This window comes from Peromyscus maniculatus, chromosome 11 (assembly GCF_049852395.1).
Source record: "Peromyscus maniculatus bairdii isolate BWxNUB_F1_BW_parent chromosome 11, HU_Pman_BW_mat_3.1, whole genome shotgun sequence".
In the NCBI taxonomy this organism is placed as follows: Eukaryota; Metazoa; Chordata; class Mammalia; order Rodentia; family Cricetidae; genus Peromyscus; species Peromyscus maniculatus.
The window spans coordinates 35,261,086-35,332,414 of NC_134862.1; the positions used below are offsets into that span (position 1 = coordinate 35,261,086).

At 44.4% G+C, this 71,329-nt stretch overlaps 1 protein-coding gene and 1 pseudogene across 3 annotated transcripts; one reads left to right on the forward strand and one right to left on the reverse strand.

Moving 5' to 3' along the window:
- Positions 1-6,142: 6,142 nt before the first annotated feature.
- Slc35f5 (solute carrier family 35 member F5) lies at positions 6,143-41,728 on the forward strand. Of its 3 annotated transcripts, none has more exons than XM_006980958.4 (16): positions 6,143-6,424; positions 7,435-7,525; positions 7,652-7,793; positions 13,416-13,559; positions 16,913-16,975; positions 19,421-19,502; positions 20,786-20,976; positions 21,757-21,838; positions 23,053-23,140; positions 26,635-26,699; positions 29,390-29,494; positions 30,014-30,173; positions 32,324-32,414; positions 36,411-36,565; positions 37,606-37,702; positions 40,629-41,728. In XM_006980958.4, exons 1-15 carry the CDS (start codon positions 6,385-6,387, stop codon positions 37,679-37,681), a joined length of 1,575 nt encoding a protein of 524 aa, XP_006981020.1. In that variant the 5' UTR covers positions 6,143-6,384; the 3' UTR covers positions 37,682-37,702; positions 40,629-41,728. The 3 variants fall into 3 exon arrangements, 2 of the variants coding, with proteins under 2 accessions (XP_006981020.1, XP_042113956.1); XM_042258022.2 differs by lacking the exon at positions 6,143-6,424 and adding an exon at positions 6,562-6,835; XR_006061922.2 differs by lacking the exons at positions 6,143-6,424; positions 40,629-41,728 and adding an exon at positions 6,714-6,835 and having other exon boundaries at positions 36,439-36,565.
- Positions 41,729-53,768: 12,040 nt separating this feature from the next.
- LOC102908563 (GTPase HRas pseudogene) lies at positions 53,769-54,504 on the reverse strand (annotated as a pseudogene).
- Between the last annotated feature and the right edge of the window lie 16,825 nt (positions 54,505-71,329).

Sequence of the window (71,329 nt, forward strand, 5' to 3'; positions counted from 1 at the left end):
TCCTTGCTTTGAGTCACTGCCAAATACAAGTCATGCTGGCTGTCTGACTAGCTGGAGCAAGCCTAATACAAGTGGACCCTTTTGCATTCCTGGGAGTCTGGTTCCATTCATACACCAAACTCTGAGGATACTCAAGTCCCACACATATGTATTATTTGCATAAAGTTCACATATATTCCCTTTATCTTCTTTAAATAATTTCTCTATTATTTACAGTACCTAATACAAAGTAAATGCTGTGTAGTTTTTCTGTATTCACGAATGTACAAGTACTTATGCTCATAGGTGTGTGTGTGTGTGTGTGTGTGTGTGTGTGTGTGTGTGTGTGTACATGAAGGTTGGATGACAACTTTGGGTCTCATTCCCCAGGTGCAATCCTCTTTTATTTTATTTTGTGTGTATCAATGTTTTGCCTGTATGCATGTATATGCACCAAGTATGCCTGGTATCTGTGAAATCCAGAAAATGGTGTTGAGCCCCTGAAACTGGAGCTATAGACAGTTTCAAACTGCCATGCAGGTATTGGAAATTGAACCATAGGTGCTGGGAACTGAACCCAGGTCCTCTGTGAAAGCAATGGTTTCCACTGAGCCATCTCTCCAGCTCCCCATTTAGTTTTGAAACAGAGTCTATTCCTGACTTGGAACATGCCAAATGGGTTATTGTGGTTGACCAGAGAACCACAGGGGTCTGCCTCTCTCTGCCTCCCCTGCACTAGGATTATAAGTGTGCTACCACCTTTAGCCTTTTCTTTTTATATTTGGGGTTCTTGTGCTTACAGGCCAAGTATTTTTGCCCACTAACTTATCTTTCTAGCAATATAAACAGTTTTTATATCACATTGTTTAGGGGAAAATGATGAGGAAAGTCTTCACGTGTTCAATACAGTGCAATTTTCCTGACCATTTTCTATCTGTGGCTAGTTAAATCCACGGCATATGACCTATAGATACAAGAATGGTCATTATCTCTGCTTCTTTTCATTTAGGTGTTCACTTATTTTCATACTTGGGATTCATGAATTTAAAAGGAGGGTTCAATTAACAACTTTGAGATCCAATACCTAAGAGCAGAATGATCTGTAATTTCCTAGGCCTTGAACTTAAACTGTAGCCTTTGAGGCTAATGTTCTAGAGAATCAGGGAGGGACCATGCTGGACACACATGCATTTAACTTTTTATGGCAATAAATACTTTGGGGGATTCATTCACTAGACTGCATTTCTGTGGATATTTTGTAAGGTGTCACACTCAATACTTGATGGATCTTAACCAACTATAATAGATTTCACAGGGCCTTTTAGAGGGATCAACTTTGAAGAGTAAAGGGGAAATTAATAAAAAGAGAGAGCCTGTGAAACTAGAAAAAGAGCTGCAAGCAGATAGGAATGGAGACAAGAAAGGAATTCTTTATACTGAAATGATCAAGAGGCAGTAAGATGCCCAAGTTCTTTTAAGAAATACTGACTACCAGCTTGTTGATTGGTGCTGTTTTGTACACAGTGGAGAACAGAACACAAATCCTTGCTGTTGTGGAAATAATATTTGAAAGCATACCACTGAGATCTGGGGAAGGGAAAGGCAACGACACATGTTCCTTATCTCTCATATAATTAAGAGATGGGGCTGGCCAGGAATGGTGGTATATGCATTGTGGTGCCAGTTATTCTATAGAAGGAAGGTCACTTGAGCCCAGGAGTTTGAGAACAGCCGTAAGCATACATCAGAAATGGTAGTGACCTTGCCTAGCATATTCAAGCTCTAAGTTTGATCTCTCTCTGAGAGAAAAACAAAAAGACAAACAAACAAACAATCAACCAACAAGGACTTGAAGCTACCAGACCAGACAACAGACAGTTATCTTCCAGAAAGTTCTTAAAGTGACTGAGGATTTAACCTGAATAAAGAATATAGGTATACACATGGGACAAGAAGGAAAAGAATGCCTGAGTTGGTCAGTGTCTTAGTTAGGATTACTATTGCTGTGATAAAATGCCATGATGCGTATCACAGCTCATCATCAAAGGACCCATATTACAGTTCATCATTAAAGGAAGTCAGAGCACAAACTCAAGAAGGGTAGGAATCTGGAGGCAGGAGCTGAAGCAGAGGTCATGGAGGAGTGCTGCTTAATGGCTTGATCCTCATGGCTTCCTCAAACTGCTTTCTTATAGCACTCAGGACCACCAGTTCAAGGATGCACCACCTACCATAGGCTGAGCCATCCCACATGAATCACTAATAAAAAAATGCCCTGCAGTCTTGTCTACAGCCAAATCTCATGGAGACATTTTCTCTATTAAGGTTCCCATCTCTAAAGTGACTCGAGCTTGTGTCAAGTTGACATAAAATGAACCACCACAATCAGAATGGTGCTGCAGCACAAAAGCCATACATAGCAGGGTCTGTGTCCTAGTTAGGGTTCTACTGCTGTTATAGACCACGACCAAAAACAACCTGGGAAGAAAGGGTTTATTTGGTTTACATTCCCAGTTCACAGTCCATCACTTAGGGAGGCCAAGACAGGAACTCAAGCAGGGCAGGAACCTGAAGGCAGGAATTGAAGCAGAGGCCATGGGGGAGTGCTGCTTATTGGCTTATTCCCCCTTGCTTCCTTAATCTGCTTTCTTATACAACCAAGAACCACATGCTCCAGGGATGGCACCACTTCCAGTGGGCTGTCCCCCCCCACGTCAGTCATTAATGAAGAAAATACCCTATGGACCAATCTGATGGAGGCATTTCCCCAACTTCCACTTCCTAGGTAATCCTGGCTTGTGTCAAGTTGACCAAAAAAAAAAAAAAAAATCTAACCAGGACAGCCTGGTTTTATGGAGCAGTCTTGGGGAATTTCTTTCAGAAAGCTAAGGGAATACTGGAAGAGTTAAATTAGTTTTGAGACTACATAAAAGTAATCTACCTAGAATGATTTCCCACCACACAAACACTGCACCACTGCCATTTAGTAGATGCTCTGGGAATACATGGTGTAGTGGTTTGAAAGAAAGTGGCCCACATAGGCTGATAGGAGTGGCATAATGAGGAATTGTGGCCTTGTTGGAATAGGTGTGGCCTTGTTAAAGTGTATCTCTGTGGGTAGGCTTTGAGGTCTAAGAAGTTCAAGCTAGTTCTCTTCCTGCTGCTGGAGGATCCAGATATAAAACTCTCTGCTCCTTCTCCAGCACCATGTCTGCCTGCATACCACCATGTCCCACCATGATGATAATGGACTAAACCTCTGAAATTGCAAGCCAGCCCCAATTAACTATTTTCCTTTATAAAAGTTGCTGTGGTCATGGTGTCTCTTCACAGCAATAGAAACCCTAACTAAGACACATGGTAATAATGGTAACTTGTATGTTTGTGCTAGCATTTTAAGAAACCCATATTCATAGATGAAGCAACTGAGGCACAGTGTTGATAATCCTCAAGATTCTCTAACAGATTTTCAGAACCTATATGGTAGTGCATGACTTTGATCCTAGCATTCAGGAGGCAGAGGCAGTTAGATCTCTAAAGGCCAGGCTGATCCATAGTGGCTTCAGGGCAGCCAGGGCTTTTAAGTGAGATGTTATCTGGAAAAACAAGCAAACAAAAAACCAAGAACCTAGTTTTCTTGATTCTCCCATCCTTTTTTAAAAAAAATTTTATTGTATTTTTTTGTTTGTTTGTTTTGTGACAGGGTTTCTCTGAGTAGCTTTGCGCCTTTCCTGGAACTCACTCTGTAGCCCAGGCTGGCCTTGAACTTACAGAGATCGTCCTGCCTCTACCTCCTAAGGGCTGGGGTTAAAGTGTGCTCCACTACTGCCCACCTTCCATCTTTTTTCAAAAGACAGCATTTTACTATGTAGCTCCAGCTGTCCTATAACTCACTATGTAGACCAGGCCTGTCTCCCTCTGCCTTGTAAGCACTGGGATTAAAGGTGTGCAACATCACACCTGGCCTTTACTCTTTGATCGTGAGAGACTGATTGTATGTAGCATATGTAGCATAAAAAATTCTGCCAGGCAGTGGTGGCACACACCTTTAATCCCAGTCCTGGGAGGCAGAGGCAGGCAGATCTCTGTGAGTTCAAGGCCAGCCTGGGCTACAGAGTGAGTTTCAGGAAAGGTGAAAAGCTACACAGAGAAACCCTGTCTTGAAAAAAATTCTTAAGCATACTATCATTCCTAAAGAATGTTAATGAGAGGGAAAAACTAGTACTGGACTTACATGATTTATGCCTATAACCAACCCTCCCTCCATGTAGCAATTTCAAGTGTATGTATATGACTATAGTTTTTTCTACTCTGAATGATGTTTTTTTTCTTTTCTTTTTAAGAACTCCAAGAAGGCAAACATTCCAGGTGTGGAGTTGATGGAGCCAGATCAGGTTTCATCTTTTTGCTCCCAAAGTCCATATACTATATTATTCTTGGAAACAAGATGGATCAGATATTAAACTGGTAAGAACAGACAGTATGCTTGATCCTTGATCTGAACCAAACGGCCAAGCAAGGACAGGCTTTTTTGTGTGCAGGAGTGTACATACAGAGGGCAGAGAGCATCAAGTATTCTGCTCTGTCAGTCTCGGTCTCTTACTGAATCGAAGAGTCTGGCAACCAGCAAGCACTGATCCTTCTATCCCTGTCTCCCCATAGTGCATATGCCCAGCCCAGCTATTTACATGGGAGTCAGGGATCTGAACTCAGGACCTCATGCTTGCACAGCTGAATTATCCCTTCTGCTCCAGTGATGAGTTTCTCAATGACTGGAAGTGTTTGATGCCAATTGTTTATTAGAATCTGGCCCGATAACACAAAATGTTCGTCTTATTTTTAGTCACCAGACTATGTAGACAAAAAGTTTAAAGAGAAGGAATGAACCACATTATGACTACACGAGCAAGAAAATTTTATTTCTTTGCCTCATTTGGTAAAAATGCTAACAATGCAATTCTGGTTATGAAAGCCTGAAGTCCCGTGTTTGTTTTCTAAATACAAGTTAGGATGCTGGCCAACTTTTCTTTTTTATGGGAGCTTCAGGATACTTAAGAATAAAAACAAAATCCTATACTTTAGTTAGGCTAGCATCTGTAGAATTCTTCCTATGTGTCACAGGCTGACCTGATACCATTCTATTCGATAATTTATTTAGTGTAAACACACACACACACACACACAGAGAGAGAGAGAGAGAGAGAGAGAGAGAGAGAGAGAGAGAGAGAGAGAGAGAGAGAGAGAGAGAGAAAGAGAGAGAGAGAGAGGCATTGACATGATCCTATGCCTTTTTGGATGAGGAAAGTGAGAGCCAGGGAGATGAGTAATTTGGTCCAGACAACTTCTAACTCCAAGAATGAAGATCTAGTTTACGGACAAAACGATCCAGGAATCCAAAGCGAGCCAAGTCACTCGGCCTGTCGTTTCTAGAAAGGGATACTGGAAGCATGCTGCCTGCACTTTGGAGGAAACGCTGCAGCCTACTTTCGTTTCAGGGTGGGGCTCTGGGGATGTCTGGCCGCCTTGCCAGGGCTGGACTCTCCCTTAGACACCTCCGCCTGCTTCCCTCCGCTCTCCTCACATCTCTTTTCCTTCGCGTCACCCTTGTGTCTCCACGCCAGAAGCCTGCACACGCGGCTGGAGTCTACATTAGCGCACCATCCCGCTGGAGTAGTGTCCTGGCGGGTCTGAAGTCGCGCCCAGCGTGACGTAACCCGAGCGCCCTCAATTCTGGAGCAGGGGGGCGGGGCCGCAGGAGCTGACTGGGCCGGGGCGGAGCCTGCCGGACGGCCTGGGGGCGGGGCCCTGGGCTGACCACCTAGGCCTAGGGCGGGGATTATCATCTGGGGGCGGGGCTTAGTCAGTTGGCTCGCTGAGTGACGGGGAGGGCGTCACCAAGTTGGTGGACAAGCGGGGGGCCTAGAGCCTCCGGGACGGGGCCCAGAATGGGTGGGGTGGTGCCTGTCTGCCCGAGTGTTCCGGCCAGGTTCACTATCCAGGGGCGGCTGGCTGATCTCTTAGCGTAGCCTAAACTAATTGATGGGGGCGTGTCTACAGGTCGGGGGCGGGGCCTGGCCTGCTGACGGGCCGGGGGCGGGGCCTGCTGGTGGGTCAGCAGTGGGCAGGGCTTGTTTGGCCAGCAGTGGGCGTGGCCTGGCTGGCTGACCGGCCGGGGGCGGGGCCTGGGCCTCGGCCGCAATCCGGGCCTCCAGGCCTGTCGCTGCTAGCACGGTCCGCTGGCCTGGGTCACTCCCCTCCGTCCCGGCCTGAGTGACAGCCGCGGCCCGGCGCCGAGGCGGGCAGCGCGGCTTCTGAAAGTCGGGCCCGTAGCGCGGCGCGATGCCGGGGTCTGTGCGTGCGGTGTGAGACGGCGGCGCTGGGTGGCGGGCCCGGCTGGGGCCGCTCATGGTGCCGCCACGACTCCATCGAGGGGCAGGAAGGCCAGGTAGGCGGCGGGCGGGCGGGCGGGCGTCTGCGGCCATAGCGGACGGGTCAAAGTCCCCTCGCCCCTCACGGGGCGGCGCGCTTGGTTTCCCTCCCGTCGTCCCCGCTGTTTTCCGTGGCCCTCTGGGACCGCGGCCCGGGAGTAGTGGGGAGCGAGGACGATCGTCGTCCTCACGTGAGGTCAGTGGAACCTCGCACATCACTTCCTGTCAGCGAGCCCAGTCCCCTGGAGATGGGGGGTAAGGATACTTTCTGATGCACGCACGCGTGTCTAGACTGCCCGGGGGCGAAGGTCCGGAAGGGAGAATCGGTTTATGAGACTTCGAGGATCTTTTTATGGCACTCTTCAATGTGCCATATGTTGAACGCTGCTGTTTTTTTTACCTGCCTGGTACTCAGGACTTCTTGGAGTGTAATCTTTTTTTTCCTTCTTTTTTTTGGGGCGAGCGGGGTTGGGTTAGAAGAATGGGCACGGGAGGGCTCATGTTTGGGAGACTGGCTTCAAACTCAGTGTTTGAAGGTGGCCCAGGGTAACCTTGAGCTTCTTATCTTTCTGCCTTACAGGCATGCTCCACCACACCTGGTTTATGCAGTGCTGGGAATGAACCCAGGGCTAAAGCGTATTAGGCAAGACCTGTACCAACTGAGCTACACCCCCAGCCTGTTTTTTGCTTGTTTGTTTTGTTGTTATCTTGTGATAGGGTCTCATGTCCCCCATGCTGGCTTGAACTCACTATGTATTATTCTGACTGACCCTGAACTTCTGATTCTCCTGTCCTAGTTCCCAAATGCTGGGATTATAGGTATGGGCCACTTTGTCCAGTTTAGGAAGTGGTTGGAATGGAACCCAGGACCTCATGCTTGCTAGGCCAGCATTCTACTACTGAGCTACATCCTCAGAGTGTGGCTTATATTGAACACATTTTGATAGTCTTTGAAGATGAAGAGTGACAAAGATGTGATCTTACACTTGAAATTTTCCTAAGCATAGTTTCTGTGGTGCTGTTTTAGGTGGCCTGAGTCCTTCACCTCCATTTAGACTGAAATCTGCCAGGTTTGTGGGCATTGCGTTTGAGGAGCTCAGAGAAGCCCTGGCAACAAGGTAAATTGTACACTTCATCATGAGCCTTCACTAGCAAATATCTTGTGTTTCCTTGTACCGAATTTCTGATTTTTCTGTGCTTCTTTTAAGAGACTCTAATGAGATCTCTGTTTTCTAAATTAACAGACTGCAAATGGTTTGTGTATTTATCATGAACCGAGTGAATTCCCAGAACAGTGGCTTCTGTCAGCGCAGGCGAATGGCCCTGGGGATAGTGATTCTCCTGCTGGTTGATGTGATATGGGTGGCATCTTCAGAACTCACCTCGGTATGTATTTTTCTACCAATGATGTTGCGCAGTGATAGTATTAACGTTGACGGGTAGTATTTCACTAATGGCGTTGCATTAGGATAGCAATTAATGTCAACCTGTAGTATTTCTCCATTAGTGCCTCATGCTTCTAAAATCAGTGTTCTTTTTTTTTTTTTTTTTTTTTTTTTTTTTTTTTTTTTTTTGGTTTTTCGAGACAGGGTTTCTCTGCGTAGTTTTGCGCCTTTCCTGGAACTCACTTGGTAGCCCAGGCTGGCCTCGAACTCACAGCGATCCGCCTGGCTCTGCCTCCCGAGTGCTGGGATTAAAGGCGTGCGCCACCACCGCCCGGCTCTAAAATCAGTGTTCTAAGTACATTGACTTTGTTTTTCTTTGATTCAATATTAGTGTCATTTCGAGTGGAAACTCAGATGATGTTGTTTGTTGTTTCCCGAAGTTACAAAAGCTTTGTATGTGTGCATGTTTGTGTCTGTATGTATGCCCATGTGCGTACACATGCTCACGGATGCCAGAAGGGGGCTTCTGAGGCCCTGGAAGTAAAGTTACAGGCAATTGTGAGCCACTCAACATGGGTGCTGGGGATTAAGTTCTGAAGGAACAGTAAACTCTTTGAATTATGGAACCATTTCTACAGCCCTACCTGCAGTTTTCTCTTTTCTTTCTTTTTTTTTTTTAATAATTTATTTACTTTTATTTTTATGAGCAGTGATTGGTGTTTTGCCTGCATGTATGTCTGTGTGAGGGTGTCAGAACTCCTGGAACTGGAGTTACAGACAGTTGTGAACTGCCATGGGGGTCCTGGGAATTGAACCTGGGTCCTGTGGAAGAGCAGCCACTGCTTTCAGCCATTGGATCATCTCCCTAGTCCCTACCTGCAGTTTGCTTAATTTGTAGGGAGCATTACTCAGAATATAGTTTCTTACTATGTAAAGGTATTTTTTAATCAAAATTGAATCTATTTTTTCATAAATACTATTTTCTAGTAAACATTGAGGGAAAGTCTTTCACCATCTAGTAGAAAGCAGGAATACTTTGGGTCTAGGTGTATAGCTTCGCAGTTTGCTTCCCACACATTTGAAAAAGAGAGTATTATTGGAAAAGTAAACGTGAGTCATATGATTTTTTCATTGTACAAGTCACTGTTATTCACATGCATACATTGGTGAATCCACATTTTTTTGTTTGTTTGCTTTTTTTTTTTTTTTTTTGAGACAGGGTTTCTCTGTGTAGCTTTGCGCCTTTCCTGGATCTCGCTCTGTAGACCAGGCTGGCCTTGAACTCACAAAGATACGCCTGCCTCTGCCTCCCGAGTGCGCGCGCGCCGTGACACTCATATAAAAATCAGAGGACAGACGGGCGGTGGTGGCGCACGCCTTTGATCCCAGCACTCAGGAGGCAGAGGCAGGCAGATCTCTGTGAGTTTGAGGCCAGCCTGGTCTACCAAGTGAGTTCCAGGAAAGGCGCAAAGCTACACAAAGAAACCCTGTCTTGAAAAAAAAAAAAAACCAAAAAAAAAAAAAAAAAATCAGAGGACAGCTTGTGGAAGTCAGTTCTCTCCCTCTACTATGTGGGTCCAGGGGATTAAATTCATGTTGTCAGGCTTGAGGGCAGGTACCATTACCCACTGAGCCACCTCACTATCACAACCTTTGTTTTCAGAATTCATCACATAGGACTCACATATTGAAGTCATAAGGAAATATCCAAGAGGAAACTTAAGTTTATAAGATGAATTTAAATGTCAGGACAGGCCATTTGATACCCTGGATCTCACATTACAGCTAAGTAAATAGTTGAGGTTATGCCTTGTAAGTAAATAATTTTTTGCCTTTCTGGGATTAGGCCCTGGTGGAACACCACAGGCCCTTTGTATTTCACTTGAAAACTCTTCTGTAATCTTTTTTTAGATTAACATTCCATAATTTTGCTTCAAAGAAAACCTCTTAATCGGAGATAGGGTCCTGAACTTAACTTTTAAACTTTGCAGTATTAAATAAATTGTTTTGTTTATCAGTTAATAAGCTTTTGAATAAGGCTGGACATGGTGGCACAGGCTTTTAAATCATAGCACTCAGGATGCAGAGGCAGGTAGATCTCTGTGAGTTTTCAGGACAGCATGGTCTACAGAGTGAGTTCCAGCCCACAGCAAGACTCTGACTCCCCTCCACCCCTGCCCCACTCCAACAAAAGAAAGGATTTAGAACAAGGAAGCATTAGATTATGATTTAGCAATTCATATCTAAAGGTTAAGAAAGTTCCACCAACTTGCTTCTGACAAGTATTTCACAATCTATGCATGTATTGAAGCATTATATTTATTGTACACAGTAAATACATTTTAGGGTGCGTTTTGTATGTTCAGTGTTTAGTAGTTTCTTTTGACAAGTTCTCCCTGTGTATCTCAGGCTGCTCTGGAACTTACTATGTAGCCCAGCCAGTTTCCTCTTAAGTGCCGGGGACTATCTGTGTGTACCACTGTACACAACTGTAGTTTTCATTTGTCAGTTATGCTTCACAAAGCCAGAAAAGAAGCCAGTTTTTAAACAGTAACATGCTTTAGTGGAAAAAAATTTATAATTCTGTCATCTTAGAGTATATATAAGAGGTTTAAATCTTCAGCCAGGTAAACATATCAGACTTGGAGACAGTGTTTGGCCATAAGCAGGAGGAACAGAGATTGGATCACTAGAACCGATGTAAAGCCCAGGCAGACGTGGTAGCCTCCTGTCATCACTCGGGAGACAGGGCCCGGGATCCCAGGACTAGCTAGACTAGCTGGAATTGGCAAGCTACAGGTTCAGGGAGAGACCTTTCCTCAATAATAAAGAAGACAGGAATGGAGAAAGATACCTCAGGTCAGCTTTAGATATCTGCACACACACCTGTACACACATGTGCACCCCCCCACACATGCACACCACAGACACACTAGAGACACAGACAGAAGAAGGGAGAGACTAAAGTGGTATAATAAATCCTCATGACTCATCACTTTAACAGTGATCAGTCTTTCTAATCTCATCAACCATGTTCATTCCAGTTTCCTGGAATACTTTATGCAAATTCTCACCATATAATTTCTTTCCTGCTTATCTCACACTGAAAATCACATTGTTTTTATTTTAAAGACACAATCACTGCTACTAACATGTCTAACAAAATTAACTGTAATTCATTAAAATCACCTGATAACCAGTTCATTTTTCTTCATGTATCAAGGTCTCACACACACAACCCAGCTAGGATCTGAACAAGGATCCACATTGCTTTTTTTGTACCTTTGAGTACACGGCACTCCCCTTTTTCTTCTCCTTTGTGGTTTGGAGAAACCAGGTCATTGTCCTGTGAGACACATCACCTCCTTGGCCTTGCTGATTGCTTCCTTATCCTGTCAACTAACTTGTTCTTTCAGTTTGGATAAAGTGTAGTTAGGCAGAAAGTCTTGATTTAGGTTCGGTTTTCAGGCAAGGCTATCTTGGTGGTTATGACATCAGGACAGGAGGCATATGATGTCTGCACAGCTGTTTTGGGGGATGCCAGGTTAAGTAGTATAAAGTTCATCACCTGGCCAGTGAGGTGGTTAGTGAGACGGTTCAGTGGGGGAGAGGTGCCTGCCACCAAGCCCGACTGAGTTTGATCCCAGAGACCCCTGTAAGAAATGGGGAGAACCAGCTCCTACAAGCTGTTGACTGACCACCCTACTCTCACACACATGCTTACCACCCCACAAAGTTAATAAATAATTAAAAAATAAAATTTCTCACCAACCTTTAAATAACAGTTGTGGTGATTGCTCTAGGAGTTTCTTTTTTTAGGATTTGCAAAATGGTGATTCATCAAAGAACCATTCCTTCTGTATTTTTTTTAAAATCTGGAATCTTTTTAGTGATAACTTCTCTACAACTATTATTGGGCCATCCTGAAACATGGATCATATATAAAATGTTGGGTAAATCTTGGTATTTCACCTCCTTTAGAGAACAGTTATGAGGAACTTCTAGTACTAACTCCTAACACATCCCTTTCAGAACCATCGTAGCTCATGGGTTTTTACATATTTTATGTTTGATATGTAGCTCTTACCATTATAATTACTGTGTTTTAAGGCTTAAACTGCCCTAGCTTTCTTTAGTAGGAGTCCCTCAGATTGGCTCTGGGATCCTTCTCAGATGATCTCATTTGCTTTCTGGCTCCAAGATGCTCCAGGCTCATCTGGTACATATCTGTCCCCATCCCCATTGGCCATTGTCACTGAGAGCTGTGTTTTCTTCAATGGGAAATAGTCCAGGCTGCCATCTGGGTCTTGGAGTTCTTTATTCTTCTTGACTTGTCATCTTTCTAGGTGCATGTAACTAGGTTTTGTTGCTGTTGTTGTTTCCTAGGAGACAAAATGAAAATATGGTGAGTTTTCACACAATTTAAAAGAAAATTACTCATAAAAAATAGCTTCCTAATAACATTAACATTCATATTTTTGTTATATGCTAATCTGCTTTATTTTCTTCATGCCATTTCTTCTGCATGGCATGACTTTTCAGCCATCCACACATATCTCAAGAATAATCTTTGAAAGCCAGGTGTAGTAGTTGGGCATAGTGGTGTAATCTCAGTGCTGGAGAGGCCCAGACAGGCAGATCTCTGGGGCTTAATGGCCATTCGAGTCTACTCAGTGAGTTCTAGGTCAGTGAGAGGCTACGGCTCACACAACAGATGGCTTTTGAAAGAGGACACCATATTTGTCTTCTGGCCTTCACATGCATGTGCACACACATGCCTACCCCAAACCCCACAGAGAGAGAGAGACCGAGACAGAGACAGAGACAGACAGAGAGAGAATATATGGGATAGCCTCTTTGAAAACTTCCATAACTGTGGGAGCCCGTTCTCGGGTTCCATGTGGCTTTACCCAGCAGATCCACATAGAGGATGATCAGGACCACGGGCCTGAGTGCAGGTGTCTGAGATGGTCTGCACTTGGCTGTGCTGGGGGAGGAGGTCTTTTGCTCCACCCCTTGGCGTCTCTATAAAAACCCTGGGGCAGAGACAGTCGGGGCCGTTGGAAAAGGTCCTAGGCCCTCTCGAGGTGATCCTTTATTTTCTATCTGTTTATCTCCGCAAGATGCTCCGCTATAAACCCTTCTATCTAATATTTCCTGCTGTCCACACTCAAGAAAACTCTGGGGGAACTGTTGGGGTTGGTGGGTAAACGCCCCCCACATAACCCTACAGCAGTTTCTCCTTTTGGTACTTCCATGGTACCAAGCTGAAGCTCCTGTATGGTAGGTACTTAGCACATTTCTTCACACATGTGTCTCCTCAGGAGCAGGGAGTACTGCTTTGTTCTTTAGTCCCTAACACAGGCACTTTTGCATAGTAGGTTTTCAGTAGATGTGTTGAAAACCCCCCTTTTTTTTTTGATGGTTATTGCTGCTTCATTTGACAATATTACCTCTTGTGTGCAAGACATATACAGTATTCAGAGATGAAATTAAAGTGTTTTTTTTTATCTCTTTGGTCTTCCTGCCCATATGGACTTCTGAAGAGATGACAAGATGGAGATGTGCAGAAAGGTGTTAACCCTCTTAGGTTGTTGGTGTAAAATGTTATTTTCCTCTACAGTATGTCTTCACTCAGTATAACAAGCCGTTCTTCAGCACCTTTGCAAAGACATCCATGTTTGTTCTGTACCTTTTGGGCTTCATTATTTGGAAACCTTGGAGGCAACAATGCACAAGAGGATTTCGAGGAAAGCCTGCTGCTTTTGTAAGTTTTTCATTTTGTATGTTAAATGTTATTTTTCCAAGTTTAGTGGTTTATCAGTTTTCTTAAGGTCAGTTTTGTTTGTTGTTGTTGGGTTTGTTTGTTTGGTTTTTTTGGCTTTTGGTTTTTAGAGACAGAGTTTCTCTGTATAACAGCTCTAGCTGTTCTGGAATTCTGGCTGGCCTGAAACTCACAGAGATCTACCTGCTTCTGCCTCCCAAATGCTAGGATTAAAGGCATGCACCACCACTGCCTGGCTCTTAAAGTCAGATTTTTAAATTGTTCATTTGAGCATATAATGGTAGAATATAAAAACAAAAGTCAGGCAGTAGTGGCACTGGCCTTTAATTTCAGCACTTGGGAAGCAGTGGTAGGCGGATCTCTTGAGGCCAGTGTGGTCTACAGAGTGAGTTCCAGGACAGCCAGAGCTACACAGAGAAACCCTGTCTCACAAAAACAAACAATCCAAACTGTGTCCAAAACTTTATTTTATTACTTGTGTGTGTGTGTGTGTGTGTGTGTGTGTGTGTGTGTGTGTGTGTGTGTGTGTGAGAGAGAGAGAGAGAGAGAGAGAGAGAGAGAGAGAGAGAGAGAGAGAGAGAGAAGAAAGAGAGAGGGGCGGGGAGGGAGGGAGAGAGGGAGACAGAGAGAAAGAGAGAAAGGGAGACAGAGAGAAAGGGAGAGAAGGAGGGAGGGAGAATATGCACACATATATGTGTATAGGTATGTATGCACAGAGGTTAGAAGAGGGTGTCCAAGTCCACAGACCTGGAGTTAACAAGCACTTATGTGAGGCTTGGCTTTTTAATGGGTGCTTGGACCTGAGCTCCCATCCTTGTGATTCTGGAGCAAGCACTTTTAACCAATGACTCATCTCTTTAGCCCATGTCTAAAAATTTTAAAGTGTTCTTCCAACTTGGCAGCAGAATGTCTTGTGAGGAATCAGAAGTGTATGTCACTTTCTGTCCCTTTTCTTGTGACATCTTTGGGTTGTTAATGATTGTTAAAGTAGCCTTCATCAGCTTCTGTGGAGACGATGAAGAAAGGAAGGCATAACAACAATGTCTAGTGTCTTTGCTCATTTACAGATTAGATGAGTGTCATGTAAATTGGCTGTAAAGTTAACTGTAGAAATGAGATAATTCAGTTTCATACATTAAGTGAAATTCTTTATTTCAGGATGTGTGTCAGGTATTTGATTAATCAAAGGGCATTCTTTGCTTTTTCTCTTTCTTTCTTTCTTTCTTTCTTTCTTTCTTTCTTTCTTTCTTTCTTTCTTTCTTTCTTTCTGTCTGTCTTTCTTCTGTCTGTCTGTCTTTCTGTCTGTCTGTCTTTCTGTCTTTCTTTCTGTCTGTCTGTCTGTCTGTCTGTCTGTCTTTCTTTCTTTCTTTCACAAGGTTTCTCTGTGTAGCTTTGGAGCCTGTCCTGGAACTTTCTCTGTAGCCCAGGATGGCCTTGAACTCACAGAGATCCACATGCCTCTGCCTCCCAAGTGCTGGTATTAAAGGCATCCACCACCACCTGGCTAGGACATTCTTTCATTGATGTTTTGTAAGGTTTTCATTGATAACTATGGTAGCTTATGTAGCAACTTATTTTCTGTGTAATAGACACCTTACATTTTTGAGAAGGAAGAGTATAAAACTGTCATTTCTATTCATTTTTTAAAAAAATAAGCCTATATTTATTTCTTGTTCCCCTAAAGATGTTCAGCTTTTCAGTCATCAAAGCTTCTTGATTTTATCATTTTCTTTTTCTCTTTTCTTTATTTCAAATTTATTTTTTTCTTTAAAAAGTTATTTCTCTTTCTCTACCACTGTAGTTAGTAAATATATGTAACATCAAATTTTAGCCATTTCCTTCCCTTTTTATTATTGCAAAATATATGGAATGTCAAATTTATCTTTTTTTTTTTGATGTGCAGTTCATTGGCACCAAGTGCATTCGCTTTGCAATGCACTGTCAGTCTCTAGGAATGTTTATTGTTCCAAACAGAAACTTTGTGCCCAATAATCAAGAATATCTAGTTTTTCCAACCTCTCAAATGTTCTTTAAATAAAGATTTATTAGAACGTAATAAAGAAAAAAGCATTCCTGATCTCTCCTTCCCTAGTCTCTAGTTACCGTGGTCATGGTCTACTTTTCTGTTTGTTCTGTTAGTTTGTGTTGTTGGGAGGGTTTGGCTCTTTTGGGGGCCTGTCACCCAGCTCCCAAATAAATCATACATGGAAGCTTATTCTTAATTATGAATGCCTGGCCTTAGTTTGGTTTGTTTCTTGCCAGCTTTCCTTAAATTTCCCTGTTTACCTTTTGCCTCTAGGCTTTTCCATTTTTCTTACTCCTGTAAATATTACTCTTTTTTTTTTTTTAAGATTTATTTATTTATTATGTAGTGTTCTGCCTACATATATGCTTGCAGGTCAGAAGAGGGCATCAGATCTCATTATGCATGGTTGTGAGCCACCTTGTGGTTGTTGGGAATTGAACTCAGGACCTTTGGAAGAGCAGCCAGTGCTCTTAATCACTGAGCCATCTCTCCAGCCCTGTAAATATTACTCTTACTCATGGCTTGTTGTGTAGCTGGGTGGCTGGCCCCTGGAGTCCTCCTCCTTCTCTGGCTACTCCTTTTTTCACTCCACCATCTCTTTTCTTCTCTCACCTCCCAGATTTCTCCCCCTATATATTCTCTGCCTGCCAGCCCCACCTATCCTTTCTCCTTCCTTGCTATTGGCCTTTCAGTTCTTTATTAGATCATCAGATGTTTTAGGCAGGCACAGTAACATAGCTTCACAGAGTTTAACAAATGCAATATAAACAAAAGTAACACACCTTAAAATAATATTCTACAACAAGTTTGTGTGGGTTTAAATAGTACTTTGTTGGTAGCGTCGCAGGGGTTATGAAGTGGAATCATATTTGCACAGTATTAAGTGGCTCCCAGAGTGTGGGCCATTTCCTGAGTCCTGTCAGAGACTTGTCAGGTCAGTCTAGTCTCACAACAATACCAGAGGGTTGCTGTCTTCTTTCACTAACTCCCTGTCTTCTCTGCATGTCAGAAATATTGCAATAGTGTAAGGAAAAGGGCTCAGGCTTGAGCCTTAGATGACTCACCGTGGTTTTAATCCAGGTTCTGCTACTTTGACAAAACAGTCAGCCTCAATTTCTTCATCAGGAGAGATAAGATGACAAAGTCTGCTCTGCTTGGCTGCACCCTTGGCATTGGCTACTGCTGTTGAGAACAATAGTTAGATGCATAACTTTATTCTGGAATTTTGTTTGTGTTCATTCGAGTTATCTGAGTAGTCCTGCATGATGACGTGAGTTTCTGTGAGTTTGATGTCCTGTTCTGTCTTCAGTTTGCAGATGCTGAAGGTTACTTTGCTGCTTGCACAACAGATACAAGTATGAGTAGTTCTTTGGTAAGTGCTGCCTTTCTTGTTCAGCCATAACAGGAATAGCCAGACAGCTGTGATGACAGCCCTGTTGATGAGCGATACGGCTCAGCATTGTGTGCCCTCTGAGAGAACCGCTTCGGCACTTCCCTTTCATAGGGAGACTGAGGGCCGAGGGGTAAGCAGGCCAGCTGCCCCTGAGGAGAGAGGGATGGGGGAAGCAATTTACAGAAGGCAAATAATAAAGTCCAGGCCAGACCTGTCTCTCTACCAACTTTCAACTTAATGCTCATTATTATTGCCATTTGGAAACAAGTATTGGTGCTCGACACTGAGAACAGGCAAATTTGTTCATCCATTTATTCTACATTGTTTGTTTTAACATTTCTTTAGTTATTTTGTATGTGTTTGTGTGTGTGTATGTGCCACAGTGTGCATGTGGAGGTCAGAGGACAACTTTTGAGAGTCGTTTGTCTTTTCATCATCTGAGTTCTGGGGATCGAACTCAGGTCATCAGGCTTGTATGGCAAGTGCCTTACTTGCTGAACCATCTCACTGGATCTTCTAAAGCAAGTTTTTAAAACACTGTGCTGCTGCTGTTGTTTGTTCACCTGGTTTTTAAACCACATTGTGTGTCAGATGGGTTAGCAGGTACTGTGAAGACTGTAGTAAACTTGGAGGAAAAGTTTCTCTGCTGTCTTAAGCATCAACAAGATAATGTAATACCATTTGCCTTGTTCCGTGCACAAGGTGCTAACTAGTCTTCTAATAGTTTTTGCTTTTATCTCTAGGACCCATAAGTCAAATTAGTCTAGGCCAAATGTTATAATAAAAAGTTCTATGTGGCAAAAATGACCATGTCAATTGTTAGACCTCGTTGATTTAGTTAGTGAATATATTTTGCTTTGTGAATATTTTGTGCTGTCATTGTTTTAAACCAGGAGATAAAAATCAAAGAAAATTTTAGAAATCTGATTTTTAAAAATGAAACAGTTTAATTGGGGGGAATTATACTTTAAATAAGAATATTTGTAAATATGTGGTGTTTGGGTCTTGGAGCCAAATTTTATCTCCTACTTAGCTGTTTCTGTACCTCTTCTGTGAGGACTGTTCCTTTAAAATACCTGTTTTCTAAAGGCATTTTGAGGACTAGTGAGAAATACATTTTAGGCATTTTGTATTTGAACGTTATAAACAGTAAGAACTGATCAGTGGTAGCATTTCCCCCATCTTTTAATCACTTAAATGTTTTCAAGAGTTGTTGGTCTGGGGTTCAGGTGGTAGCTCAGTTGGTACAGTCCTTGCCACACAAGCATGAGCACCCGAGCTCAGGCTTCAACACCTAAAAAGCCAGGTGTGGTAAAATTTGCAGTCCCAGCACTGAGAGGGCAGAGACAGGAAGGTTGCTGGGGCTCGGTGGCCAGCCAGCCTGACAGTGAGCACCGTGTCCCAGTGAGACAGCTTCACAATCCAGGTGGACAGCTCCTGAGAAATGGCAACTGAGATTGAGCTCTGGCCTCTACATCTGTAGCCATACAGACACGTGCACCTCATACCCCTACCCATTGCCCACCCAAAAAAGATTTTTGTTGTTGTTGAATCTTATGTATAGTAAGACAAATTCAACACATGCAGCTTTGCTATACATTTGAATCTTGTCCCTTGGCTGCCTTCCCCCTTGGCGTACATGCTTATGAGGGAAGAACCTTCATTTACTCCTCTTAGTCACAGGGTTTAGAACAGTGTTCAGGAAGAGTGCTCAGAGTGCCTTTGTTCTGTTTTGTTTGTGGGGAGAGGCAAGAGTTCACGCTGTTGCATGGGCTGGCTCCACACTGGTGGGCTCAGACCATCCTTCCACCTCAGCTGCCCAGGTAGCAGGGGGTTTGTGTGTGTACTTCCTCCAGCACAGCATGTGTGTATATCTGAAGAATGAATGTTTGCTGTTGGCTGAGAGGATTACTTTTATGATACTGAGGTATTAGTTCCCAGAGTGCCAAAGATACCATTTTACATTTCTGAACTTGATATTTTAATGTATTTATTGTTGTTATTAAGTGAGGGAGTGGGGAGGCGTGTGTGTGTGTGTGTGTGTGTGTGTGTGTGTGTGTGTGTGTGTGTGTGCGCGCGTGCGCGCGCGCGTGTCTTAGAAGATCGCTTTGGAGAGCTGGCTCTTTCCCTCCACTGTGGATTTCAGGGATTGAACACAGGCTGTCGGACTTACAGGAAAGCACTTTGGCCTGTTGAGCCATCGTCTCACGGCTGACATTTCTACTTTAAGATGATTCTTCTGTGTGTGGACTGGCTGTGTTTGCTTCCCCAGTCTTTGGGGAAAGTGGTGCTGACTACAGATGTGCTGGGGAGCAGTCGAGTTGTGATGGTTCCTGTGTCTACGTGCCTTGCGCTTCAATTCCGCCTGAGAGCTTGGCTTTGGTTTTGCGGCTCATGCTTGTTTCTGTTCACATTATGTTCCAGAGTGAACCCCTTTATGTTCCTGTGAAGTTTCATGATCTTCCAAGTGAGAAGCTCGAGAGCACAAACCTTGGAACGGAAAAAAGTGAGTCAAGCTTAGGGTTCCATGCTTGAGAGTGAATGGAAATTTAGCTTCTTTTGAGCCACTGTGAGCTCACAGGGTTCATACAGTAAGTAAGTATGTCTTGACTTCTGTGGGGATTGACATGGCCTTAAGTTTTCTGGAAGTTTGATTGGATTGTGAATCTGATAGAGTAAAGTATCTGTATTAATTCAATCGGAAATATTTTCCAAATACAAGGAAGCTCTATGGTTTCATCATCATAATATATAAAGGAACCTATAAATTAATAATTAGTATATAGATTAATAAATGTATTTATTTATTTTCCTTTGGGACCATCTCTCATGTAGCCCAGGCTGGCCTCAACCTTACTATGTGCCAAGGATGACCTTGAATTTCTGATCCTCCTATCCATACATCCCGAGTGCTAGGATTATAGGCATATATTGCCATATTTGGTTTAGTCAGTGCTAGGGAGTGGAACCCAGGAGCCCAGCTAGTCAAGTACTCTATCAATGGAGCCACAATCTCAACTATATATGTGTAAGTTTTTATTTACTTATTCATTTAAATGAGCAATATTCTCATAAACATGTCCTCAGAGAGCCAAATACAAACATTACTTGAGTTTTGCTAGTTGGGTGAGTTTCTTCCAGAATGTCAGCGACAGTATAAAGCAAAGCGTTCATCTGTTATTTCCATTGCAAGGCCTGAGACTATAGTGTAGAAAAGTGTTCTGAATGCTTTACTGGGAAGGTAATTCTCAGTTAGCTAGCCATGAAGAGTAATCAAAATCATGTTTTGCTATAAATGCTAAAATAATAAACATAGTAAAATCCCAAGCCATGTGGTTGTGTTTATACACAACTGTAAACCTTTTGTTGGAATTTTAATCATTTTAAACTCTTCAAAAAATTTTTAAATTACATTTTTAATTTATTTTGTATGCTTGTTTGGAGATCAGAGTACAACTTCTAGGAGTCAATCCTTTCTTTACCATTTGATTCCCTGGGGATCAAACTCAGGTCCTCAGGCTTGGTGGTAGGTGTTACCTACTGAACTGTCTTGTCTGCCCTATTTTAAACTCTTCAAAACATTTCATAGATGAAATCTGTTTTCCCCCAGTAGCTCCTTTGACTGAGCAAAGCTGCCCCAGGTAACAATATAACTCTAGTGGTTTTTTTTCCCTTACTTTGATCATAAATGAATGGAATAGTCTGCATTAATTATTAAATTAAACACTCTGTTTCATTTTTGTAGGATATGAGGGTGCATTTAATGTTTTATTATGCTTTCCATTTTAGCTCCCAAGAAGTCCCGTGTAAGGTTCAGCAATATCATGGAGATTCGACAGCTTCCATCGAGCCATGCGTTAGAGGCCAAGTTGTCTCGAATGTCTTATCCTACTGTGAAAGATCAGGAATCCATACTGAAGACTGTAGGGAAACTTACTGCAACCCAAGTAGCAAAAATCAGCTTTTTTTTTTGCTTTGTGGTAGGTGTTTGTTTTTTAAGGTTTATTATTGTTGTGTATATGTATGCTATATGGATGGTGGGGAGAGGGAGAGGTTGCCATAGTATGTGTGTGGACCTCAGAGGACAACCTGAGGAAGTCGCTTATGTCCTTCCACATTTGTGCATGTTCTTGGAATTGAGCTCAGGTCATCAGGCTTGCATGGAAATACTTTACCTGCTGAACCATCCTGCTCTGTTTTCTTTCTTATGTATTTAAGATGGTGCACATACCAACAATGCATTATTGAAATAGAAATCTACTAGAGTTCTTTATTTATTTTTTTTCTGTTAACGGCTGTCTGGCACACTGGGATGTTAGAATATCAAACTCAGTAAATACTTGTCATATCTCAAATAATTAGAAGTTAAGGTGGGAGAGACAGTTTAGCTGATAAAATGCTTGCTTTGTGAGCACAAGGAAGCTCAGTTTCATTGCAGAACCTTGTAAAACAGTTGGGTGTGATGCTACACCCTTGTAATCCCAATGCTAGGGAGGCAGGGACTTGGATCTCTGGGGCTCAGTGGCCAGCTAGCTTAGTTTACCCAGTGAGTTCCAGGCCAGTGAGATACCTCATCTCAACAAATGGGGGACAGCACCTGAGGAATGACAGCCACATTTGATTTTTTTTTTTAATCTTAAAAACAAAAAACAAATGTCATATAGTAATAGTGCTTAGAAGGGGGGGGGCGACTGTAAATTGAACAGACAGATATAAATTTATATTTTCATGAGGTTTCACTTTCTTTTCTTTTTGTGTAGTGGTTTTTGGCAAATTTATCATATCAAGAAGCACTTTCAGACACACAGGTTGCCATAGTGAATATTTTGTCTTCAACGTCTGGTAAGAAATGTGTCTTAAAATCTGTATTATGAATGGATGCATGCATATCTAGTGATATTTGTATGTACCTAGACACAATTCTATCTTCTAAGTTTTTAGTTATGCTGTACATCAGTATATTATAAGTAACTGTGGGGTGGGAGAGGTGTTGTTACTGAGACCCTTACTATTTAGCTCTGACTATTTTACTGTATAGACCAGGCCAGGCTGGCTTTGAACTTGTGGCAATCCTCCTGCCTGTGTCTGTCTTCCAAGCAGTATTAGAGGCATGTACAACCATATTTACATGGTTACAGTTGACTGCCTGAACTTTGTGCTATTGGTGATCCCTCAGGTACTTTTTAGTTCTTTGTTTGGCTGTGATTTTTGTTCAGTGCTGGGGATCAAACCCAGGCCTGTGCATGCTGGCACTCACTCCCGACAAGTACACACTGGGTATTTGTGTTTTTTATTCTTTAATTCACGAACGCATTCTAGGTCTGTACATGCTAGGCACATGCTTTCCTTTGGCCTCCTGTGGGTTTTGTTTGTTTGTTTGTTTTTGTTTTGTTATGACAGGGTTTCTCTTTGTAGTCCTGGATATTCTGGAATTCACTTAGTAGGCCAGCTGGTCTCCAACTCAGAGATCTGCCTGCTCCTACTCCCAAGTGCTGGAATTAAAGGTGTGCACCACCACACCCAGCCCTCTGTGGTTTTATTCTGCAGTGTGTGACGGTTTTCTAGGCCTAGCCTCCCTCTATGGTAGTCTTTCCCTGCATATTTCCTTTTCAGAGATCTTTTTCTAGATCCTTTTGGCTAAATACCACTGCTTATTTCATATCTAAAATTTGCACTCTAGTAGGTGTTTTATTTTTTCACATTGACTCACCTTCCAAATCTGGAAGATAAATGAAGTATTTTTGAAGCTGTAGAGATAACTTAGAACACAGGCGTGACTGATGAGGTCAGTGTTACTCTGCAGGCTCAACTTAGTACTTACAGTTTAAAAATAAGTAGGCCTACCCTTATCTGTACTGTTAGAATAGATGTGGCTCAGTTTAGAAGCTCTTCTTAATCTGACCTTTGGACATTTCCACTTACGTAATGCAGCATTAATTGTTTGAAAAGAGCAAAACAATTAGCTTAAAAGTTAGATATGTGATTGCTCATGTCGCCCTCGGTATTGGTGGTAGAAGTAAACTTACCAGCTTCTGTCTTTTTCCTCCTCCCTGTAGGACTTTTTACTTTAATCCTTGCAGCTGTATTTCCGAGTAACAGTGGAGACAGATTTACCCTCTCTAAGCTATTAGCTGTAATTTTAAGGTAAGAATATAACATGTGCTAGTTTGTTCTGCTCAGAAATAAGATTTAGATCCGGGAAGATGGCTCAGCAGTTAAGAGAGCTTGCTTGGACAATCATGAAGACTGGGAGTCAGAGTTAAACACCCATGCAGCAAACTGGCTAGTCCACAAAGCCTATAGTGCATTCTCTTGTACTAGGCTTTTTCTTTTGGGTCACCAACTAGCTCCCAAATCATGACACAGAGATTTATTATTAGTTAGGAATGCTCAGCCTATCTTAGGCTCATTTCTGGCTAGTTCTTTTAACTTAAGTTAACCTGTTTCTCTTCTTCCTTTGCTTTGGGTTATTTATTTATTTATTTTTGTTTGTTTGTTTGTTACCTTTCTTCCTATATGTCTTACTTTCACTGCTTCTCATGCCTGGCTTCGTGCCCTGGGTGTGTCTCCCTTTCTCCTCATTCTCTTCTCTCTTCTTCTCTTGAGCCTAGATTTCTCCTATTTATTCTTTCTGCCTGGTAGCCTCACATACCCTTTCTCTGCCTAGCTACTGGATATTCAGCTCTTTATTAGACCAATCAGGTACCTTAGGCAGACAAGATGAAACAAATGCAACACATCTTTACATAATAAACATGCATACTTGCATTGTTAAACAAACGCAGCACAAACAAATGTAACACACCTTTACACAGTTAAATATTCCACAGCATAAACAAATGTAAGACATCTTTGCCTAGTTAAAATAATATTTCACCTTTCTCTGACAGATCCAACATCCTCATCTTGTCTCTCATTGCACATACACAAGCATGCATATTTTTATACACATGCACTCATACACTTATGTAGACATAAACAAATAATAAAGTCTTTAAAATATGATGTTGAAACAATTTATGTTATAATACATAAGCAAAGAAAGATGAGGCAAAGGAAGGCTACCCATGGACATGATGCTGTTTAGCCCTGGGTCACATTAGGGTAACTGGAGGGAAAGGTCCCAGGACAGCTATGGTTCTCATGCACTGGTTCTCATTGACTGAAAAATTACTAAGTATTGAATTAACTTTCACATTTAACAGTAACTTGCCAACGTAATCATCAGTTGTCTATCTCCTTTTCCTGACACAAGTCCTCTTTTTATGTTGGCTTTTATTTGTCCCTTTCTTCTAGAAATCGAATTGGATCTTCTCCAGTTATCTTAGCCTGCAGTGATTTTTCACTTACTTTCTGTTTAATTCATTTGGCACAGCAGCCACATTGTCAATAACTACTTTCATTCTTTCATATGTAACTGTGAGCTTGTTTTTCTTGTCTTCTCTGCTGGGCTATAAACCTTTAAAGACTGAAACTTGACTTCAGATTCTGTGTGTTGCCAAGAGCCTAGCTTTTCCCATAGACAGTACTCAAAGGAGATGCTTTAGTTTGACAAAGCAGCTCTTTTTGGAAAATGAGAGAGCAAAGAATGTAACAGAAGCATTTAATGATGACACTTTCGTAGCAGTAGCTGAGACCAAGTCAGAGTTCTGTTGCTTCTGTCCCCTAAGCCCTGGTCCAGCAGAAAGAACTAGAACTGTTTTGCTTTGTGTCTGGAAAGTATCTGAGGGACTAGCACTTGGCAGTTGTAGAAGACTGGTCGCTCTTCTTATATTCTGTATTACATATAATATATTCTATATATTACAGCTTTTAGACACAAGGGAAAGCTGATCGAGACTGTTTCAGTGACACTCTGGCTGACCCAACCGATTTATAGTTAGTCTTTATAACTACCAGGGATATATTCTTCTGTATGCTTGACTAATGTTTTAACCAAACATGTTTTTGCATTTTGGAAATATAATACATTTGTGTTGGGGAAGTAAATAAGGTTTTATTAAATTTTACCTAAAATATATATGCTGGTTTTTAACTTTTCTTAGTATCATGTAATAAAGAAGGGAATGGATATAAAATGTTGAGTGTGCAAGTGCTGTGACAGAATATTCGTATAAAAGTAGGTTGAGAATGAGGACTAGGAAACTAACGTCAGCTGCCTGCCAGTTTTTATAAATAAAGTTTTATCAAGATGCAATCATTTTCACATTCATTTGCTTATCATCTGTGGCTGCTGTGGGGCAGCAGAGTTGTAAGAGAAACCACATGGCCACAGTCTAAAGTACTTCGTACGCTTTAAAAAATCACTATAGTTTAGGGTAATTGATTTTAATTTTCTTGTGTAATTTCACTCTTGAGAATACTCCAATAAACGCTATTTAATACTTACTTTGTACTGAATTGGCCTTAAACAATGAGATTGAATTTTTGTGATCATGCATAGAATTTGATATAGCTACAGCCTTGAAAGAAATCTGATGAATGTTCGGAAATCACATTCTGCTGTCTGTGATCCAGTCCCACCTACATGACTAGTTTTGAGATCTTGCACATTATTTTAAAATCTCTTTGCCTGTTTCCTCTTCTGTAAACTGAGGATCACAGTGGAATTTGTCTCATAGGTCTGTTATGCGGATGGATGAGGTCAAACTTGTAAACTGGTTCCAAGAGCGTGTGCTCAGTCTCTTTAGGCACCATCATGGCATCATCCTCTGAATGGAAATGAAATGGTTTGTGTTATATTGTGGGAACTCAGTAAACAACAGCTGACTGTAATCCAAACAATAATCATAGCAGGAAACCCGACACCAGTGCTAGAGAGTAGGAGGATTCCGTGTAAGGACTGTTCTGTTTGCTTCTAATTACATGGTTCCATAAGGAGGAAAATATTCTTTTTCCATACTACTTCTCAAATGTGCTGAGTCTCTTTGATCAGTAGGCAAGAGAATTGGACTGTCTTCTAAATTTGCAGCATTTCTGTTTGTTGAAAAAAATATACACAACTAATAAGCTACCCAGAAGTAGAAAGGCCATGCAAGCTCTTGAAGAGGAATGCCAATCTTGTCCCCTGGATCACACTGCTTTACTCCTTCGAGGTGCTCAGCAGTGACAGTCAACTAAATCAGTGGCCTGACTGCTCCACAGCCTTCGGTCGTCTTTTGGTTCATTAAAATCCTGGGGTTAATGTGAAAGAACAGCCTTGCTGTTTGTTTAGGTTTCACTTGCAGGAAAAGTGCTATTGCTAGCTTTATGTGGAATTGGCTTATTTCTCTTTGAAAGAAGGCTCGACAAAGGGATGACAAGTTATCTTTTCCATAATTAAGACAGTAGCATGTAAACATGTTGGGCTTTGAGGACAAGCTGCCTGTGTTCCAGCCCTGTCATGCGGTCTTGGTCAAGTTCCTTCACCTCTCCATGAATTCCTTCCCTATAAGTCATGAGTGTGCATTTGTGAGGATTACCTGTCAGCGCAGCACTCTCCTGTACTGTGCTGGTGAGCTCATGAGCACTCATCAGTAAAATCACCACATTCTCAGACAGTTTTACCCAAAGTTAAGACGAGCTCTTAGTTTTTATCTAGATGATGAGTCTTTTAGGAGCTTATTATTGCTCATCAGTAATGGGTGTTACTCTCACAGCATTGGAGGCGTGGTGCTGGTGAATCTGTCGGGGTCTGAGAAGTCTGCTGGAAGAGACACAATAGGTAAGAACGTGACTGCTCTTCTGGGCATTCAGACAAGCTTTGTGCATACTGCTCTGCATGCAGATACATGCACACACCGCATGTCACTAACAGACACTTAGTTTTATTACATTTATTTGTGTGTGTGTGCTCACGTGCATGTGACACATCTTATGTGTGGAAGTCAGAGGATAATCTGGAAGAGTCAAATCTTTCCTTTCACTGTGGTCGCCAGGGATTGAACTCAGGTTCCAGGCTTGGAAACAAACAGTCTTTATGACTAAGCCATCGTACTGACCCAGTAACAAGGGCCTTTAAAAATTTGTCTTTTAATTGAACTTTCCCTTTGGAAGTGATGCTTAAAAACCAAAAACAAAAACAAAGGCTGTTATATGACCTTCACCCAGATTCTCCCAACATTTTAACTTACGTAACTACAAAGCAATTATAAAAATCTAATTTTTTCTACTGATTTTCTCATCCACTTTTGTACCTTTCATGAGCAGTTACTACTACAGTAAACACTTAATTTTGATATTATGGGCTGTAGACCCATCCTTAATGTAACCATCTTTCCTATAATGGCCTGAGATCTTGTATTGATTTGCGTTTGGTTGTCTTGTTCCTCTAATGTCCTTTCAGTAGGAACCCTAATGCAGTCTTCCTTGTCTTCTGTGAGTTTGACACTAATGAAGGGTACAGCTTATTTATCTTGTACAGTGTTTCTCCATTCTAGTTGGGGTTCATCTAGAATTCTATTTAAATTGATGTTGTACAGATTGGTAGTAATACCACGACAGTAATATTTCCTGATCTGATTGGTGTTGGTGCCTTCTCTGCAGACCCATGACATTGCTTTAACCTTTTGCTAGTGATGTCGGTATTAAAGTAGTGTCTGTCAGGGAGCACCAGGGCGAGGTGACTAGTTGTTGAAGTAGCAAGCATCTTGTGGGGAGATACTGTGAGGGTATAGAAATAAATATCCTGTTGTCTTCCTCACTAATTTTTTCATCCAGTCTTGTTCCTTGTCTTAACAGTTACTATTATAGTAAACATTTAATTTTTATCTACTGCCTGGATTTAGCAAAAACAAAGGCAGAGCCCAACTTAGTTAATTTCTCTAGGCAGTGGTGGCAGTGGCGCACGCCTTTAATCCCAGCACTTGGGGGGACAGAGCCAGGCGGATCTCTTGTGAGTTCGAGGCCAGCCTGGTCTACAGAGTGAGTTCCAGGACAGCCACCAAAACTACACAAAGAAACTCTGTCTCAAAAAACCACAAAAAATCCAAATTAAAAAAACCTATAATATATATTTTGTAAGATTTTGTTGATAGGCTTTAAAATTTTTTGATAATAATAAAAAATAGCATTAATAAATATTGTTCTTTGACTAGATTAAAGTATTGAGTGGTCACTTGGTGCATTGGTAATTGTTTATGAAGACTTACTTAAGGGTTGTTGAGCACAAGTTAATGAAGACAGAAATTAGTCACACACTGTGAGCTTCATATTATATTGCAATTATAAGAAAACATTATGTGCTGTAGTTTTCAAACAGTTCTTGGTTTGAAAATAAGATACAGGAATTACAAAACAAAGCCACTAGAGAATAAATTAATGGCATTTTTTTTATCTTTGTATGGGTATATGATATGTGTATGTGTACACGTGAGTGTTAATATAGGTGCATATGAGACACCATGCTTGTGTAGAGGTCAGAGGGCAACCTCAAGTGTTGGTCCTTGATTTCCACCTTGTTTGGGGTCTTTTGTTATTTGCCACTGTGTGTGCCTGGCTGCTGGCTTGTAAACTTCCTGGGATTCTCTAGTCTCTGCCTCCCATCTCATTGCAGGAGGGCTGGATTACAGATGTGTACACTTCCATGTCTGACTTGATGTGGGTCATGGGAATTCAAACTCATGTCCTCGTATTTGTGTGGCAAGTGCTTTGCCCACTGTGACATCTCCCAACCCATAATACCATATTTAATATTAGTAGACATTCCTTTGTCTAACCTAAGAGAAATCAATGGAAATTTGGTAGAGTAGAAAGGATGCTGGGTGGAAGAGGTGTGGCCTTATGGATGTGGCGGCAGAGTATCTGGAAATCCATTTGGAGGGATGGGAAGAACAGGTCAACAATGGCTTAGAGATGGAGAGAAATCTGTGTCAAATGGTTCCTGTAAAGCTGTGGTTCTCAACCTGTGGTTTCTCAACCCTTTGGGAATGACCCTTTCACAGGGGTCACCTAAGACCCTCAGAAAACAGATATTTACATTATGATACAGAACAGGAGCAAAATTATAGTTGTGAAGTAGCACCGAAAGTAATTTTATGGTTGGGAGGGTCACCACAACATAAGGAACTGTATTAGTGGACACAGCATTAGAAAGGTTGAGAACCACTGATGTAGATTAAAAATAAGTGCATGTTTCAAAATTAAAGACAAAATGTTACTTATCTGACTTTCATGTGGGTGTTCAGTTAGGTCACTAAGGCAAATGCTTTTGTATAAATTTATTTATCCATTCAGTTCCTTCCTATCCTGCAGGAGGAGCTGGATGGAATGAGTTAGTTTTCTTTTTCATTTTTGCATTCTCACTTCTTAATTTAGTATTCAATGTATTATTAGACTCTAAGTATATGTAGTGATGTATGTTGAATGAGTTCATGAATGGATAGAAGGGCTTAAATCATGTGTTGGTTTTTACAGGTTCCATTTGGTCCCTTGCTGGAGCCATGCTCTATGCTGTGTACATTGTGATGATCAAGAGAAAGGTAGACAGAGAAGATAAATTGGATATTCCAATGTTCTTTGGCAAGTATATGTCTAACCTTTTAGGCTATTTACTTGAAATTATAAATTCATAGGTTATTTTTTGAGAGACTGTGGAGGCCATTTTCCTCTTCCATGTGATTTTTATTTATTTATTTCTATTTTCTTGGAAATATTGTGGATTCCAAGGTCTCTCACGGAACCTTCTGGGCCTCACGGTTCAGCCAGACTAGCTGGCCACTGGGTCCTAGAGAGCCATGTCTGCGTGTCCCCAGAGCTGAGGGTAGAAGTGAGCACAGCTGTGTGCTGAGACTGCAGTCATGTTTGAGCAGTGAGCACTTGACTGACTGTGCCCTCTGCCCAGCCAAAGCGCAGTCGACAGTCACCAGGTGCTGATGCTGCTTTTTCCTGGAATTGAGCTGTTTGTAGAACTAATCCTCAAACCAACTTGTGTTGGTTAAGCAAGCCACTGAAGCCCTTTGTGAAATCTGTTTCTAATAGTGTTACCAAGTCTGGAAAATTGAAATCAGCCATGATTTTAACCCTGTGTCTCTTCTACAGGTTTTGTAGGTCTGTTTAATCTGCTGCTCTTATGGCCGGGGTTCTTTCTACTTCATTATACTGGCTTTGAGGACTTCGAGTTTCCCAATAAAGTGGTACTTTTGTGTATCGTTATCAATGGCCTCGTCGGAACAGTTCTTTCCGAGTTCCTTTGGTTGTGGTAGGTGCTGTTTCTTCTGCACTCCTTTTGTTGTTGGTTTGTTGACTGAGGAGTAGTTGGACATTTCCGTGTCTTCTGAGTTCTGAGGGTCCCTTCTGTGTGCTTCCCTTCCACAGGGGTGCTTGTAATCGAATATATTTATTCTGATAGAGCAGGGACTTAGATTTTAACTTCTGTGGGTCCATCACAAAGAGGAGACATAGGAAGAAGCTCAAAAGTGTTGGCTTAATAAATGAGTGAAGATAACTGTGTGAACTAACACTGTTCTGGTCTCCTTCCTGCTGCTGTGCTAAACACTGACCAGAAGTGACTTAGGGGAGGAGGGGCTTCTCGGCTAACACTTCCAGGTCACAGTCCATCACTGAGGGAAGTCAGGGCAGGCCTGCCCACATTAATCATCAGTTAAGACAGTCTTAACAGACATGACACAGGCCAGCCAATCCCTCTTTGAGACTCCCTCAGATGACTCAAGGCCAGTGGTTCTCCACCTGTGGGTCATGACCCCTTTGGAGGTCTGAACGACCCTTTCATAGGGGTCACATGTCGGATATCCTACATAGCAGATATTTACATTACGATCCATAACAGTACCAAGGTTACAGTTAATAATGTAGTAACGAAATAATTTTATGGTTGGGGTCACCACAACATGAGGGACTGTATTAAAGGTTGCAGCATTAGGAAGGTTAGATCACTGCTCTGGGCTGTGTTAAGTTGAGAGCTGAAGCCAACTAGGACAATACAGGTTGTTTAAATTTGTAAAAATGCTTTCAAGGAGTTGGTTTACATATGTGAAATTATCAATAAATAAAAGATTTTTTAAAATATAGTGTTGGGGGCTGGGATGATAGCTCAGTTGATAAGGTTCTAGCTGCACAAACATGAGGGTCTGAGTTTGGATACCTAAGCAAGGTGTTGTGCATCTCTAATGCTAACATGGGGGCACAGAGATGGGAAGAGCCATGGAACTCACTAGCCAGCTAGTCTAGCTGAATCAGTGACCGAGGTTCAGTGAGAGAACTAGTCTCAAAATAAGGTGAAGAGTAAAACAGATACATGCACACATGTGTACATACACCTGAGTGCACATGCACACACATGAACATGTATGAGTGAACATATAAAGCCTACTGTTATACAGTTGAAAGTAGCCATGGACTAGTGGACATCGTATGTTTGTATGAGATGTAAGAATTCATTGATTCTTAGTGTGACTTCCAGGGGTGTTGCTTACGTAGGGAGCTTGGGAATATTTGGTTGTTCACAGGCTTTTGTTGTTGTTGTTACGTTTATATTCGGAGCTTTACAAGTGAATGAGTCAGATGTAGAAATCATGAATGGGTTAACTTGGGATGCAAGCATACTATAATATGTTAGGATTTTTCTCATTTAATGACAGTAAGTTTAAAATAAGTTGGAACACAGTATCCCATATGGAGTGTGTGAGACTTCCATTATAGTCTTACACTGTTTTTATCACACTGAAGTTTTCAGAGAGCTGGGCCTTGTGGCAAAGGCTTATCAGTTTCTAAAAGTTTGTGTGTGATTTCAATTTTAATAATTCTGTTTGGGAGCTAGAGAGGTGTCTCCGTCTTTAAGAGTGCATGCTGGTCTTGCGAAGGACCTAAATTCACTTCTCAGCATCCATGTTAGGAAGCTTACCCCTGCCTAACTCCAGCTTCAGAGGGATCCCACATCCTCTTCTGGTCCCTAAGGACACTGAATTCACATGTACAGACCCACTCTTAGACACATAATTTAAAAATTAGTTTTTAAAATCTAAAGAAAGGTAATGTGGTTTTGTTAGGTATCATCAAAAAACTAAAAACTCTGCTCAGTGATTTTTAAATTAATGAAATATAATATATATATTCAAAGTTGAATAATATATGCAAACAGATCTCAAAAATAGTATAAAGCACTCAGATCACTGTATAATTCCATGTTTGTATTTCTAAATAGTAGAGGACAAACTTTGGAGTCATTTTAGTAACTATTATTTTTTGTATCTCTGTCCATACTCAGCTTTCACCTCTGCTTGGGATCTCTCAGGCACGTATTATAGGATAGGACATCTTGGTTCAATTTATTCCATGGCATTTTAAAAAATGTCTTTAATAGAGAAATTATGTTTCCTTTCTTCTTTTCAGGGGCTGCTTTCTTACCTCATCGTTGATAGGCACACTTGCACTAAGCCTTACAATACCTCTCTCCATCATAGCCGACATGTGCATGCACAAGGTAAGCCGGGCTCTAACTGTGACACTCTAGGACGTCACTACAGCAGACACGGGGACAGTTCAGGGTGTGTTTAGTAGTACGGGAAGCAGGTGTGGGTGACACTCGATGCTTCTCCCTCTAAAAGGAAACAGACAGTGGGACGAAGGAGTTGGCTCCGTCAGTAGAGTGACTCTACAAGTGTGAGGACTGGACCTTGATCCCCAGAATCCATGTGAAAAAAAGCCAGGAGTAGAGTTGTATGCTTGTAATCCCAGGGCTGGGGAGGTGGAGAAAGGAGGAATCTGGGGTTCACTGTCACTGACCAGTCAGCCTAGCCCAAGGGGAAGTCCTAAGCCAGTAAATGACTTCCTTTCAAAAAACATCACCCAAGGAAAGACAGCCATCTTAGGTTTCTGTAAGAGACGCCATGACCACGACAACTCTTAGAAAGGAAAATGTTTCACTGGGGTTTGAGAGGTTTAGTTTTGTCTTCATGTTGGCATGCAGGCAGACATAATGATGGAGAAGAGCTGAGGGTTCTAGTCTTGATACGCAGGCAGCAGAAACAACTGTGTCCCATACTGGCCATAGCTTGATCATATGTGACCTCAAAGCCCACCACAGTGACATATTTCCTCCAACAAGGCCACACCTCCTAAAAGTACCACTCCCTATGGGCCAACTATTCAAACACACGAGTCTGTGGGGGCCATACCCATTCAAACCACCACAGCAGCCAAGGTTCTGGTCTCTATAGTCATGGGCATATCATATGTATATACACCCATACCCATATGCACATGCATACACACTAAAAAAATAAGTAAATTAATAAAAATTGAAAAGAAACAGATAATCTTAATTTTGGTCTTCCGATATTTTCCCATTAATTTCCAGGTTAAGGGGAGTGGCTTTATTCAGGGCTTCTAGTTTTTGGTAGCTCTTTGTTCCCAGTGTCTTTGGTATAGGCCCATTGTATGCAATAGGCGATTGCTCTAGCACACTGGTGTGGGTAACTTGGCTTCTCAGGTCAGCACCAGTGCTTGCTTTAACGCTGTGCTAACACTGCTGTCGAAGTGAACTCCAGGAGAATGCTCAGCTCTGTCACAGTTAGCCAAGGTGTCCCTGCCCTCTTCTACAATGTCCTGGTCTGGACATGGGGATTCTGATGATAAATTATGGTGCAGAAGTAACACTTTGAGGCATCTGACTGCAGCCTAGAGAAATGAGTTACAAATTTCTTTTGTTTTCTTGAGATAGGGTCTCACTGTATTACCCTGGCTGGTCTGAAACACACTACATTGATCAAACTGGTCTTGAACTCACAGGGATCCACCTGCCTCAGCCTTCCAAGTGCTGGAATTAAAGACATGTGCTACCTCACCCTATGGAAAAAGTTTCTTTAGTGCTTCTAAGGGGGCAGAGGAGAGAAGTGTGCCTTTGCCTAAAGCTTCAGGAGGGATACAGCCACTTACTCTGCATTTGGAATTTGAATATTTTAAGTCATAAGTAATCATAGTGTGCACATGTGTGTTGGCTTAATGCAATTTGAAAATGGAAATATTTGAAAGCTGCAGGTTTCTAGTGTGTTCTAGTAACCTTATTTTTAGTGCCATTTTTATTTAGGTCTTTGTGTAACTTATGGATAAAGGCAAAAAAATCTCAGTGATGTGTCTATTTTTTATTTAAAATGGTTCTGTAGGGATAGGAGCTGGCTCTGGTTAAGAGCACTTACTGCTCGTACAGAGGACTTGGGTTCAGTTCCTATCAGGCGGCTCACAACCACCTGTAACTCTAGCTGCAGGCGATCCAACACCCTCTTCTGGCCTCTGCCAGCACCTGTACACATGTGGCACACATAAACTCAGGCACACACATATACACATAAATAAATCTTTACAAAATAATTCTGTGCTGATATTTGTAGATTATTAGATGTTCTGGTAATCATTCCAAAAAAAATGTTACATTTTTATCAATACATTGATAGCTAACTGTGGGCTTCTCGGTTTCTCTTAATGAGGACTCATTCCTGGGTGTTCTGTGGGTCACTGAACCTCTGTGTGCATGTACTGTACAAATCAGGTTAGAGGATTATTTTGTTTTCTCTGTTAATGGTGGTGGTAATGGGCCAGTGTGTGCTTTCCAGCAGAGGGTGTTTTCCCTATGAAAACTCTCCTTTTTCCCTTTCTTTTCTGTGCATGTGTATGTTTGAATGAGTACATGTGTGCACATGTGTATATATGCATGCAGAGGACAGCATTGGGTGTTGTTCCTAAGGTGCTGTCCAGCTATTTTTGAGACTGTCTCTTCTTGGGCCCTGGGGCTTTCTGAGTAGACTAACTGGCCAGTGGGCTCGGAGATCCTCGTGGCTTTACCTCCTAAGTGCTAGGATTTCAAGTGCACCACCTTTCCCAAGTTTTTTTGTTAGGGTTTGGAGGATCACCCAGAATATTTATTAGGATTCTGGGGATCAAATTTAATTCTTTATGCTTATGAAGTCAAGCACTTTGTTGAACCATCTCTTCTGTCCCTTATTTTTCTTTGTAACTGTCAGAAGAGGACAAATGTTTTTTCCTCATTTAGCAAACAGGAATGGCTATTTCCTTCTTTAAAACAGATCACCACTGTGTCCCTCATCAGTCTCAGTAGTCAGTGCAGGCTGCTTGGAAAATTGTTTTGGATGCTTTAGTCAGATCTAGACACTAAAGGTAACTTCTAAACACAAAGGATGGACTTTTAAGCTTTATGACATTTCATTATTTTCAGTTTCTTGAGGACCTTAATCGGTGATGGATGAGAGGATCATGAGGGTTGCATCAGAGGGCTCTTTAGTGCTGAAGCCTGGCTTCTTGCCTGCTCCTGTTCACTTGGTCAGAAGTTAATCTGAACTTTTTTTCATTTGTGAGTGTGCGTGCACGTGCGCATGGATTTGTGCCATAGTGTATACGTGGTAGTCAGAGAAGAACCCCCAGGAGTCAGTTCTCTCCTTCCACTGTATGGGTCCCAAGGATTAACTCATGTCTCCAGGCTTGCCTTCAAATGAGCTATCTTTACCTGCTGAGCTATCTCTCTGGACCTGATTCTGAGCATGTTTTCATCTGTTGATAGAGAAATAACCAGTTTTGAGTGTTATAATTTGAGTTTGTGGGGCTGGAGGTTGAGAAGCACTTGTTGCTTTTTCAGAGGATTTGAGTTCAAATTCCAGCATCCATGTCAGGGAGCTCACAGTTACCTACAACTCCAGCTGCAGAGAAAGAAATGCTCTCTTGCCCCTGCTGACACCAGCAGAGATATACATACACATGACTAAAATAAGTAAATAAATCTTCAAAATTATAAGTAATAGCCAGGTGGTGGTAGCTCATGCCTTTAATCCCAGCAGAGGCAGGCAGATCTCTGTGAGTTTGAGGCCAGCCTGGTCTATAAATCAAGTTCTAGGACAGCCAGGGCTTTTACACTGAGAAATCCTGTCTAAAAACAAAACAAACAAAAAAAAGACTAAAATTATAAATAATTAGAATTTATTATAAATTATTCAAAAAGGCTTGCACAAGTTGTCTGTAAGGGTCTTTTGGTTTTAACACTAAGAACTGATGTAACTGTTAACACAGTTATAACATAATAGTTATTTTCAAATCTGAAATTTTGAAGATAGTGTTAGAAATTGAGGAAAAATACACTTGTGAGCAGGAGTGGCCATTCCAGAGGAAATGGGCACCATGGTGCTGGAGACAGAAAGCCCATTTGTGGACATCCCCACCTTGGGCACTGTATCTGCAAATACCGGCAGATTTTCATTGCTTTTCTTTTGCCCATTCCTTTAGAGCAGTAACTATTGCTACTAGTTACTTAGGCAAGTAGAATTGTAAAGTGAAGTCCTAAATCCTTTTATATAATAATACCTCATAACGAATTATCAATGTTTAGTCTGTCTTCTTGCTATTTTAATGTGTAGTAAAGGTAAAAATTGCCTTAATGATAATTTTGAGGTTTTATTTGAATCTTTTGTTTTAGGTGCAGTTTTCTTGGTTATTTTTTGCAGGCGCTATCCCTGTGTTCTTTTCTTTTTTTATTGTTACTCTCCTATGCCATTATAATAATTGGGATCCTGTGATGGTCGGAGTCAGAAGAATTTTTGCCTTTATATGCAGAAAACATCGAGTTCAGAGGTATGTTTTATCCCACAAAGATTGTTTTAAGCTTGTGTGTGTGCATTCATTTGTTCATTTGTGTCTGCTTGCACCTACATGTATGTGCACGTGCATGAGGAGAGACCAGAGGTCCATGTCAGATGTTTTCCCTAAGCTCCACCTTAGTTTGTGAGTGTTTCGCTGGCGTTGCCTAGTTTGGGTAGCCTTACCAGATTGACTAGGCTGGCTGGCAGCGGCGAGCCCCAGGGACCCTCCTGTCTCCACCCCTGGGATTACAGATGCTTCTGTCTTGCCTGGCCATCTTACATGGGTTTGGGGTGATGGAATTTGTGTCTCTGTATGCTTGTGAGGCAAGCACTTTACTAACCAAGCCACCTCCCAGCCCTGTTTTTGTTTTTGAAATATAGTCTTAGTAACTCTGCCTGGCCCTGAACTCCTGATCCTCTCACCTCAGTTTTCTGAGCACTGGGATCACAGCATAGATTTTTAAAGAATGATATTTGCAGGTGGGTGTGGCTGTGTTTTCCTGTAATCTCAGCAACTCAAGAGGAAGGGCCTGTAGGAGTCTGAGATTGGGGCTAGCTTGGGCTACAGAGGGAGACCCTGTCTCAACAGACAAAACAACAGCAATGGCCAAGTATACTGAGGGTCACCACAGTGGCCTGACTTTAGGGATTTTGACAGGAATTGTGAAAGAATGGATTACATAGTTTGTGTTGTATAAGGAAAAAGATGTGTGTGGATTCTTTGGATGATGAGATAATTTCTTCACTGCTAATGTTTAGGAAGCAAATGTTTTGGTTCACAGGTGGTCTGTAATTAAATATAGAAAACTTTGGCTTGGGTACAGTTCATAATAGACTGTGTTAGCAAGCACCGTCTTACATTTTCTTTTCTAAGTTTCTTTTTTAAGAGAGAAAGCTTTTTGTATTGCACTTCAAAACCATGAAGGAAATTGCTGGTTCTGCCACTAACTGTGTCTTGACCTCCCAGCTTCAGACAGGGTAGCAGGCTATTTCTGAGGTTAAAAGCTCTCTTAACTGTTGCCTTCTCTTTAGAGTTCCAGAAGACAGTGAACAGTGTGAGAGCCTCATTCCTCTGCACAGCGTGTCTCAGGAGGATGGAGCTACTTAGCTGCTATCGTCTGTAGTCCAGGTGTGTATTCGAGCAGACACCATGAAACACAATGCTTTGTGGTGTTCTTAGTCTCCAGAATATTCAGATGTGGGGCTGGTCAGCCTCCCTCCCTCCCCCCCCCACCCCTCCCTCCCTCTCTTCCATCTTTCCATTTTGAGACAAGATCTCTTTATGTAGCCCTGGCTGAGCTGGAGCTTGTTACGTGGACCAGACTAACCCAAACTCACAGAGATCCCCTGCCTCTTACTTCCAGAGTATTGGGATTAAAGGTGTGCAGCACCACCACATCCTGCCCCTACAGGAGATTTTCTAGAATGAGTTGCTTGAGGTGGCCCAAAGTGCTCCAACCCCTGGAGTCAACCCACTTGGGTTCCAGATCTCCAGATTCTTCCACAGCTGGCTGTGTGACACTTGGGAGCTTCTTGGCCTCTTTGAGTCTGTTTCCTTGTCTGGGAACTATCTCTCTCTCTCTCTCTCTCTCTCTCTCTCTCTCTCTCTCTCGTGTGTGTGTGTGTGTGTGTGTGTGTGTGTGTGTGTGTGTGTGTGTGTGTGTGTGTGTGTATGTGTATGTGTATGTCCATGTGCATGGATGTGTTCATTTACGGCCTCTGGCCAGAAGTTGGCATCTGTTCTCTTCCTTTATCACTCTCAACAGTCTCTCACTGAACCTGGAGCTCACTGATTCAGCTAGGCTGGCTGGCCAACAAATCCCAGGAATCCTCCTGCTCCACCTCCCAGCACTGGGCTTCCAGGCATGTGCTGCCATGCCTGGCTTTGCTGTGGGTTCTGGGAATCTGAGCTCAGGTCCTCATGCTCCTGCAGCTAACACTTTCCCAGCGGAGTCATCTCCGCCTCTAGTCCATTTTCCTTCATGTAAATCATTTCATCTAATGATAAACTCTTACTATAAAACAAAGAAAAGGGATGGAGAGATGGCTCAGCGGTTTAGGGCACTGGCTGTTCTTCCAAAGGTCCTGAGTTCAATTCCCAGCAACCACATGGTGGCTCCCAACCATCTGTAATGAGATCTGGTGCCCTCTTCTGGCCTGCAGTCAACATGCAGACAGAACACTGCATACATAATAAATAAATCTTTAAAAAAAAAAAAACAAAGAAAAAAGAACATATTTTAGAATGTATCACATCTCCTCTCCCTCCCCACCGTGTGCGAATGTGTGTGTGTGAGCTTGAGTTTCCCTATAGAAACATGGGTGAGGGGTTATTTTTATAAGAGCATGAACAACCTGCCTGTGGCTGTAGCACTGAAGAAAACATCTCTCCTTTCCTCAGCAGCCATGAACTTCCCACCCTTCCCTAGGAAGGGGTGGGGCCAAACGTTAACTGCCCATCACCCCCAGTTGTGGCTGATTCTCTTGGACCTGCTGGTCTCTTCACAGACTATGCTCAAGGCTCATGGCTCTGTTGCTTGTCTGTTCAGCTTTAGGCGTCTCCAGTTGACAAACATTTTTTTACTAAGGTAGATGAGGATCTCTGCTCCCACACCACATGCTTGCCTCCTGATTCCATGCCATTCTGTCCTCTCCATCATCTGGTGGGGCATGGTGACACACGATGTAAACCCAGCATTTGCGAAGTAGAAGCAGGAAGAGATCAAGGTCATCCTCCACCACATAGTGAGTTTGAGGCCAGCCTGGGCTACAGGAAATCATGTCTCAAAAAACCAAGCAAACAACAAACAGAAAACAACAGAACAAAGAGCAGTTCCCCGCCACTTCTGTACAGTTGCTGCATAATTTGGATCACTCTCCATTCTGTCAGGGAAGCCTGACCATAGCTGACATTCTGTTCGATAGGTCCCGATTCCTGCTATCCGCTACTTCCTTACCCTTCTTGGTTGTATTCTTCATGGCCACCCAAGAGCTGATTGCTGCTGTTTGTCCTTTGTTCATGTAGTTTATTCCTCCCAAGGAAAATGGCCTTTTATTGTCTGCTGTCTTTTAAGTGAGGCTTGTGGAACAGGTGTGCCATCTGTAAATTGAAAATAGGGCTGGAGAGATGGCTCCGTGCTAAGAGTGCTTGGGGCTCTTGCAGAAAAGCTGAGCTTGGTTCCTAACACACACACACACACACACACACACACACACACATACACACACGGCAGGTCACAACTGCCTCTAACTCCAGCTGAGGGATCCCATGACCTTTCATTCATGTGTACACACCCACAGACAGACACACAAATAGAAATAAAATCTTTAAGTTACAAACAACGGTGAAGGTGGTATTTAGAGTGTCTTCATGCCATCGCATTGTTTATGGGTTATCTTTCTGTGGATTGCTCGTCATCCTTCTCAGAGTCACATTCAACAACCCCCTTCCCCCAAACCAGGCTGTGTTTCGGTGGTTGGAAAAGCCAGAGCCAGAGAAAGATGAGCTGGTGACAAGTAGAGAAGGTGGGATGCCATCAAGTAGCATAGACTAGAACAGGCTGAGCGGAGGCTTTGTCACCATAGATAGGGTAACAGCAGACTATGCCAGGAATAAAACTAATGCTGGCACAGTACTTACGTGGTGCAGTGTCAGACCTGCTGTTGCCATGAAACTTGTCCTAATTTTTTTAATGTTTATTTACTCGATGCATGTTTATGTGTGTGTACATGTGCACACATCTCATTTGTACTGCCACAGCATGTATGTGGAGGTTAGAGGCTAACTTGAGGGACCTGGATCTCCTTCCACATGTGGGTCCAAAAATTGAACTCAGGTCATCAGACTCAGTGGCAGGCACCTTTGCCTCTGAGCTATCTTGCTGTCCCTGTCCTGAATTCTTCTCAACTCAACGTCAAGTATCTAATTACTAAATAAATGTATTGTGTATAATGGGTATTTCAAAATTAAGAAAATTTGCTTCTCAGACTCTGCTACAGAAAAGTAAAATGATGTAAATGATAAATAACAATTTTCTGTATCCTTTTGTTTTTAGCGTAATGGAACATTCTACGGTGAAGAGACAATCTGGCAAGTTCTTTGTAGAAGTGTTTCAGTGCCTAGTCTGAACAATACCAGTTTCAGTTCTTTGAAACTCTAAATACATTCTCCTCATGTCTGCTTTCTTCATTTCCAAAATGAAGGATGTTCCATGTAGGTTGTGTACAGTTCAGTTGCTCTAAAGGACCAACTTGCCTTATGTATCAGTTCAGTTCATGAAATCACTGAAACTAATCAAGGAAGAAAATCTTTCTGGGGACTCTTAAGAATGCTCATTCAAACCGAGTAAGACTCTTTCCAAGAAATCACCTAAGTGAGGAGAGGAGCATTCTGACAGGCAGACACTAACCTGCATTGTCTGCAGTGGGTGCAGATTATCTTTTTGAGTTTTGTAGATTGTAAGATAACCACACAGAGGAAATGCTAGTTAATGTAACAAGTATGTTCCTGCAAAGCTGGCAGTGCTTTAGAGGACAAATGTTGGAGAACAGATCTGGTCCAAGTGCACTCCCTGGGTGATCCCTCCCTGGTGTTCGGTGCCTTGTATCTTTAAAAAGGTGACAAGCCAGCTGGGCAGTGGTGGCACACGCCTTTAATCCCAGCACTTGGCAGGCAGAGGCAGGCGGATCTCTGTGAGTTCGAGACCAGCCTGGGCTACTGAATGAGTTCCAGGACAGGCTCCAAAGGTACACAGAGAAACCCTGTCTCAAAAGAAAGAAAAAAGGTGACAAGCTGTAACAGTTTTAAAGGGGAAGAATTGGAAACTGGAAAATAACATACTTCTACAGGCTGTGTGGCTATAAATTAGTTGAGAAAGCTCTGTTTAATTTAGAGTTTTAAAGGAATATTCTCTCTTCAATTAAGAAATTTTCATAATGGAATGGTTTAAATTGAAGTGATAAAGAATATTATTAGAGTAAAATGTTTGTATATGTATTTGTCTATTAAAGATGTATCAAGTAATTTTGTATTCTTTCCACATATAAATTACTCTAAAACTGGGTGCTGCTTCCTTAAACAATCTTACTTTCCTAAGTAAATGTAAATGGTTAAAATAAAAAAGAAAGCCAAGGAGATACTTTGGTGAAAAGATGACATTTGATTCTTTTGTCTGTCAATATTAAATCATGGGGCTGGGAGTTCATTTCAGTTGGTAGAGTGCTTGCTTGGTTCATGAAGCCCTGGGTTCCATATCTAGCCTGCATAAACCAAGTGAAGTGGTGCATACCTGTAATGCAAGCACTCAGGCGGTGGAGGCAGGAGGATCGGGAGTTCAAAGTCATACATGACTGCCTAGTGAATTTAAGGCCAGCCTTGGATAGTGAGACCTATCTCAAAGTACATATAAAATACTCGTAACTGTGACTCCTAAATTGAGGTCTTAGGCATACTCACAGTATGTGTGCTTTTGGAATTGCTTTCTGTCGGTGAGCTCATGTCTGAGGACTCTGAATTCTGGGTAGTCAGAATCCAATTCTGTTTCAAGTTCAGTAAGAACCATTCTCCAAATCACTTAATGAATCTCATTTTTAAAAATTCCCTTTACAGTGTTCCACTTTATCCTGTTCACATTCTTAAAATTGGCCTGGGGTTAACCTGAATCTAAAATGAAGGTTAGCTATCTTTCTGCTTAGTCCTGAGTCCTCTGTATTATGTTAATTTAAATAGCAGACAGCTGTGTTTTTCACTTGGGTCCACTGTTGTTTATTATTATAATTTTTTTACTCTTTTGGCTCTTTTGGGGGCCTGACACCCAAATCCCAAATAAATCACACTTGGAGGTTTATTCTTAATTATAAATGCCTGGCTTTAGCTTGGTTTGTCTTGTCAGCTTTTCTGAAATTATCCCATCTGCCTTTTGCCTCTGATCTTTTTCCTTTTCTTACTTCTGTAATCTTACTTTCACTCTTACTCCATGGCTGGCTGGGTGGCTGGGTGGCTGGCCCCTAGCACCCTCCTCTTCTTGTTCTCTTGATCTTCTTTCTCTCCCATATTTCTCCTTCTATTTATTCTCTCTCCTGCCAGCCTGTCTGTACTTTCTCCTGCCTTGCTATTGGCTGTTCAACTCTATTAGACCCTCAGGTGTTTTAGATAGGCAAAGTATTACAGCTTCACAGAGTTAAACAAATGCAACATAAGGGGATGCAGACATCTTTGCATCATTAAAGCAAATGTTCCACAGCATAAACAAATATAACACATCTTAAAATAATCTACAACAGGTCAGAAGTAATTCTTAATGCTAAAACCAATGCTGGATGGCAGGGTAAAAGACATACAAAGGATAGGGAGATGTCTCAGTAAAGTGCTTGCCTTGTCAAGCATGTGGGTCTGGGTGAGATCTCCAGAACTGATGTAAAAATAGCCAGATGTGGTGGTGATGGAGAAGGAGGACCCTTGGGGCTTACTGGCCCACTTGGTAAGGTCCAAGTCAGGGGAAGACCCTACCTCAAAAAACAAGTCGTGGGGTCAGGGAGATGACTCAGCTTGCTACAGCAGCTTGCTGACCTGACTTGGATGAAGAACCCATGTAAAACAGCCAGTTGTGATATGGCTCTCTAATCCCTGCACTCCTGTGGTGGTGTGGGAGGGGAAGACACAAGAGTTGCCAGAAGCTGGCTGGCCAACCAGTGTAAGGTATGATTGCATGCAGAAATGGGAGAAACTGCTAACAAGGTGGGAACTACAAGCAACTTCAGGGTTGTTCCCTGGTCACCACACACACAAACATACAATAACATTTATAAAAATCAAGGTAGGCAGTACCTGAGGAATGGCAATTGATAACGACCTACACATGTTCTTCACATGTGCACACACATCCTTACTGCAGACATGAACACATGCATGTGCATGCACAAATACAATGTGGATTTCTGAAGAACTTTTAGAAATAACTTACTGAAGTATTATGTTGTCTTAGGTTTGGAGAAATAGCTGAGAGTCCTACATCTTGCAGGAAACAGGAAGTCACCTGTCACACTGGGCTATATCCTGAGCATGGCCCACCCTCACAGTGACACACTTCCTCTAACAAGGCCACACCTACTCCAACAAAGCCATACCTCCTAATAGTGCCACTCCCTGTGAGATAATGGGGGCCAATTACATTCAAACCACCACACACGCCAATTACTCAAAGACTAATTCTGGTGGTTTATTATCCATAGCTAGTTTTCTGGATTTGCTGACAGTTTCCAAAGATCTCCAGCAGTTTCCAGGGTGAAATAATTGAGTTCATGGAAGTAAAACCCAAGTTTCAGATAATTGTCTAGATAAAATGGGCAGAACGGGTGGGTTCAGTGTATTTTGGTTGCTCTGCATGCACGTCTCACAGATGATCATTGCCACTTGGGCTTCAGGAACTGATGAGTAAGCCTCAGTTAACCTGAATGATGGATCTGCAGCAGGCCCCTGGAGGAGGCGCCATTGAAATAGTGAGCATCAGGGTGAATCACCACCACTTTACTCTCCTACCTGCCATCTGTCCCCTCAAGTTTTATTTTTCTGGGTGATTTATTATTTTTTAAATTAATTTATTCTTTGATCATTTCATACATGTAGATGATATTTTCTGGTACCTCCATCCTCCACCCTTTTATCCTCCTACTCCCACAAACACCTTCCCTCTCCTTCCTTCCACCAAGACCTCATCTCACTGTCATGTTTTGGTTTTGCTTTTGCTTCGTGAGCCACTGTGACACTGTCTACTGATTCACAAGTAACTTACCAGGGGCTCCATCACGAATGACAATGACCTTCTTTCCCCCAGCAGCCCCCCCTGTTATCTCCCCTGGTGGAGTAGGGTCCCAGGAGTCCATACCCCATCTGAGACAACAGTAGGAGCTTCTCAGTAGGGTCTAGGTCCCCAGCCAAAGGCTACTAAACAGCTTTATAAGCAAGTGGATTCCCTCTGGTGGACACAGCATCAAATGCAACTAGAGAGTAGTTGGTTTTCCCCTTAATGGTCATCCATTATTACTCCAGTGGGCATATTGCTTTGCAGGCCTGTTTGTGGCAATAAGGTCCACAGTTCAGCAAGCCTGTTGATGACTTTTCTCCCTCAGAGCTTGCATAGCACATATAGTACTATGAAAGGTACCAGCAGGGAGGAAACTTTCAGCTCAGTCTCAACAGGATTTCTCCCAAAGCATGTCAAGTTTTCAGCAGTAGGATCTTCACATGTCCTTCAGGTGGCAGGCACATTGCCCATGATGAACTTTTCAGCATACATCTCGCTGAACTCTAACATTATTAGACAGTGGCCAAAGCAATGTCTCTGGTTCAGCTTCAGCCCACCCTGGTCACCTAGCAGCCACTTCTACTGGCTCCTGTATTGGTGGCAATACCTCCTTCCACCCAGGGCTCCTATAAAGGCCCCACATTCGGGTAGGCCCTTTTCATAGGTTCCAGATCCTCTGGGACATCAGGCCAACAGTGTGTGACAGAACCCACACCTTCCTGGGCTTAGTTCTGCTGTGGCCTGCCCAAAAGTTGACAAGAAGTGTTCATGGCTCCAGTCCTGGTGGCCCATAACCGCTGGACCAATATGCATCACCTGCAGTCTCAATAGAGGTCAGGATGTCTGAAGACCTTGCTCTTTCCTGCTCCAGCTGGAAGCCCATTTTTCTTATTATATGGATATGTATATATCTGTGTGTGGATATATGCACACAAGTGCAGTGCCCTTGGTCAAGAAGAGAGTGTTGAATTGCCTGGAGCTGGAGTTCTGGGTAGTTGTGAGTCACCCAATGTGGGTGTTGAGAAATGAACTTGGGTTCTCGGTAGGAGCAGTATATGCTCTTATACACTGAGCCGTCATCTCTCCAGCCCGTCTGGGTAATTCTTATTTCTAAATGCTGTAGCCATTGGAGACTGAGCAACTGTCTACGCTGCAGCCGCCTCCTTTAGTCCATCCTCCTCCTCCTCCTCCTCCTCCCCACCCCCTTCTTCAGAGCTTCCTTCCTCTCCTTTGGTTTCCTCCTTCTTCCCCCCGCCTCCATCTCCTTCTTCTTGTTCTTTTTGTTGTTTTGAGACGGTCCTACTCCCAGGGTGGCCCCAGACCCACTATCTAGTCAATTCTCTCCTTAGAACTCCTAATCCTTCTGCCTAAACTTCTGAAGTGCTGGAATTACAGATGCATGCCTCTCCTCCGTGATTTGTACTTTAGGGTTTATCTCAAAAAGTAAATTGCTGAAAGTTGGGTACCGTGGTCTGTACCACCTACTAAGGAGACAGAAGTAGGAACCCTAGAGTTTAAAGCTAATATAATGTAGCAAGACTCTATCTCAAAAATTAATTATAAATAAACAAGTATCCTAGTTTGTTACTATGATGCCGTGATAAAGCATTCTCTTTTTTATTATTGATTTCATTGATTTTACATACCAACCACAGTTTCTCATCCCGTTCTCTCTGCTCCTCCCATCTACCCCACTCCCTATTCCCTCCTCCCTCTCCATGAGAAAGGGGCAGGCCTCCCCTGGGTGTGAACAAAGCATGGCACATCAAGTTGAGGCAGGACCAAGCTCCTCCCCTGGATCAAGGCTGGGCAAGGTAATCCAGCATGGGGAACAGGTTCCCAAAAGCCAGCTAAGTGCCAGGGACGGTCCTGATCGCACTGCTAGGAGCCTTGCGGAGAGACCAAGCTACACAACTCTGACAGACATGCAGAGGGCCCAGGTCAGTCCCAGGCAGGCTCCCTAACTGTAGGTTCAGAGTTGGTGAGCTCCCAGGAGCTCAGGTCAGCTGTCCCTGTGGGTTCCCCTGTCATGACCTTGACCCCCCTGGCTCCTACATTCCCTCCTCCCTTTGTTCAGCAGGACTCTTGGCCCAGTGCTTGGCTATGGATCTCTGCATCTGTTTCCATCAGTTACTGGATGAATGCTTTCTGATGACAGTTAGGATAGTCATCAATCTGATACAGGAGGCCAGTTCAGGCTTAGATTGATGACGTGAGGGATCTGGTTGGACCGGGTGAAGGAGGCAGGTTGGGGTTGGGATGGAGGTGGAGAGTAATGAAAGAGACATCTTGATGGGGGTGGCATTTCAGGATTAGGGAGAAACCTGGTGTCAGGGAAACTCCCAGGAATCCACAAAGATGACCCTAGCTTAGACTCCTAGTCTGGTTACTACAGTGTCTCAAATTATGGCCCCAATGGAGGCAGTGTGTTTAGGTTTGGGGGTTTTTGTTTGTTTGTTTGTTTTTGTTTTGTATATGTGTAAGTGTGTACACGTGTGCAGCTGCACATGTGTGCAGATGGAAGCCAGAATTAACAGATGTCACCTAGTTTTTGCCATTTTTATATATTCATTTTCTTTCTGTTTATGAGCATGCCACAGAACTCCCGGGGAGGCCTGTGGGAGTGTGTACTCTCCTGTCACAGATTCCAGACATTATCGTCAGGTTGTCAGGCTTGGTGTCAAGGGCCTCCATGGGCTGAGCCATCGCTCCAGCCTCCACCATATTTTTGGAAACAAAAGTCTCTCACCGAACCTAGAGCCTACAGATTCCAGTTGGCTAAGCGGGCTGGCCAGTGAGCCCCGGAGTTCTCCCAGTCTCTGCCTCCCAGACACTAAGCTTGCAGACATAAACCGCTATGCCCAGCCTTTGGGGGTGCAGGGGATCTGAACTGAGGTCCTCATGCTTACATGAGAGACACTTTATTGATTGTGTATTGTCTGGAAAAGGTCCTGGTTGATGACCATCAGAACCTCAAGGACAGCAAGATGGAAATGAGACAATGTCAGGAAAGCGTGGATGAATGTGTCTAGCAACTCGGAGGGTCATTCAGTATGTGTCGGGCATCTATGCATCGCCTTTAAGTAAATTTAAAAGTTTTTATTGAGATGCTGGCTTCTGTCAGGCTGGTGTAATTAATTCTTCACATTAAACTGGTTTTTGCCTGGCAGCTGATGGATAGGACTCATTGTCTCAGGAGAAGTGAGCTCACAAGGTTAAGTGAGAATGTTCTCAGAGGTGTCCGGCCTTGTCTCAGGAAGAATGCTAATGTCCACTTTGATATCAATCATGGAAGACCAACTTGGGGTTGGGACTTTCTAGAAGCCACTTTTCTCATCAGATCTATAGCACCCATCCTCGGCATGCCTGCAGAATGAATAAAACCTCCCTAATGGACACAGGAGCTAATTAGGAAATAATATTCTCTATAATATTACTAACAAATGAATTAAATGCCATCAATGCTCTAAGCGTTATTGGTTGCTGTCCTTTCTTCCTGCTATCCTTTTGAAATAGGCTTTGTGAGTGGGTAGTATTTCCAGAATTTGAAGACATAAGAGATAAATCTTATCTGACATTTGTGGACTTAACTTATACCATGAACTATTGTACAATATTGTATGCTGGGTTTTTAATGGTGATGTGCCATATGTGACCTGGTCAGTTTATAGGATTTGAAGTTAGAGCTCATATATTCAGCTGTATCCATAGTTGTCTTGGTATCCATCTCAAAATTCCATCTAGGTAATGAAGGCCCATTTCCTCTCTGTCTCTTGTGTGTTGTGTTTGTGTATGTGAGTGCAGGTTTGCACATGCCATGGTGTGCATGTGGAAACGAGAGGACAACCTTGGGTGTTAGTCTGTCCCTCACACATTGTCTGAGATAGGGTCTCCATTGCTCAACACTGTGTATACCACAAAAGCTGGCCCATGGCCACCCAGGTCCAAGGTCCATTTATAAATAGACTTGAAAGTTTTTGATTCCATATTCCTTTTTTTTTTTTTTAAGATTTATTTATTTACTTATTACATATACAATGTTCTGCCTGCACACATCCCTGCAGGCCAGAAGAGGGCACCAGATCTCATTACAGATGGTAGTGAGCCACCATGTGGTTGCTGGGAATTGAACTCAGAACCTTTGGAAGAGCAGCCAGTGCTCTTAACCTCTGAGCCATCTCTCCAGCCCCCATATTCCTTTTTAATAGCATCAGCTTTATCATCCTGTGCAGGAATTAATAACATCATGCTTCACAACACTACCATATAGACATGGGAAAAAATGTCCTTTAAATCTCAAGTGTGTTTAAGAGTTCATTAAAAATTCAAAGCAAATAATGACCATGAAACTTTTCTGTTATTTTAATTGGAGGCTTCTGTTTCGCTGGTGGAAATAAAAGTTGCCTAATGATTGGAGTAATTGTATCAAAATTCTAAGTTGCTTCTCTTGTTTCCATTCTGATTTTTTTTATTATCTAAAAACTTGTGGCTTGCATACCTAAGTTAAGCACCACTTCAACACTACTACATTTAAAAGCAATGCTTAAAATGTTCCTTTGTTCAATAGACATTTGGTATTAGACTATCAAGTGCTGACACCATTGGTGTGTGTGTGTGTGTGTGTGTGTGTGTGTGTGTGTGTGTGTGTGTGTACAATTTTGCAGAGTCTGTTCTTGCCTTCCACCATGCTGAAACTATGCTGTGCTGCACACTCCACACTGGCTGGCCGGAAGCTTCTTGGCTATTCTATGTCTCTTCCTATCTTGCCATAGGAGTGCTGAGGTTATAGATGTGTGCCGCCACATCCAGATCTGAACGTGGGTTCCAGGGTTATAGCTCAGGGTAACAGGTTTGCAGAGCTAGCACTTTTACCCAATGAGCCACGTTCCCAGATCCCTTGGTATATATCTAAGGAGGAAAGACTACGTGTGAAGATTAACTAGTACTCTCTGGGTGGACATATTTACCAGCACATCAGCAGGAAATAATAGTGTCTGCAATGAGAGCATTCAATTGATGTGACCTAAATGTGATTGTAGTTTTGAGTCAGGAATTTAGGACAAAGGCATTTCCTTCATGAGTCCTAAAAACATTATATTTACTTATTTAGGTAATTAATAGGGGTGTGTGTGGCGTACACAGGCCAGAGCACACACTGTCACAGCACACACGAGGGACCAGAGGATGACTTGCAGGAGTTGTTTCTCTCCTACCTTGTGGGTCAGGGGATGAATTCTGGTGGCCAGGCTTTAGGACAGAGTTTCTCTGTGTGGCCCTGGCTGTCCTGGACTCTGTAGATCAGGCTGGCCCCATAACCATCTGCCTCTGCCTCTTGAGTGCTGGGACTAAAGGCATCCATCACCCTTGCCTTGCTCCTGTAACTAGTTTTAATGATGAGAAGTAACAACGGGTTAGTTCTGAGTAGGAACTAGTAGTAGTTCCATGATTTTGGTTGGTTCTTACAGGGCAGGCAGAAAATTTGTGTTCCAAGATAATGAACTCTTTGTGTGTGTGTGTGTGTGTGTGTGTGTGTGTGTGTGTGTGTGTGTGTGTGAGAGAGAGAGAGAGAGAGAGAGAGAGAGAGAGAGAGAGAGGTGGTGTATATGTGGGTGGGCGCCTTGTACACACGTGTACACACACACACACACACACACACACACACACACACACACGGGGTGTAGAGGAGGATATTGGATGTCTTTTAAAATGTTTACTTTCCCTTGACAATTTTATACATGCATATAATATATTTTATTATATCCATCCCCTACTCCCCTCTACCTCCTTCTGGAACATTCTCTTCCCAACACACCCCTGTCCTATATTCATGTCTTTTCTTTCTTTGTCCTTTTTTGTAAATTACCCACTGAGTTTAATTAGAGTTGCTGGCGTGAGCCTGGGTGGGGGTTATTTATGGGAGCAGGGGCAGCTTACCAGTGGCTACACCACAGAAGAAAGAGACACCCTCCCCCAGTAGCTCTTCAGCTAGAGGGGAGGCCCCCTGAGGCCTCCTCAGGTCCTGCCAGAACACTGGTTGGCTAGCTCTTGTGTGGGTAGACAAAGCTGCTGTGGTTGGTGAGTGTAATTAATGGTCCCGTCGTGTCCAGAACCTGTTTTTTGTTTTTTGTTTTTGTTTTTTTTCTAACTGTCACTACTTTGGATTTATAACCCTGGATGCTCAAAACAAATAAAAAAAAAAAAAAAACCAAGCTAAAATGCTGTCAGGTGTTCTCATTTTTAATTTGCTGAAAGAAGGAAAGAATCCCAGTGGGCTCCTTTGCTGCCCTGGACCTGCAGTACTGTTAACCCAGGTGAGAACACCTGCAGTGGAACGTGGCCTGCATAGTTTTTCTCAGCTGAGAAATGCTCTCACCAGACTGTCGGGTGGGCAAGCCTGTGGGGCATTTTCTTGATAAATGATTGATGTGGCAGAGTCCAAACTACTGCGGTGGTGCCACCCCTCGGCAGGGGGTCCTTGAGTGTTTAAGAAGGCAGGCTGAGGAAGCCATGGTGAGCAAGTCAGTAAGCAGCACTCCTCCATGGATTCTGCTTCCGTTCCAGCCTCCACGTTCCTGCCCTGTTTGGGTTCCGGATGGACTGTGATGTAGAACTTGAAGCTGAACTAAACATTTCCTCCCAAAGTTCTTTTTTCTCTTTCTTTCTTTCTTTCTTTCTTTCTTTCTTTCTTTCTTTCTTTCTTTCTTTCTTTCTTTCTTTCTTTCTTTCTTTCTTTCTTTCTTTCTTTCTTTCTTTCTTTCTTTCTTTCTCTTTCTTTCTTTCTTTCTTTCTTTCTTTCTTTCTTTCTTTCTTTCTTTCTCTTTCTTCTTTCTTTCTTTTCTTTCTTTCTCTCTCCTCTCTCTCTCTTTCTTCTCTTTCTTTTCTTTTTCTTTTCTTTTTTTTTTTTTTGGTTTTTTGAGACAGGGTTTCTCTGTGTGGCTTTGCACCTTTCCTGGAACTCACTCTGTAGACCAGGCTGGCCTCGAACTCACAGAGATCCACCTGCCTCTGCCTCCTGAGTGCCGGCATTAAAGGCGTTGCGCCGCCACCACCCTGTACCCAAAGTTATTTCTGCTCATGGTTGTGGGGTCTTGCCCCACCGGGAACTTAGGTCACCTCTGAAGAGGTGGCCTGGAACCAAGGAAAGGTAAGTACGCCCATTTCCCAGCCTTTCTCCTACCCAGAGATAATCAGACGCAGTGGGGAGCCAAGTCAAGCAAGAACTCGTTTATTATTGGGCAGTATGCTTCTTTTATACCAGAAAACCTCAGAACCCCAGGAGGGGGTGGAAGGAACTGACCAATGGTTGTAAAAGTCACCCTATACCCATTTCCTCGTTTACAAGCTGTTTGTGCTCTGACATCATCTCCTGATCTTTGTATCTAATCTCAGTGCAAACAACTTGGGCTCACTTCCTCTGGTACCATCTGTGCGACCATGCCAGCCTGTATACCCCACAGAATCCCCCTTTTTGTTTTTAAGTAAGCCCACCTTATCTTAAGGTTCAGGCTCAGGGCACCTCTTTACGAAGTTCACTCCAGCTGTAGCAGGGACAGGTGCCATCTGTGTCCTGTGGCGACCACTCCGACCACGGTGGGTGCGTCACCTCTGTTTAAGTGTGCTGTCATCGGCAGATTAGCCCTACTGTCCCTGGCGGATTTAGTTAGGAAGCAGACACAGTGTAGGTTCCTAGTCCCAACACTAGTTAAACATTTCAGGGGATTTCTCTAAAATCTCTCTTTTGACCAATGTCATGGGCAGGAGAGAAGGCTTTTACTCTCTGAGGTACTTACATGAACATCTACAAAGAGGAGAGTTAAGAAACCCGTTAATGGTACAAAGAGAGGGTTATCCTTTCCTACCCCTACCCCCAAAGACGGCTGATGATTTCCAAAAGGAGGCTGTTCCAGTCACATTTAGGAATTACTAGAGTTAATCTGTCTTTGAGTCCAATTCCGTAGAGAATCATCAGCCCTACACCTCCAGAGAAGGTGGGTGCTGAGTCGTCCTCATCATACATGGTCACCGGGAAGGACACAGTCACCTCCTCTTCGCTGGCACCAGTGTCCACCATGCATGTGGCCTCCAGCACATACTTCTCCTGAGGCTCCCGGTCCAGGGCCCAGCGAGTGCTCACCGTAAGGATTCTGTCCTTATTACATCATCAGCCTGTGATGGTGTCCCAGCCAAAAAAGCGGGTATGCCCTCCCAAGGGCCCTCTTTCCACATTTTCTCTGAACTTCCCGCCGCGTGGTCTCTCTCTCTGTGTCTCTGTTTCTCCTTCCTCCTAATAAAGCTCTAAAAAGATAACCATGGCTCGTGATTCTTCCGCCACTGCAGCATCCATGACCACTTAACCCCTTCACTCACCTCCAAGCTGTCTGGGCTGCAACGGAAGGGCAGACTCTCCCCTTCCAAGAGCCTTCACATTGATGTTGGGGCACAGGAACTGCACGGGCAACAGGTGTAACTGGTAGAGGGTGCCGGGGGGGGGGGGTCTGTTCTCCCCGATGCGGAAGGACAGGCCTGTCTCCGGGATGTAGGGGTCCTGGGATCGGAGGGAGCCACACGCTGGGAAGGAGTCATTGACGATGGAGAAGTGCACTCGGGCAGAGCCTGGCCAATGACATTTGTCCTCTCGCTGGGCTGCAGACCCAAGGGAGACCTGGAGGAAGATGGTGAGCAAGGGGAAGCCACCATTACCAATGCTGAGCTGTTCCCAGGAACTGTGGTCCAGGCTCTGGTTGGGGTAGAGAAGATTAGTGTCCTCATGGATGTAGATCCCATCATCCTCATGCAGCTGTGTGTGGAAGGCGCTAGAGAGATGCTGGCCCAGGCAGAAGCTGGGGACTTCTTCAGGGGCATCCTGGAGAGCATGGACATAGAGCAGAGATGTGCCAGCTGGCTGGTCCACATACAGCCTCTCCCAGTAAGCATTCCTTGAGAAGTAGAGGCCCAGCGGGGCTTCGCCCAGCAGTGGCAGCAGCGAAGACAGCTTTAGCCCTAGGACCCGGGCACCAGAAGTCACTTTTGCCATTGGTCATGTGCGCAAGGGGCTGCGGTGGAAGATCGGGTGAGTCTTGGCAGTGGGGTGCGGCCACAGCAAAGGCCATCTCGGTATAGTCACTATTGTTCCCCAGGCTCTGTTGAGGAGCCAGCAGTGGGGCCCTGGGAAGTGGTAGTGGGTGCTGGAGGCAGGTGGTAGAGCTCTCCTGGGGCAGGTGTCAGAGGCTGCTGCAGGGAAGAGGGGGAGGCCGAAGGACGTGGGGGCAGCGGTGGGTGTGGGGATGAGACCTCTGGGGAGAGAGGGCCATCCATGGAGCCCACTGTGTCCCCACTATGGGTGACAGGCTTAGGGGACTTGGGAGAACTGAAGTCCTTTATGAAAGGGGGGGAGTCCAATCCCCAATGTCCCAGGATTCTCTGGCCAGGTCCATTGCCAGCACTGATCACCGCCCAGGTCACCCACTGAGGTTGGTGTGGGTCCCTCTGGGCTGCAGCGCAGCCAGAGCCAGGAAGAGCAGGACTGCCGTCAGCTGGAGTACCGCCATCTGGTGTCAGGATAGCACACACTTGCAGCTCATGTAGCCAGGGTCACTCTCATCGGGAGGGTTCAGCTTTCGCAGTTTGTGCTGCCCAATCTCACATACTAGTGTGTAGAAGGCATCCTCCACACCCTGCCGGGTCCTGGCTGATGTTTCAATGTAAGGATGCCATAGCTGTGGGCAAGGTCCTGGGCCTGCTGAGACTCAACAGTACGAGGTCACACTTGTTCCCCACCAGCACCATTGGCACATTGTCTGAGTCCTTCACCCGCTTGATCTGCTCCCTGTACTGATGGATGTCTTCAAAGGACTTGGTGTTGTTGAGGGCAGACACACAGAGGAAACCCTCCCCTGTGTGCCCATGTTCTGGTCCCGCATGGCACTATATTCCTCTTGACCTGTTGTGTCAGCGGACATGTCTCCTCATCAATGACCACCTGTTTCTGATAGGAGTCCTCTATGGTGGGGTCATACTCCTCCACAAAATGGTTGTGGATCAGCTGGATGGTCAGGGCACCCTTTCCCACACCTCCAGCACCCACTACCGCAAGCCTGTATTCTTTTTTTTTATTAATTAATTTTCTCATTTATTTTATATCCTGATTGCAGTTTCCCCTCCCCCTTCCATCCCCCTCCCCTCTGCTCCCCCTCTTCAATCTACCCTTCCTCCACCTCCGTTCAGAAAGGTGCAGGCCTTCCATGGGTGCCAACAAAGCATGGCATATAAAGTTGATGTAGGACTAAGCTTCTCTCCTTGTATTAAGGTCAGTCAAGGCAATCCAGCACTAGGATCAGGTTCCCAAAAGCCAGCCAAAGCCTTAGGGACAGGTCCTGCTCCCACTGCCAGGAGTCCCACAAGTAGACCAAGCCACACAACCATCACCATATGCAGATAGCTTAGGCCAGTCCCATGCAGGCTCCCTAGCTATCGGTCTACAGTCCATGAGCTCCCATGAGCAGGCCAGTTGCTTCTGTGGGTTCCCTTGCGATGACCCTGAACCCCTGGACTCATACAGCCATCCTTCCTCCGTCTCCTCAGCAGGATTTTCCAGGCTCGGCCCAGGGCTTGGCAAGCCTGTATTCTATCATCGCTTCTGTAGGGACTGTCACTCCAGGAGCTTCTACCCTACAAGGGGCACAGAGGGGTGGCTAGGGAGCAGAAGGCCCTGATTGGGGCCCGGCGTGGGTGTCCTTGTAGCCCCAAGGCCAGAGCGTGATGGCCGCAGGGTGCAGAGTAACTGAATATGGGGGCGAATTCCCCCTTTTGCTCTATTGAAACAAAAATATATTTAAGTTTGCTAAAGGGTGTAGAATGGGTAACATCTGTTTGTCAGAGGGTATTTGGCTCTAGGCCTCCGGGGTTAACTCCCTGTGTTTCCAAAGGGGGTACCTTTAGGAAGGGTTGACTTGCCTCGTGTGGACTATCTTTTTGAGATAAACCTATGTTGTTTCCTCCTTGTTAGTTAGCCCGGCCTTAGGCATCTTCCTGTTGGGCATGGGTGGAAAGGATTTTTTTTCATTTTTCTTTATTAAGAAATTTTCTACTCACTCTACATACCACCCATAGATTCCCCCCTCTTCCCTCCTCCCACCCTCCAGCCCTCCCTCCCTAGCCACCTCACACCCCACATCCCCCAAATCAAGGTCTCCCATGGGGAGTCAGCAGAGCCCAGCACACTGAGCCTAGGCAGGTCCAAGCCCCTCCCCACTGCACCAAGGCTGTGCAAGGGGTCACACCACAGTCACTGGGCTCCCCAAAGCCTGCCCATGCACCAGGGATGGATGCCGATCCCCCTGCCTGGTGCCACCCAAACAGTTCGAGCCAAACAACCGTCTTCCATATCCGGAGGGCCTAGTCCAGTCCCATGGGGGCTCCACAGCCACTAGTCTACAGTTCATGGGCTTCCACTAGTGTGGCTGGTCATCTCTGCACATCTTCCCATCATGATCTTGTCCCCTGCCTGAAGAATCCCTCCTCTCTCTCATCGACTGGATTCCCAGAGCTCAGCCTGGTGCCTGGCCGTGGATCTCTGTATCTGACTCCATCAGTCACTGGACAAAGGCTCTGTGATGACTGTTAGGGTATTCACTAGACTGGTCACCAGAGTAGACCAGTCCAGGCACCCTCTAGACCACTGCTAGCACTCCAAGGTGGGGTCATCCTTGTGGATTTCTGAGAGCCTCCCCAGCACCCTGCCTCTTCCTATTCCCATACATGGGAAGGAATTTTAGATTTCTGGCTAGGAACCAGATCAGGGCTGTCTCTCCAAAGGGGAAGACACAACCATACCCCCTCCCCAAGGTAAGCAGGGGATCTGGTCCTCTCCACTGAAGTGTTAGAGGGTCTCTCCAATGTACTTGAATTTGAGGCTTGGTGTTTAATTGACCCCAATGTAAATGTAACCAACTGTCTTATTAAATAAGAAACACAGAACCAATGCAAAGAAGAAAGCCAAGAGATCAGAGCTAAGAGCCTTACCCTGCAGCTAGCCTCTTCAGCCAAGGGACCCCTCCGAAAAGGACCTACTTCCTGTGTGTCTTTATATAGTCTTTCTGTTCTGCCTTCTCATTGGTTGTAAACCCAAACACATGACTGCCTGTCTGTACAGACCTCCAGGTCTTCTATGGTATTGAGATTAGAGGCGTGTGTCTCCAATTCTGGCTGTATCCTTGAACACACAGAGATCTACCTAGCTCTGCCTTCCAAGAGCTGGGATTAAAGGCATGCACCACGAACGCCCAGCTCTGCTATAGCTTGCTGTTAGCTCTGACCCCCAGGCAACTTTATTTATTAACATACAAATAAAATCACATTTCAGTACAAATAAAATATTACCATACCCCAACGTTTTTGAAATCTGGTTTTATTGGCTCCTTTGGACAAATTTAAAATATTAATAGTAAATAAGGCCTGATGTAGTTGAATACTCCTCCTTTTTGTTTTAAAAGCTGTTCTTTGAGGCATCGATAGTTTCTTTCAATGATTGTCTATCTCTGAGGGTTGTGGGGAATTCCCGTAGTATGTTTTATGTGCCATTGCTCAAAGAATTCTGTCATGGTTTTACCGGTAAAGCAAGGCCCATTGTCTGTCCTAATCTGTGCTTGCAAGCCCAAGGTGATAAAGCATTAAAGAAAGTGAGAGTGTGCATGTTTGGCCTTCTCGCCAGCATGGGCTGGAGCCCAACAGGCCCCGGGAAGGTCTCTATTGAGACAAAAACATATTTAAGTTTGCCAAAGGGTACAAAATGAGCGACATCAGTTTGCCAGAGGATGTTTGGTCTCAGTCCTCTAGGATTGACGTCTGGTGTTTGCAGGGGGTACTCTTAGAAAGGGCTGGCAGGCCTGACAGGTATGAACTATCTTTTTAAGGTCCTTTATAGGAATATGAGGAAATCTATGTTGTAGACCGCTCCAGTTAAGATGAGTCAGGTCATGTAGGCGAGTGGCCTCTTGTAATGTGGATATTTGGGCACCCGAGGCCAGAGTATCCGCCCAGTCATTTCCCGTAGCCAGAAATCCTGGGAGCTTAGAATATCCCCTCATGTGTTGAACATAGATAAGATGGTTTCTTCCCTCCAGTAACCCTCTAAGGGTCACCATTAGCAGGGAAATGGGATCAGTGTCCAGGCGAATATGGGCCTGGGGTAAATGAGGTACTAGATTTACTACATATAGGCTATCGGAATACAATTTGGAAGGTCCCTGAATACTCTGGAGGGCCATAATAACTGCAAGCATCTCTTTATATTGTGCCGATCCCTGACAGGGTCAGAATTCCTGTAGACTCGGGAGAGTCCTGATTGTCCCTGAAAGCAGCATAAGCCGAGCTGTTCAGCCCCTATCTGTAAACACATGAAGAGCATCTAGAATAGGCTCTGGTAAAATCAGTAGGGGCAGCCTCAGAATCAGTAGGGGAGGCTCAACGGGAGCCTCCAAAGAGTAACTGCCCATGGGAGGGTCCATAGTGACAATCAAGGAGTCCCAGGAATCCTTCAAGGGAGAGGGAGGCTGAGGCGGGCATTGGCTCTAGAAAGCCATTCAACATCCGCCATCCGGAAGGGGAAGATGATAGACTGAGGACCCTTCCAAAATGTCTCTGGGCTTGCGACCGACCTCTGATTATAGTGTCGGCAAGCTGATCAGCCTGTGAGTATACCCAGGGAGGCATGGATCCATTCTATTGGCTCTCCTTTTTGTACCAGCACCGCAGAGATCAATATAGTGCTTGTGAACAGCCAGAGGGAAACAGGAAGGTCAGCAGAATACCTCCTCAGGGAAACTTTATCAAGAGCATCCTGAAATTGTAAAAGGATGCCCCGATGTTCTGGGGTAAGAGCAATAACATCCTGAGGTTTCTTATTTTTTAATAGGGAGAATAAGAGTACAAGACTATCCGTGGAGATGGGAACCCAAGGTAGTATTGAATGGATCTCTCCCGGGATACTCTGCAACTGAGTCAAAGACACAGGAATGTCTAGCTTAGACTTAAGCGGGCAGGCTCGGGTCAGGGTAAGTTCGGTGCCAAGAATCCTAAGGGGGGGGCACCCTCTGGACTTTGTTAGGAGCCACTGTGAACCCTCCTCTCTGAAGCCATGCAAGCACCTGTCCCAACAAGTCCTGTAGACAAGGGGTCCTTATGTCCCAAAATAATACCATCCGTATAAACATAGGTAAGCGTCTTATCCATCTTTAGCAGAGTCCTAACAGGTGGCCAGGTATTGTTGGCAGGAGGTCAGGCTATTAGCCATTCCCTGGGGTAATACAGTCCATTCAAATCTCTGATCAGGCTGGGAGAAATTGAGGGAGGGGATAGAGAAGGCAAACTTGGCACAATCATCCGGATGGAGGGGGACAGAAAAGGAACAGTCCTTAACATCAATCACTACCAGGGTATAGTCTGAGGGTATTGCTGGCACCCAGGGCAGACCCCTCAAGGGGGTGCCGACCAGCTCCATCCTCTCATTTACTTTGTGTAGGTCCTGTAACACACGCCAGGCTCCTGAGGGTTTTTTTTTTTAAATAACAAAGGCAGGTGTATTCCAGGGATTCATGGAAGAGCACACATGTCCAAGGTCCGACAGTTCCCTAGCCAGAGCATGGAGTGCCTCTAATTTAGGTTTAGCAAGTGGCCACTGCTCCACCCATACTGGGTCACCCAGCCTCCACCTGATAGGGGGTACCCAAGGGGCAGTAGCCTCTAGGATTGGGGGTAAACCCGAGTGGATTTGGGGGGGCATTTCTATAGTGGGTGAAGAAGTCCTCTTCTTTTATTTCCTCTGCTCCCCATCCCTTTCCTTGGGCCTCTTCGTCCTCCATAATATCATCATAGAAAGCTCTGTGGTCGGTGGTGAGCACTAAGTCCATTTGGGACAACATATCCTGCCCCAATAAGTTGGCAGTAAGATTCTCAGCCACCAGGGGGCGTATCTTGCCCTGGACCCCATTCGGGCTGGTCCATTTGAGGAGAGCGGCCATTTCAAGAGATCGAGCATTACCCCCTACTCCCAATATTCGGGGTCCCGGAGTCAGGTCCCAGTCAGGGGGCACCTCCTCCCAGTGGAGCATGGTCCTGTCTGCCCCTGTATCCATCAGGGGAAGAACCTTTCCCCCCTATGACAATACTCATCTTGAGGTGGTGTCCCAGGACCAAAGGAACAGTCCAGTTGGCATGGGCCACTGGGGGGGGGCACCTACCCCCCCCCCCTGGGGGGGAGTTCTTCCTTTGACTAACAGGGCTGGAGGGCACCCCTTATCTAGTTCAAAGGTTTCCCATATATGCTGAATTCTGACCTGTAGTCCTTTTTTCAATGATATCCCTTCCTGAACCTAGGACAGGGGGTGGTAGGGGGCCTTATTTCTCTTGGCTGACCTAAAGCCTTTTGTTGGCCGACAGGAGGCTGTTGCAGAGAGGACACTCTCGCTTAAAATGTCCCTCCTGACTACATCTAAAGCAGCCCCCCCACCCCCCACCCCCCACCACCCGGTGGCAGGCTTTGCAGTCCCCTGACTCTGAGTTGCGAAGGACCGTCTGAGAAAGCCTCAGTCAGGGCAGTCATCTGGGATTGCAACGCTAAGGCCAGCGTCTGGGTCTGGTGATGTTGGGTGCCCAGATCCTGGGTGGTGACCACCCATTGGCCCATGGAAGCCTCTTTCAGCCCTGCATGGGCAGCACAGTGTTCTGAATTCATTCCATCCCAGGCCAGAATCTTTATAAGTTGGTCCCAGAGGGGTCCAGTCGGGAGTTTGCAATTCATGCTCTGTGGGACCCAGTCTATAAACTCTGGTAGGGTCTCACTGGGCTTCTGCCTGACTCTGGTTATGGGGGATTCTGTAGGTCCCTCATCTAGCTTAAGCCAGGCCACTAGCCCCGCCAGTCAAACCTGGTCTCGGTATGGTGCCTGAACCTCACTCAGCCTGCTGGACCCCAGTAAGTACCCGTCAGCAGTTCCTGCCAACATGCCGTAAGTAATTGGGATCACGGGCTGAGTAGTTCAATTGGCCTCTCCCTGGACTCTACATTCCTCCTTATAGTGGGCGCACCATTTGATATATTGAGTGCTTGAAAGGACGGCCTTAGCCAGGTCCAGCCAATCCTTGGGGACACCAGGATTATATGCAATATCCTGCAGTAGGGTCTGGGACCAAGGGGCATTCGGACCATGCTCTGCCACTGCCTTGTGGAGTTCCTTAAGGTCTTTGGCTTCCCACGGGTACCATTTTTGTGGCCTATTAGGGTCAGGGACCAGATTAACAGGAAATGCCTGGGGGAGTCTGCTCTCGGGAGCCCTATGCCCCACCTCCCTTGGGGCCCTATCTGGGCAATACAGGCCTCTGTATAAGTCGGTTCATTGGCTCCCCGATCCCCAGGAGATGGCTGGTCATAGGTACCCCAGTCATGTAGGTCCCTTCTAAGGGTCGTATATGGAGCATTTCCCTCTTTCAGGGATATAAGGTGGGGGGGGGCATGCTCCTTCAGGGCATATGGCTCACAAGGCGCAGAGGGGATGACTTCAAACTTGGTCTCTTCACCCTCCTGGTCCTCTTTGCCTACTTTGGCCTCCCCTGGCTCTTGGGGATCTTTTGGAAAAATTGCATTACCCATACTGTGGGTTTCACTTACCCTGGAAGACCGCTTGGCCTTAGCCAAACGAACTTTTGAGCTCCACATTGGGCACCAGCTGTAGGGTCTTGTCCCATCAGGAACTTAGGTCACCTCTGAGTAGGTGGCCTGGAACCGAGGAAAGGTAAGTGCTCCACTCGCTGGTTTCCCAGTCTTCCTCTTACCTGGAGACAATCAGATGCAGCGGAGAGTCAAGTCAAGCAAGAACTCATTTATTGTTAGGCAGTAAGCCTCTTTTATAGCAAAAACCTCAGAACCCTAGGAGCGGGTGGAAGGAACCGACCAATCGTTTTAAAGGTTACCCTATACTCGTTTCTTTGTTTACGAGATGTTTATGCACTGACATCATATCTTGATCTTTGTATCTAATCCCAGCCTAAACAACTTGGGCTAACTTCCTCTGGCACCATTTGTCTCTAATCTCAGCGTAAACAACTTGGGCTCCATCTGTCTAACTTCCTCTAGGCACCATCTCTGTAGCTCACACTGTCCTGTATGCCCCACACACGGTGTTTATCATAGCAACAGAAATGCTAACTAAGACAGAATGGTGGGTAAATCGTTGATTGGAGTTTGGAGACATACAAGACTTAAATGAATAATTTGAGTCCACTCAGAGTCTCCTTCATCTAGTGACTGCTGGGGATACCCAGGATGCTGGGGATTGAACCTATGGTCTTGTGCATGCTAGGCAATGCTCTGCCACTGAGCTATATCCCTAGCCAGTGCTGGGTATCTGTAGGAAGACCACCAGGGAATAGAGTGAGAGAGTATTTCTTCAATAGCATCTGAAATACTGCCTTTTGAGCTGGAAAGATGGTTTCTCTATTAGTAATACTTGCTTTGTAAATCATGAGGACCAGAGTTCAGATCCCAGCACCCACAAAATACACTGGAAGCATGGCCAATGTCTGTTACCTCAGCTTCAAGGAGGGTGGAGGCAGGAGGATCACTAGAACTTGCTGGTGCCAACTTAGCCAAGATGCAAGCCCCAGGCTCAAGGAGGAGTAGGTAGAGAATGATGCAAGGGGTCACAGGATGCCTTTCTCTGGTCTCTGTGTGCATGCACAGGTGTAGTGTACCCACCCTCACACCCCCCCCCCACACACACAGGAGAGAGAGAGAGAGAGAGAGAGAGAGAGAGAGAGAGAGAGAGAGAGAGAGAGAAGGAGAAATATTTTTTAAAGTCTCCTTTTTAAAACCTGAGCAAAGAGGCTATACCAAATGCAGATAGGACATTAAAATGTTAATTCATTTTATTAGCATAACTTGAAATATCTGGTAATAGCGAAAAATGAGTTAAATAAATGCCAGGATAGAATATAGGGTAGTTTGGTTTACCTTGCACAATCTAAGGTAAGCCTCTGTTTAAATTAGCATTGGAGGTTAGCCAATCCTTGTGTAGGACGTTGTATATTCAGATTATATTCCTTGTCATGTTTTTTGTATGTGTGCATGTCTATGTGTTCATGCTTCATGTCTGTGGAGGCCAGAAGAAGGTATCACATCCCCTGGAGTCAGAGTCCCAGGCAGTTAGGAGTCCCTGTGGGGCCTGGGAACCAAATCCTGGACCGCAGGACTGAGCAGCTAGCTCTTAATTACGGAGCCATCTTGCCAGTCTCTCGTCATGGTCATTTTTGTGAAGGTTTGTCTTAATGTATGAAACATCTCAGATTTACTATAGTGTCCTTGTATGTGTGTGTTCATCTGTGCACAGGTATCTGCAGATGCTGGAGGTAGCATTCTTAATCACCAGGTGGTTTGAATGAAAAGTGTCCCCCATGGTCTCAGGCATTTGAATGCTTGGTTCCCAGTTCATGGTGATGTGTGGGGAGGTTTAGAAGATGGTACATCACTGGGAATGAGCTTGGAAATTTGAAGTCTCTGCATTCTTGTTTTATCTCTCTTCTTCTTCTCCCCCTCCTGCTCCTCCTTCTCTTTTTAAAAACCACAAAGATTTATCTATTTTATGTATACGGGTGTTTTGTCTGTGTGTACATCTGTACACCAGAAGGCATTGGATCCCATGGGACTATAGTTATTGATGGTTATGAGCCTCCATGTCGGTGCTGGGAATTGAACTCAGGACCTCTGGAAGAGCAGCCTGTGCTCTTAACCACTGACCCATCTCTCCAGCCCCTGCTCTCTCTGCTTCCTAACTGGGGTAGGAGATGTGAGCTCTCAGCTTGTTCTTCTACTGTTTGAGCCATGCCTGCCAGATGCTGCCAAGCTTCCCTGTCATCACAGGTCTCCTGACCCCCTGGAACCATGAACCCAGATAACCCTTCCTTCCAGAAACTGCCTTGGTCCTGGTATTTTATCACAGCAACAGAGAAGTAACTAAGCCAACCACCCATCTTGTTTTTTGACACAGGGTCACTCACTGGCCTGGAACTCACCAAGTAGGCTAGGCTAGCTGCCTCCTCCGTCCTTTTCTGAGCATATTCTTAGTTCCCTGCAATGTATGTAGCCAGTGCATTAAAGCTGAAGTCACATGTCAGCACACAGTGACAAATATAATAGTGACTTATATAAGACGAGTTCATTTTTCTGGTCAAGTGTTTTCACTTTATCTAATAGGTCCCTATCAAATAGTCTAGCAGCTATGAGCAGATATTCCCAGGAACAGCGATAGGACAGAAATCAAGTCAACCCAATAAAGGAAACAGAAGGCCCAAAGTACAAAGGTCATTGTAGGAAGATGTTTATGATGAGCTAAGTGATTGCTTTAGATGTATATTTCCTTGATATGTATTTCTTCAAGGCAGATTTGTTAGTTTTACTATAAAACTTAGTAACTTTATTCTTCTTCTTAATAAAACTAGCACTTTTCAAGTCTGGAGTACTTAAAGTTTAAACAAAATTATAAGAATAATTCTAGGAACAGGGGAAATGACTCTCAGTGGTTAAAATTCTTGCCATGTATGTAGGAGGACCAGAGTTCAAGTCCCCAGAACCCATGTAAACCTTGTGTGGGTGTGGTGGCCTGCCTGTAATTCTAGGGAAGGTAGAGATGGGATCTTTAGAGCATGCCAAATAGCAAAAATTAGCTTATCAGTGAGCTCTGGGTTTGATTTAGAGCCCCGACTCAATGAATAAAGAAGGAGGATGATTCCCATCATCAACTTTGGCCTTAAGCATTGTAAGCCTAGAGCCAACATAAGAAGTGAACGTTCTAAATAATTAAGATAATCTTGGGAAGGTCTCATGTAGTAGAGCTGCATTCCATCTCAGGGTAAGGCCCTTCTAGTGAGTTCTCCCTCTGAAGTTGGAGTAGCTCACTATTTTATTGTGTATGTAGCAGCCAGTGGTTTCCACCCAGAAAACAAAACTCACATTTTAAATGCAGAGAATTTAAAATAAAATTTGGCCTGCGGAGACGGCTCAGTCAGTGAAGTTCTCATCATGCCGGCCTGAAGACCTGAGTTTGATTCCCAGTACCTAGTGGTGGTGCTCCCTTCTGATTCCAGTGAGAGGTAGGTAGACAGGAGGATCCCTGGCACTCACTGGGCCATCAGTCTAGTCTACTCATCAAGCTCCAGGTCCCAGAGAGAGACCCCATCTCAAAAATCAAAGTGGGGATATCGAGATGGTTCACCATCACACATGACTGCCTGAGTTCAAGCACAGGGCCCCGCATGGTAGGTGAGAACCGACTCCCTCAAGTTGTCCTCTGGCCTTCACGTTCCTGCCACACAACTTAGGAATGCATGTTCACACACACAAGTAAGAAGTGTAACAAAAGTGTTTTCATTAATAATAAGTTAAATCAAAGAGGATAGTGCTGAAGGAACACTACTTTCTGCCTTTCATTTGTGCTACATGTAGGCACGTGCACCTGAACCTACAAGGACATGAAGATACTGACAGAGCTGTGAGGACAAGCTAAAGATTGAGAAAATTCAGAATTAGCCACAACAGGAAGCCCATGCTGTCCCTAGGCCGATGGTCAAAAGGACAGAATATTCACAGAGCGCAAAGCTAGGGTCACCCAGAGTGAGGGCGCTCACAGAAGGGGGGACCAGAGCCTTGAGCAAAGCTTGAGGCAAAGGGAGCAGGTGAACACATGTGACCTGCTGGGAAGCCGGTCCGCACAGGAGCATGGGACGTGCAGCCTTTGGGTGGCCACTCTGCCAGGTTAGAGGGGAACAGTGAGCGACCACGCCAAACAGACCCAGAACTGGCCCAGGCAGCGGGGTGGGCTTGAGATGGGGATTACATGGCAAGGACACTTACCTTTAAAAGCATCCCAGCTTGAGAAGATGTCTCCGTAAAGAAACCGCCTAGAATTCAGAGGGTTTGGGTCCACTGGAAGTGCACTCCTGGATGCAGAGCTGGAGAGACTTCTGGTCCCAGTCTCTTTCTCACGCCCATCCCTCTTCCTCTGTTTTCTCTCCACCTTCCTCCCCTCCCTTTTCCTCCTGTGTCAAAAGGGCACGAGGGACGGCGTTGCCTCTTCAAAACCAGGCGAATATAAAACAGGGAAGATAAGGAAGGAGAGATTTGGGTGACATTCACAGGAAGTGGGAACCAGTGAGATGGACCGTGGGTGCTTTTCTACCGTGCATGGTGCCCTGCATCGGATCCCTGGAACCCATATGTAAAGTGAGGGGTTGGGAACCGACCGCACAGCTGTCCTCTGGCCCCCTAAAACACCATAGTATTCGTACCCCCGCACATCTCATACACGCCATTTAGCCTTACGAACTTAGCATCCCAACATTTAGCTTAAACTGACATCAAAGGGGAACACCGGGTTGGCTATAGCCGCACGTGGCGCTGGAGAGATGGCTCAGTGGTTAAGAGTGCGTGTTGCTTTTACAGAGGAACCCAGGATTGCTTCCCAGCACCCACATCAGGGCTCACAACCATCTGAAACTCCAGTTTCAGGGGATCCATTGCCATCTTCTGGCCTCTGTGGGCACCAGGCTTATACATAGTGCACATAAATACATAGAGGCACACATACATATACACACAAAAAGAAATAAATCTTTTTTAAAATCTAGCCACATAGACCTACATCACCTCCAAAGCTATGGGGATCTAAAATATACATGGGTTGCTTTTATAAAGACTATGGGGGAAAAAAACTTAAAAGGCAATTTGTTGTACCTTAAACAAAAAACAAGTCACACCATGACTTTGTTAAAATAGACAGTCAACAATAGGGACATACCCAGCCATCTCACATTCCAGAACAAAGAGGACAAGTCATATATATGCATGTGCTTAAGTGTATTGTGTATGTATCCGTATTTATATGTGCTTGTGCATATGTGTGTTTATGTGTATTTATGCATGTGTGTATGCATACACATAAACACACACATATATATTAGTATATGAAATATGATGACATTGGATAATGTTTACAAATGAACCACTCAGTTTTGTACATACTTGTATGTCCTACATCCTGAGTTTCAACTCAAATAATTATTTTTTTCCCTGTAGCTAGTTTTTCTATACCTACATGAAATTATTTCTCAATTCAAGTCCTGCTAGCATCCCCTAGTTTGACTTAATGAGAATTATAGAGCAAAACATGACAAAAGCTGATTCCATGATTAAACTGGAATGTCTGTTTGTAGATTCCTGGTCCCACTCTGGCATTACATGAAATGATTCATGGCCTGTACACAGAAAGAGCATTTTAAAAATGGGGAAGTCTTAAGCCGGGCTGTTGTGGTTTGCTATGAAGTGTGCCCCGTAGGCTCACATGTTTGAACATTTGATGTCCAGTGTGTCCCTGTGGGAAGGTTGTGGAGCCTTTAGGAGGTGGAGCCTCGCTGGTGGAAGGGGGTCGTGGCGCTTTATAGTCCAGTCCCACTTTGTGTTCACTCTTCACGTCCTGAATGTGGATGCAATGGGACCGGGCAGCCCCCTGCCGCTGCCAGAATGCCATCCCTGCTTGCTTCCATGTCCTCTTTGCAGGGTGGACTCTACCCCCTGGAACTGTAAGTACAAATCAATCCTCTCTTCCTTAGGTTGCTTTTGTCAGGGTATTGTATCACAGCAAAGCAAGAGAGACTAAAACACAGCCTAATTGAATTGTCTTTAAATGCCTTTGATCAGTGAGTTCTTGCTTTTTTGCTGTCTTGTACAGAGATATTTCCATCCCAGAGAACATGGCTTAGAAAAACGCTGACTTAGTGATTGACAGAAAGCCGGATGTCTTTCTGTTGTGTGTGTCATTTGAGGTTTTTGACAGTGGAAATGTTTCTCCTCCTGAGATAATGAGGAATCTGAAGAGACAATCCATTTCCACAGCACGCTCAGCAGGCTTGGAGTGCTCTGCAAGCAACTCCCTGTCCCTAATATGTGCAAAGCATCTTTAGCTCACAGTAAAATACCATGTAGCATAATACTGATAAGCGTCTCCGAGCCTTTTCAAATAGATTCAGAAAAGCTGAAACAGCTTCGCAATTAAGGCCAAAATGTCTGGGAGGGCATCGGGTTGGTAGAAGCCAGAGGAAGTAAAAAAAAAAACAAAAAAAAAACGACTCAGCTGCTGGTCATTGAGAATGAGGCTCCCTTTGCTTTGGGATTTACTGAGCATTTGTTTTGAAAGCACAGTTACCGTTAGCTGAGTTTGAAGCGTAAGTGGGGTTGCACCTTTTCCTAAATGTAAAAGCTTAGGTTAGATAATTTGGTCCCAAATGGGAGAATCATTGTCCCATTGCCCTTAAAGTAAAAGGTCGGCTAATTAAAAAAATAATGATAATACGCAAGCATGAACGAAGCCACTAGCTTTCCTGGTACACACAGTACGAACCTCTGCTCTGGGTTTCCTGTTGGTGCCTATTAAACTTGGACCGATGGGCCGGGGAGATGGCTCAGAGGGGAAAGGTGCTTGCTACCAAATCTGATGACCTCACTGTGATCTCTCAGAGCCACATGGGAGAAGAACAGACCCCCACACGTTCTCCTCTGATGGTCAGAAGGGGGCCAGGACAAGCACGTCCACACACCTAGCCACACATAATTACTTTTAAAATTAAATTTTAAAGAAGACTTGGAATAATTAAGGGAGAGGAAGAGATAACGGTGAAGGAAAAAAAAAGGTTATTTTGGGCAGGTGTGACCTCACATGTGTAAGTGGGGAAAGGAAGGGAGAGGGAAACAGAGACAGAGAGAGAGGAGAGATACTGAACCTTGACTTAAATCTAACCCAGTAAGCATCTTTGCTATTATAAGTAACATTACCCGCATCTCAATTCTGCCTCCTCGATGAGTATGCTAAATGTTCTTTAAAATCTACCTGTATAAACAGCATAAGAATATTAAACAACAGCGCTGAGAGAGGTAATTGAATTCAACAGCTCTGTGTGGGATGCCAACTGTTTGAGAAGCTCCAGGGAACACATCACTGAGTGGCACAGGCTTCGGGGTCAAGGCATGTATGCTCTCCGAGAGGAGCATGTTCTATAAGAACATACTAGAAAGACAACAGGGCATGGGTTGCGGAAGTGGCCTTTGGAGGAGATTCAGAAGACGGGCCATTCTCAGCCATCAATGGAGTGAGGAAAGGCTTCATCCAGAGAGTGACACTGGAGTTGACTTGGAAGGTTACGGTCAAAGCGGACAGGTCCGTGAGAGCCCAGGGGAAAGGCAGATAGGAACGAGAATAATGAATGGTAGGAGCTGAAGTGGTCAAAGCTGATTGCCAACCTGAAAAGATCTTGAACTACTGAAGAGGCAGGCCTCTGTCTAGGTTATGTTGACTGAGGTGGGAAGACCCGCCCCAACTGTGGGCAGCGCGTATTCATGGGTCCCGAACTGAGCAAAAGGAAAAAGTGAGCTGAGCAAGGATTCATCTCTTTGTTTCCTGACTGTGGATGCCGCACGACCAGCAGCTGCCTCCCCGCCCCCCACACCAGGCCTTCCTTACCACTGTGGACTGTGCCCTCAGACTGTAAGCCAAAACAAACTCTCTCTTGGTATTTTCTCACAGCAACACCAAGATCATCGATGCTGAACATAGTGAGAAGCAGTTCTGTAGTAGCAGACCGTGCGGTATTTGTGGTCACTCTAGGTAAAGTCAGATGCAGTATCTAAGACTTCCGGAGGCTGCAGTGGCACCTCAGCATCCTGCATCCCCTCTGCTCAGCCAGCAGCTCTGTTCCCCGGTGTCTGTTCTGGGCAAGCACCTGCATCTCAGATGTCATCAATACTGCGGAAAGGAGAGTCTTTCTTCTTGTAGGTAGACCATATCAGTGTCACCAACGTCTCGGTGGCCAGTCATCAGAGAGGAAGGACGACCAAGTATATGGAATGGTTTACTCAAAGCCTTAAAAACAGGAACTAATTATTCACAGGGTTACAAGGCACAGGAAATTTCCACAGACGGTCACATGGTCTGGTAAGACTGAAAGCAAAAACAAACAACAGCAAAAACCAGATCCCCAAAAACCAAGGTGTGTGTGTGTGTGTGTGTGTGTGTGTGTGTGTGTGTGTGAAAAACCAAGGGATGTGTGTGTGTGTGTGTGTGTGTGTGTGTGTGTGTGTGAAAAACCAAGGGATGTGTGTGTGTGTGTGTGTGTGTGTGTGTGTGTGTGTGTGTGTTCAAGTAGTTATGAGCCACCTGACATGGGTGCTGGGAATTTTGCAAGAGCAGCAAGCGCTCTTAACTGCTAAGCCATCTCTCCAGCCATTTCTGCCCCCCCCCTTTCCAAGCCCCCTTTGCTGTTGATGGGCCCTGCCGCATTAATTGGCATTGACTGCCTGGGCATGGGTGGAGAGCTATTGACTTGAGCAAGAACGTTCTGCGGCATTCTCCATCTCAGCTGCTGATGCGCGCTCCCTTCGCTGCCCTGCTGCTCGGCTCTTGGTACCAGAACTCCTCCAGAAACCCACCTCCGGTCCCTCTTACCACCTGCCTCCAGGCTGCTGCCCTACAGCCCGGAGCTCTCAGTTTCTGCGCTCACCAGCGACCAGTTGTCCTCTCAGTCACTACCCCATCTCACCCACCTTCGTTCAGTCCCCACTGATTCCACAATCCCAGGTTTCTTAAACTAAGATCTGGAGACCAGACAGTCTGAACACTGTGCAGCTGGCTTCCTGTTCAAACTGCAGATCCCTGGGGCTTGTGGATGACACCTTCTGGAGGGCTGGAACCCACGCCTCCTGCCACCCCCTACACACCAAAATATGCCTTAAAGGAGAAGAAGGGCCTGTGGAGGAAACGAAGGGTTTGGAGGGAGAGACAGGAGGAGATGATGGGGGAAGGATAGGATGACAAGTTTTATATATAAGTAAAATTGTAAAAGAATAAATATAAATTAAACGGAAAAATGAAAAGAATAGTGCAGCATCTTCGCCTTCCGCGGGAAACAGGCGTCAAGGCGGACCAGATTGAAAGCTGAGCACTTGAGGCTAGGAAAGGAAGTCTTCGGGGTTGACGGCAGTCCTACTTAAGCCTATGCTTGCCGTTGGCCAGCAGGGGGCGCTCTGGCAGCACGGATGCTGACGGTTGACTGAACTGCGGGATCCGGCAGGATGGGATTATTAACCCGAACCACAGCACAGCATTTTGAGCGCTGCATTTATTACTTTTATAGCCATGAACCTTCAGAGGAGGAACTTTTAAGGTTTCTCTTTAATTATTAAGGCATCTAGGTTTTTTCTGAAGTGCCAATTCCGATAGTCAAAAAGAAATTAATTTCACAGAGTTTAAGGGAATTATTACCCATTTATTGACTTCCCTTGAGGCATATAGTGGAGATTAGGAAAGTGAGGAGAAAAGACCCAGGAAAGAGAAAAGTTCGTGGTGGCGACTGCAGGAAGGGGGACTGCTGGGTCACCCTGGGACCCTCCACGTTTTGATTTAAGTTATATTTTAAGTACATTTTTACTTACTAAGAAACTTTTTTTTTAAGATTTTAAAAATGCGTATGTATGTGTATCTGTCTGTGGAGGTCAGGAGAGGGCATCAGAGACCCTGGAGCCGGAGTTACAGGCAGTGGTGAGCAGCCCAGAGTGGGGGCACTGACCCAGGTCCCATGCAAGGGCAGCAGGCTTTCTTAGCTGCTGCTCGGCCTCTCCAGCCTGCTCCTTCGGTGTACACGTGACATGGCACCCATGTGGAAGCCAGAAGACGATTTTCAGGAGTCACTTCTCTCCTTCCGCCATGTGAGTCCTGAACGCAGGGCTTCAGGCTTTACCCACTGGGCTATCTTGCCAGCCCCTGCTCATTATTGTGTGCTGCCCAATTGATTTCCAGAATAGTGTGTTCTTTCATTTATGTGTGCCATTAACAATGCACGAGAGCCTTAATTTTCGACACCTCT

What these genes read in the sequence shown, in the direction of transcription:
- Slc35f5 (XM_042258022.2), top strand. Translation starts at nt 6,760, where the DNA reads ATGGCACTCTTCAATGTGCCATATGTTGAACGCTGCTGTTTTTTTTAC. An exon ending in GCTTTTTTTTTTGCTTTGTG is followed by an intron (nt 20,977 to 21,756) that starts GTAGGTGTTTGT and finishes CTTTTTGTGTAG; the next exon opens with TGGTTTTTGGCAAATTTATC. An exon ending in CCGACATGTGCATGCACAAG is followed by an intron (nt 32,415 to 36,410) that starts GTAAGCCGGGCT and finishes CTTTTGTTTTAG; the next exon opens with GTGCAGTTTTCTTGGTTATT.